The sequence below is a fragment of the Mugil cephalus genome, chromosome 17 (assembly GCF_022458985.1).
Source record: "Mugil cephalus isolate CIBA_MC_2020 chromosome 17, CIBA_Mcephalus_1.1, whole genome shotgun sequence".
Lineage (NCBI taxonomy): Eukaryota > Metazoa > Chordata > Actinopteri > Mugiliformes > Mugilidae > Mugil > Mugil cephalus.
The window spans coordinates 1,575,274-1,647,362 of NC_061786.1; the positions used below are offsets into that span (position 1 = coordinate 1,575,274).

The window sequence follows — 72,089 nt, forward strand, 5'->3', positions numbered from 1 at the left end:
TAATCAGTCTATTAGTCCCAAACTATTACACTGTATTTATCAAGTGGCCGGGGCTCCCTGCTCACCTCACGCTCTGCTTCCATCTGATCCTGGCACAGGGATCCACTGTTTGGCAAGAGAGAGCCTATAAATAAAGAGAGGCCTGCACAAAAGAATGTGTTAATTACCAATTAGCAAGAGAGGGACCAACTGAGGGTTTGCTGGAAAGCTATGTTGCATGTGTGTGTGTGTGTGTGTGTGTGTGTGTGTGTGTGTGTGTGTATGTGTGGGTGGGTGTGCTTTCAGTGTGCATTCTATTCTGAGCCACACACTGATGATACCACCAGGACAAAACACTTTGAATCCGATGGAACAGTCAGGGGGACATTAAACAATCATCTGAAAGGTGCAATGACTAAGACTAATGGCATGAATCTACCTAGGGGTGTATTGCATGAATATATCACTCACAATGAGCTAATAACCAGAAGAAGCTCATATCATCTTTTAACTATAATAATATCTGACATTATACAAACAAAACAAACAAATATGAAGTAATATAAGATCTTCTATGATCTTATTTCCGGACCAGGAGCAGATAATGGTGGACCGTGAATGTCAGCCAACTCAGACTCAGGAACAGGGGAGACATCAGCTGACTAAGGGTCAGTCTTTCTATAAGCTGAATCAGGAGCAAGCTTGGTCTCAGATGACTGAGGAGAATAATTATTTTCAGTACAAACAGAGGGAGGTATAAGAGTTCCAAAACACGGTGCCGAAACGCTAAAGTTTATGGTAAAAAAAACTACATATGCTGTAGGTCAGTGTACAGTCCTCTGTATATGGCCAGGTTATCTCTCCACCACCACCATAGCACCACACAAGAGGTAATAAAACATGGTAAAACTTTCAATCATTAACCCTCAATTTACCTCCAAACTAGTTTTCTCACAACTACTGTCAACATATTGAATTCAGTAAACTGACACCCAGTTAATCTGATGGATAGTGGTGAATAACAATGGGCCCTCTTTTGCACACTAGCCAACCTGCCATTACAGCGGTGCCATGGAAGTATTGCCATGACTCGCTTTTCTTCCCTCTCCCCTTCATCTAAAGGGAATGTTTTCATAATATGAAATAATAATACCCTGTTTGCAGCTGCCGTTGCAGCTCCATAATGGAGGTGCAGGAGTGAAAGAAAAGTGGGCAAATTAAACTTTGAGGAGACGGCAGTGGAAATTTAGCAGCATGTATTAAAACTCACATTTAAAGAAAAGGGGGGTGGCGGTAAAGAGGAAGAAAAATAAGACGAATGTTTGAAATAATGGGTTTGCAGGGTTTCTCTCCTCACTTTGCACTCTCCTGGTTGGCTGACTGGGTGCCAGTTTGGCAAGGCCTCATCATTAAAGATGGCATATGCAGTCGACGGGTCCCCTCAGAGTAATGCGAACTTCTGCAGCCTGTCTCCCCAGACTCATCCCCCACCCACCCCCACCCTGCCCGCCCGCCTTCCTCCCACTGATGTTAAAAGAAATCTTTATTGTCAGCCACATATCCTATTCACTTTGTTCACCTGCACTGACAACCATGAGCTGTGTGTGAGAGAAAGTGTGTGTACAGGTGAATTTATGCTATCTGTGTGTGGGTTTCACATACACAAAAGAAGGTGTGGGGATGCAGCAGGTTCGTATGTTGCTTTGTGTATTGTATGTGTATGCGCCCAGTGCTGTACAGTAGCTGACTCCCCACTCCTCCCCCATTCATCTCTCTCCTCTCCTAGATGTCGGCATCCCTGAGTTTCTAAATGCTCCCTCATTAGCTGAAATCTGTTTGAAACCTCCAAGCGAGAGGCTGGTAACGAAGTGGTACTGTCTCCATCCCTCTGTCTCTCAACGTCTGACAGGTGGTGGAGAACGAGGGGTGGGGTTGGGGTGGGAGGGCTGTTTGATTCGAGGATGAGGAGGTGACTGAGGGGAGGAGGAGGAGGAGAAGGAGGAAGTGGGAAAGGATGTGGGAGGTGGACCTCAATGATGTGGAGGGATGGGTAGCGAGGGGTGTCACCAGCTTTGCGGAGTCTCTCCACCCCGGAAAGCCTTCATGTGTCTCGCTGCTCCTCGGTGACTGCAGCACCGCGATGGGAGAGGGATGACAAGTCTCAGTAAATTATTTATCCGGCACAGCCACCAAGTTTGCACCGCGCTTCATTATACCTGATTGCCTCCTTAATGGGGTGAATCATTTGAAGGAGCCGGACCAGATGCAGAGATGGCCTCCTGAAGAAGACAGCCAGTTTCTGATCTTTTCCAGTGTAATGGATAGGGAGAGACCAAAGTCCAGAGATGACTTCTTTGAAACATGCAGCTGTGGCATGGCGGCCGGCTAGGTTTTAATGATGCGCTTCTTTTAGGGGAGGCTCTACTGAAATTGTGTTTTAACCAAGAGATAGTGCGTGGATGCTCAATAGATGCTTGTCAGTTCATTAACTGAGGCTGTTATGTAAAGTATTTCTTTGAGCTGTATTGCACCACTGTAAACCGTTTAAGGACCTTTCCCTCTGAATGTATTTCCTTTGAAAAAAAAAGTATGCCATTATGCATATTAAGATAGTTTGGTCTCAAACTGCCAAAGCCAAATTCAAAACCAAAATGTCTCAACAAAACAGCAGTAAAATAATTGCACTAAGTGCAGAGAATCTAAACTCATAGAAGTTGTGATTGGCAGTCTGTCAGTTGGAAAACTTCACAGTAATTGCTTTACTCCAGGTGAGGTAGTGGGAGTCTGCTACTTGTTTATGGAGATGGAAATATCAGAATCCTCAGGGTGACAAACTAAAACTGCCTGGCATGCAATCTGTCGGTTGTCTCATGACCCCCGACACCAAGGCTGATAAGAGGCGGTCACATGCACCTGAAGAGCTGCCTGGGAGCGATAGAAAGAGATTTTAGACTGCTCATCACATCACACACGCATAAGGAAACTTTTGCATCTTTTTCTTATCTGTACTTTTTTTCCTTCACACAGAACGATAACAAAGAGCACGGAAGGTCTAGAAAGGTCTCCAAGTGCGGGTAAATACTGTCATAACCTCAAAATCCTTAGAAACTGTGGGGATCCAAAACAAGTCCAAGTTAATATTGAATGAATAAATGTTTTGAATTCCACAGTCAAATCTAAGCAGATAAGTGGTACTGAAGTCTGTACAAAATGTCATATTTCATTGAGTTGAATCCTTCCATGTGAGTAAAATTCAGATAGCACTACTCATTGCTGACTTGTTCAACTTGCAGCCATTATTTAAGTGTTTGAAATCTGTCTATGGCTCAAATTCATGTTTTTTTTTTTGTTTTTTTTTGCACATTGCATTGTGATAGTGTGAAACGTGACACTTAGTTAAAGTGTTAAATGTCAAAGGCTTTTTTAAGGGACCAGTCACCTTAGGTCACCTTAAGAAGGTTAGCAACCACTACTGGTTGAACCACCCTCTACAACCGTTTCTAAACTGCTTCGAACCAAACACTTGGAAAACTCATCTCATTTACTGATGAATCCAAGTTAGAAAAGTGTGGCAGTAACAGAAGTGTGAATGAAACCAGAGGGACACTAGAAAAGACGACACCGCAAAGTCAAAATGCCTGTGAGGGTTGTCAGTCAGCCAGGTTATTGTATATCCAGAAAACAAGCTCATATAAGTGTAGCTGGATTTGTAGGGTTTCTTGAAAACATTTTTGCCACTCATCCATGTCGTAATTCATCGGACAGCGCTCGGAATCCGCACGCGCTCGCTGCACTTGCTCTCATTGAATATTATTTATTAGTGCACTTCCACTGTTGACCAAAGAATAACATTGTGACACATTGATGGTAAGGTGACGCTGGTGAGCACCTGCCAGCTCAAAGCCTGTGAGGTGAAGAAGACCAGTAGCCAGTGAGAGGATGCAGATGGAGCGTGTTTTAGGTAGTGGCACACTCAGCCAGTTCCCTTCTTCAGTTCCAAAAGACTGGTGAGAGTTACGGTCTAAAGCAGGCATGTCAAACATATGGCCCGCGGGCCTTACCTGGCCCGTTGGGTCATTTAATCCGGCCCGGCATAAATTTCTGAGTATGTCAAAAAAAGAAGCGAGTCTCTAGTTAATTTCTATTAAAAGTTGAGATTTTTTTAAATAAATACAAACCAAATGCTCCCTCTGGCCGCTAGAGGGCAGTAAATGTGTAAAAGCGCTCACGTCAAGCATGCGGCACTGACACGAGTTAGTCACAGGAAATAAACATTCGCAACGTGATGTGTCCAAGTAAAAATAAACCGGCAATCTTGCTTCACCATTCACCACTACTAAACAAGTTATCGGTCAACACACCCTTCCCAAAATGGCACTGTCAAAAAAAAGAAGAGTGGACACGGAGTGCAGAGTTTTCCAGGAGAAATGGACCGAGAAGTATTTATTCACAGAAGTGAATGCAAAACCAGTGTGCTTGGTATGTAATCAGCAAGTTGCAGTGTTCAAAGAGTTTAATATTCGGCGCCACTCATCATAAAGACAAGTATGTCATATTAAAGACAATTAATATTGTGCAGTATATTCTCAACTTCAGTAGGCCCAGCCTAGTAGTTTGATCTGATGTAGTCTAATCCTATTGCCCATGCACTGCTATAACTTATTTATTTATTTATCTATTTTATTTTATTTTGTATTTCTTTTTTCATTTATTTCAAAGCAGATGACAATTAAGGCGAAAATATTTTTTTTATAGCTCCCACTTGAGTTTGTTTAGTGTGGTGAGTTGGTTCAGGTGTAAAACTGCATTCACTCAACTGTTAAAATAAACCAGTTGTTAACACATTCACGGCCAAACATGAAAAATCATTTTTTTCCCATTGTTTTTGAATAAATGTGTTGTGCTTAGAAAAGATCCCTTGTTATCCGTGATTATAATATGTAGGGTAGGCTACAAATGTAGGCTGAATGATAAAGCATAGTACTGAAAAACAAAGCTAAATATTTGGAGTTGACATTCTTTTGCTGATCCGGCCCACCTGAGAACAGAAAGTCTGGATCCGGCCCAAGAGCCAAACTGAGTTTGACATGCCTGGTCTAAAGGATCAAAACTACAGGTACCTATCTAATGTGGTTCGTCGATTGCTGGGTTTGGGTAAACTTAGGTCCATGCAGCTTACATGCTGTTGTCACTCACTTTTGGTTACAAGGGAGGTGCATGTTGTATGTTTGGATTAGTTTCGCCCGACCAAAGAACTTTAAATTAGTTTCTCTTTTTGAAATTGACAACGTGCTATAATCAGAAATGTCACATGATGCAAAGTGCATCGGCTCATCTTGATTCATTTAAAAGCTATTTGAAAATGAATTAGATCACAGGGTCATTCCAAAGTCAGGTGATTCTAATTTGCTTCGGGTTAATATACCTAAGGGAAGACAATTATTGAATAATTATATTCATATAAATGATATATACAGTGTCCACCTTTGGGAGAGTTGACCATATCAACCATTAGATTGATTTTCTAAGTGGAAAACAAGTCATACTGTACAAATACAATAATAATAATAATAAACAACACAGCAATTAGTGAACAGTATATAAGGCTTGAAGCGATTTCTATGTTGCCTATTGTATATTTATCTCTAAAACTAAGTACAGGGAGTTAAATGAATAAGCTGAACAAAAATGCATGTCTCCAAGAAGCTAGATAATTTTCAATTAACCCAATGACATAGAGTCTGATGCTATCGGTTCGTTGCAGTTAACTCAGGTAGCACAATGGATAAACTGTTCACATAAAACAGATTCAACAAGCATTAACAACATGATTGCCTTACAACATGAAGCAGGGTGGTTCTAGGACATTGTATATCTCAGTTAGAAGAAAGCGAGGGGAAATAACCGAAATTACCAGCTGTACCTTCTTGTCTGACTTTTGTCAAAGCTCCTTTCCAGTAAGAGTACACAGTTAGAGAAATGTGACCCTCCATTTCTTCCCCCTCCTTGCTGACCTTTCACTGGGCCGGCAAGCTAATTTTTTGCTTCAGTGGTCAGCTGTAAGGATGTGTCTCTTAATTCAGCCTTGAATGGATACAGGTATGCATGACACAACCGACTGAATTGAACTCTACTCTGGTTTATCCAAAGAGCATACAGGGAGAAATGGAGGGTGATTTTACAGACTGCCTCACACATGGAGGAGGACATGACAGGTCTGCTGTAAGAACATGAAGCTACTGTATGCGCTGTTTAATGGATGGGAAAAAAGTCATGCATGTGATCCAAGGTAGTTCTGAGTTCAGAGTTATGATTAAATCCAAAGTAGAAATTACTGCAAATTATGGAGGCTGTGTTATAAATCTAATAATTGAACATGCTGTTGGGTGCAAGTCGACATGTCGCTGTATAGCATTCAGACCCTCTCACTGAAAAAAAGACCAAAACCAGCAGCAACAAAATCAAGAAAGATGTTGAGATAGATGACGTGCAATACAGTATATCTTGATGTGTAGAATTATCTTTAGTGATGCTTTGATGTGTTCATCACATCGGTAAAGCTGGCGCTGATTTAAATGCTGCCAGGTAGTTTGTAAATTCTCCCCCAGGATCAATACAGTCTCATCACATCATGTTTTCATTTTGAAATTATATTTTGTATTATTAATCCGAATCTGCAAGGTAACTAAAGCTGTCAAAATGTGTAGAGGTACAAAATGTATAATATTAACTCTGACATGCAGATGAATGGAAGTGAAAAGTAGTAGAGACATCATAACCAGAGATAATGTCAGTAAATTTGAGAAAAATAGGGTTTGTGTATCCTGTACAAATGCACCACATGAAACACAGACATTCAGGAGAAATTTATAAATGATGTTTCCACGCTAATATTAATCTTGTCCAAATAGGGCTTAGGTCACATAACACTTAACTCTCAATAGTTAAACTATTATTCCTTTGCCAAAAACATGATAGTCTTCAGCAAATCGATATAGAAATGGTTGCATTGCTTCCATCACTGTTAGGGGTGTTTTTTTAAATAAACTTTTAATGAACTGATAAGTGAAAAAACTACAGAAGACTGTTTAGTCACTGATTTCACTAGTTGAAAACCTTCGCAACTCTGGCTTTAACAAAGTAAAACAACTAATCTGAATCCCAAAAGGTTGAAGTTTTCCTCTCCTGCTAATATTGCATGAGTGAAGTGTCAACTTTAAAATGCAGCCTGTAAGAATTCTGACTTCCATGAAAATCTGACTTCCTTTACAACTTCTTTTTTTCAGCAATTAACCTGACAAGCACATACAAATTGCATTCCACCTGAGGATTCAATCCATAGACTGTATATAAATATGCACAATGCATTCCCACTTCCTTGCATTGGCCAAACTGACAAAACGAAATGAATACTGAGAAAAACAGAGTATGTACCAGCATTATTTGCTACATAAACAGACAGAAACTATCCTTGAAAAATAAATATTTGACGTGAACCTTAGTGTTTTAGTTTGCCCCAAGTCCCATCCACTAACATGGAGGGGGTGGAGCTTATGACCTAGACTGCAGCCAGTCACTAGGGGGAGCTCTGCTTGCTTTGGAGAAATTCTGTCCATCTGTATGCTCTCAATTACAAACAAATTTAAAATTCTTTAAATACACATTACAATGATGCCAATATATTTTAGTAAAAGGGACAAATGGAGGCAGAATACATTATGTTACAGTCAGCACTTCACTCATTCAGCAATAAAACAGTTGTTTCACCAGTGCACCTTCACACAGAGCCCCACACTAGCCCCCAACCTATCACTGCTGAGCCAGTCAAAAGATAGCATATTATATGCTGACTGTCAGGTTCCCTGCTATTGGCCAAGGGCCTGTTCAGTCCCCAGGTAAAATCCCAGAGCAGAAGAAAAGCTAACAGGGCAGCTTGCTCCCATCAGCACAAGCAGCGTTGGCCAAAATAAACAAAATAACAAAAAAATAATAATATTTGAACCTGTGTATTATTTGAATAGCTCAATATTGAATGCAGAATGTTAATAACAATGAATATTTATAATTTTCACTGTTTCACAGTTTAATATAGAACTCATATAATAGATAGGGGGTCCCTACTTAATCGCTCCATCAGATGGGGGTTCTTGGCCTGAAAAACATAGTAAACTAACATTTTGTATTTATGGAGAAAACTAGTTCCCAAAGTCGTTTTTATGCTTGTGACTACCGAGGAAGAGAACATTGATTTTCTTTAAGACAAACTTGCTCGGTAAGGACTTAGGAGCAATTTTGACAATTTAATCTGAACCATAAAATAACATATTTACTTTAGTATTATGGAAAATAAGCACTTAAATTTGTTTCCTGTCACTAGAAACTAGAGGAATGTTTTTTTGCTCTCTGTTCATGTCTTTGGTTTTCTGTAAAAAAAAAAAAAGTTGTTGCTGATCAATCAATCACTTTCTTCATCTGTTGATGATGCTTTTCCCCCTCCAAACATCATAAAAGACAACATTTCAACAACTTTTCTGCATCACAGACCATTCAGGGATCTCAGGCCAGATGTCAGCAGTTGCAGTCTCACACAACTCAGGATACACTAATTAAGGAAAGAGTGAGGAGACTCCATTAAATACCATTTCATACTTTGTTCACTTACAATTTAAAGTAAAATGTTTATGAAGACTTACATTGGCAGTTACTGTAGTGCTAGTTTCCAGTATCATTTCTGAAACATGTACTTTGTAATTTTTAATGTATTTACAATCTCTTTTAATATCTGCACATCATTTTAGCCGTTGGAGTCAAAAATGAACTTTGGAACTCAGTTTCCTGACCACTCATCTGAACTGCCCATGTTATTTAAATATATATGGTATCTTTTCTAGGTAATCCTTAAACTAAGGAAAAGTTAATGTGTTAACGACATATGTTAACACAAATTTCTTTTAATGCCATGAATTATTTTAACTCATGATTAATGTGTGCACATTCTGTTATAATGACCTTGGCCAAAACAGCAGTAGCACTGTGGAAAGCAGGGTCGCATTAATTCATTTTACTCTGCAGAATACAGTAATAACAGTGATATGCCCTGTCGCATCAAAACTGGCAAATATCTCACAAGAAAAGGATAGAGAAACAGATCTTTTGACCTTCCACTTCAGCTTCAAAGCACTGCCAGATGCTGTTCTTGATAACCAAAGTTATCTGCATTTACTGTCAGAATGAACACGCTTACCACCAGATCACACAATTGTGAGCAGAGGCAGCTTTTTGTGGAGCTGAGATGTTTAAAAAGGAGTTATAAAAACTCGTGATTAACTATTTAATCTTCTCACAGCTGAGTTTAAACTCTAGTCAGCAAGGACTGCATCCGATGTTGGGGAACTAGGGCGACCTGATGAGAGGTTGGCAACTGGAAAAAGACATTAATGGACAAGAGATGAGAATAGAAAGCTGATGACATATGAGGAGGTTGGGGGACCTATGGAAACTTTGAAACCCAATGTCTAGATTAACACCATAACAGCTAGGAGCTCACTTTTCCAACATCTGCAAATGACAACTTTTGTCACAACTACAGATTGATGAGGAACAATGCAATTATCTTCACCATCAACTCAGCCATGTATTCAGCAGGTTTTGAGGCTGAGCCTGCCCTTCAAAATGTGTATCTATTTCTATGTTTCAATCTATTGCTCGTCTGTGCTTCCTTTCTTCTTCTTTAGAGATTTTTGGCTTTTTCTGTGCTACATTGCAGTATTACTGCCTTTCTGTTTGCTCACATCGAGTGTTTCCTGATTTCTCAAACTACGGTTCAGGCCGGGGTTATGATGACCTTGGCATGACCCATGGTTTGGAAATGAAAGGCATCATGCAAGTTTTGCGTGAAACAGTTATATATGTACTGAATTTCTGCATCACATTTACAAGACAAAGACGAAAATCAGGTGAAAGAAAGGTGGATGGAGTTTTGTGGGTTGAGTCTCCATCCCTGATGTTCAGTCTGCTGAATCTCGGTATCTGCAGAGAAGAAGACTTGATAATGTGGCACAGCTATACGCTGTGGGATTTGTCAAAGAGGTTCCTTTGATTGTCTATCCTTTCTTCTCCCTCTTTTTTTCTTCTTATTCTTTCCTCCGTCTTCCCTTTCCTCCTCTTCACCTTCAAGCGCACTGTCATCCCTCCCTCTTGTAGCTCATAAGCTGTACGGCCCCACCCCACCTCACCCCACCCATCTAACTCCCATGATGGGGATGGAGGAAGGGGGGTGGTTGGGTTGTGTTGCGGTCGCCCTGTTTATGCAATCCCCCTTGTTTTGAAGTGACAGGCCGGGGATAGATATGCAATATTAAAGAGAGGCCTTATGAATTTTTGACATCTAATTAGTTGCTTCCCCGTTAACATATCGTTGCTCGCAGGGGCATGTGGAGCTCCACCGGGGCCCCTCTGAAGTACAGGGCAGAAAAAAAGGGGCCCGCTGCCACCTCTAATGTATTCCCCTCTAATGTAAGTAGTAATCATAGCACTAAGGTTAATTAATGGCCCTCCGAAGCCCTGCTTTCTGCATAACACCATGCCCTTGGTATCACTGGAGCACCAATTAGGGGCTTTTTTTCTGCTCTTGCCTCAAATGTCAATAGCCACTGTTTCAGGGCTGCACAGCGATAGCAAAGAGGTAAAGCTCCGAGGTGACTGTTGGAACACTTTATGGATGGTACACAGGCTAGCAGAGTGTGTCTGCACTATGGCACACAGCCGCACAAAGGAGTCACACACAGACTCCTGGCACTCAATTGAGAAAACTTTTCCCTACCTTCTTGCACAAAAATGACCATAATTTACCCGTAGGGGGTTGATAAGGTTGTGGATCAATACCATTGACTCTGCAATTATGTGACCAACTGCTAGACCTGTGGGATCCAAACGCATTTACTTTGCGTGTTCAGGTGCTGTCATGTTTTGTCAGTAAATCAAACATGACGCGAAAGAGGCTGACATGTCCCACAAAGAACTATTTCATGATGAATTTGGAAAATACAAACCCTGTGTATAACAATAGAGCTTCAGAACAGAAATGTGTTTAAAAGGGAACAACAAGAACAACAAAGCAACAATAAGTCTCCTTTCTTTTGAACCTCCTTGCCTAAAAAAAATATCCCCATGCCTTTCACACATGGCATCTTGTACATGTCCAGGATACTTGTTCAGTTTTTCCATTTAAAATATTTGCCACATGGTGGTGAAAGATATTTAATTCAAAAGAAGCTCTTGTACATTAGACTGGCTAAAATAATGCTGATCAAAATGATTTCTACTAGACTAGTGTACAGCATTATCATGTCGCTTTCACTGGTTCAGATTATTAAAAAAACTCAAGTCAAATCAGATGTCACTCCTTTATGTTTCAGTTCTAGAGCTGCATGCTCCAAGTTAACCTTTAATTCACAATGTACACAATGTACACAATGAACACTTAATCAGTATTTCAACATGGACGCAGCATTTTAAAAAGTTCAAATTAACAGGTTAGTGATGCTGGCCCTGTATGTTGACCAGATTGTCTCTAACAGTCTGTCTGCCAACACAACAAATGGCTCAGAGCACACACTGATTTTATCTAAGCTTTATCAAGGAATCGCTGCCTACTGCTAAAAAATAGTCCTGACAAGAGTTTTGGACAAAACAAACAAACAAACAAAAACAGTCTTCTGTGGGGACTGGAGAGGTAGGCACAATAGTGAGTGAGTAAATGAGTGATGACATTATACACAATCATTTGATCCTTTGTTAGAAATGACTGCTGAGTCATTTTGTATGCTACTGTAATAAATCTTGAAATGGTTTTCTTGGTGTTGCATTTGTAGAAATTAAATACTGCACTTAAACTGCCTTATGCATATTTGTGTAGAAAGGTGTCAGAAAGTCACCATTACAATATTTTTACACACACACCCAGAAACACACAGATATATCAGCATATTTTTACATGACGAATAGAGCAGCTACAGAGAAAATCAGCGGCTATGATTTTCTTATCTATTGTGGTGGCCTTCATAAAAACCTACTCTGAAAGGCACCCATGAATAAAATGTATCATCGTTAATAATATTACACATTTAGAGCAACTAACTGTCAAAGTGCCTTGAGCAAGACCCTAAAACTCCAGCAGCCTTGATGCCGTCCACTCTTCGCAGTGCCACAGAGTGGCTGCAGTGGGTAGCTCCCAAATATTTCTGCACAACGCGACAGAGCTCTGTCAACTTTCCCTCGGTAAATAAAGGTTAAAAGAAAAGTGTGCATACACAAACACACGCACACACAGTCACACGTTCATACATACACACACATGCACATACACACGTACACAGTCACATATTGTCACTCACCGCTCCGCCACAGCTCAGCTCACTGTTCACATAATGATGAAGTGACCAAAGGAAAGACTGTGTTGTTGTGTATGTGTAGCCTGGGCTCCACTTTGAACTGGAGATGTCAGTGACTCCATCGCCCCGTCTTCTTCTTTTTCCCTCTGATGTTCTCCCTCTGTCTCTCTGTTCAGGATGCCTGTATGTCTCTCAGCTGCTGTCCTTTGTTCATATTTGATTCCCATAGGTGCTGTCGGAGTGCAATATTGAAATTTTCTATTGAAATTTCAAAACTTTTCATTTAATTGAAAAGTATTGTTACCCCAGCGACAAAACCAATTGTTCTTTATTTGTACAGCACATTTAATACAGATGCAACATCAAATGCTTTAAAACCTCATGATGCAGTGCGAATGAAAACAGAAAAACAATTCGACAGCACAACTGGTGGTGTAAAAAATGGTGCATAGGTAATACTAAAAGTAAGCTGCTTCTTACGTGTAATAGTGATCCTTCAGAAAATAGAATAAAATCAGGCAAATAAAATACAAGATCATGACAAAACTAATGAAAACAAACAGCAAATTCAAAACATTAATACAAAAAACAAATGCTTAAATGACATAAAATACAGAACAAAATACCAAATAAAAGTCAATTTAAATATATTAACTTCTTGGGGTTTGTCCAGCTGACAGATATTTCAACAGCTCAGACCGTGAAAACTAATATAGAGAAAAAAAGACACATCTGCATAAGACTTGAAATTCATACTAATAATTAAAACCATTTTGTTGTAAAGAAATGGTTCTCAAATGCCATGTCAGTCCATTAAACATGAAGTCTACCCAGAGGATTTGACTGGCTTGACAGAACTATGAACAGAACACAGGGACTCCAGACCACAGTATTTGTGGGGAAGGTTTGTGCTAGCTGCTGGACTATGCTTTAACATCTACTATTATGTGGCTGGTATGTCTTTTTTTTGTTTGCCCTTGTTAGGAAATACAATGTTTAGGAGCTCCTAGCACTGACCTACACATTTAGTCACATAATTCTGTATGTCACTAGTAAAGCCATGGAAATGACTAGGAAGTGACCACAAACAGGAACAATAATAAGGGGTTTAAATAATCTACCTACATTTAAAATTATATTATATTGTATATCTATTATATATATCTATATTTTATATAAATTCAATCCATTAAATATCATTTAAGATCACTCCCTTCATGTTATACCCCCTTGGGCTCTCTTGGTCTACATCAAGCAGGATCTGGGTCAACTAATACCAAACTCAAACTTCAGCTATCTTAGGAGCTAGCTTAGTTTGCTGCCAGTTAACACACGCTTTAAAGGTGCATGGTTCCTGTAGAACATGTTTCTTTTGGTTGAGGCCGATGCGCACACAATTCATATGAACACGGAACAATGCGTCTCTCCCCACTTCTGATAAAATATGTAGTCAGAGTCTTATTTACATCACACGCACCTTAGTGCAGACCACCACAGACTACCTGTCTTACTGATCCCCCGTAACTAAACAAACTGACAGTTTGTGACACACACACACACACACACACACACACACAGAGAGAGAAGTAAACCACTGAAGCACACACTAAACCAGAAAGGTCCTCGATCAATTATCTGATTACTCTTTGTACCGACTGGTGATTGGCTAATCACTGAGGCTATTAATCACCTTCTATCCGTGCTGATCGTGAGATACCTTTCCTATAACTCAATCAGGTCCTCGTACATCACACACACTGAAACAGGTGGGATTTTAGAAGAAAGAACACACATGTACTGTGTGAAGTTGAGATTAACAGAGCTATTTTTGCATGATTTGTTTTGCATTACTCAGGTTTATGGCATGCCGTGCTCAGCAGAATATTAGAGATAAGATGACATATCCCTGGCCTGGTGGGATTCATTTGAAGGTGTTGGTTGGCTTACGTTCATTTGCATTTCTACACATATGTGGGGCTTAGGGTTAGAGGGTTACCATCATCTTCCACACGTCTGAACCAGAGAATATCACGCTGGTTTGTTGCATTTGGCTTTGTGACCACTTAACGAGAACAAGACCAAAAATGTGGAACACAGAAGGGATGGACTGTCCAGAAAAAAACAAATATAATGTATAAATATGACCGCTGTGCTTTAGGTGGACTTTGTGTGCGTACACATTTAATCTTTAATCATCTTGTATATCAGTTAACGATGTAAAGTGACACGCAATATAGTCATGATTAGGGCTGAGGACAGCATTACATAACACACTGGAACCACAGAGTGTTTACTGCTAACTGACATGGCATGGCCTTTACTTCATACGCTGTTACATAATGCCATTTAAAAGTCCTCCATTAAAATTACCTCAGCACATTACAATATCACAATATAATGCATGCACTATATATGAGTATGGCCTGAATTAGTAAATTAACAGAGTTACAGTTTGAGAGAGAAAAAATTTAAAAATTAAAAATGACTCAAGGAAGTAGTCACATAACAAAAACTGTATAGTCTGCATAGTATCAATTGGCCACTAACACTAAAAATGCTTCAGCACTGAATGCATTTCCCCCTCTTCTGGCCTGTATTATCACTCATAGAATGAACAAGTTATCGTCTAAGCCATCCAGTTGGTGTACTGATAAAAATTCCCAGTCGAAGCTCCACACATCACAGTAGTCGGTAAGTTACATCATGTCAGATGCAGACATGGGGAGGGGAGGAACTGCATTGTGATCTCCAATCACAGCCTGTTTCCTGAACACTCACCTCATCCGATGCACTTGCCTCTCACTCTGCCATAATATTCTTTTTTGTTATTCCCTCTCTTTTTTTTTTTTCAATTAGAGTCAATTGACCTGACAGAATTGCCAGCAATTAAGTGATTTTTGTAATGGTCCTGGGCTAATTTGCCTTGGCTTGTCAGCTGTATTTTATGTCGCCAACCCCCCACCTCGCTTACTCTCTCTGGCACATAATAGCTTATAATTTCAAAATCTTTACCCTCCGCTTCCTTCTCAATAAATCGCAATTACAGGAAGTTGTTAGAGATGCCTAAACTCCCTGCCGCCCCCACCCTCGCTGCTTTACTTTGTGCCATCAGAGATATTTTTATATTTTTTGTGTAACTGACAGAGCGGCAGCGCAGCAGAGGAAATCTATTTGTTTGAAGAGCCTTAATGTAATCGCACTTCTTGTGTGTACACTGAGTCCGACTCTCCTGGGCTCCAGCAAGCAGAGAAGTTTACTCTCTTCACATTGCTCATTAAGAATATGATTTTCTGGCAGCTGCTCTTGGATCTATATCTTTTTATAATATCTTTTATATCCTCCTGAAGAGGGTTTTAAATTGTGTTCTATTTCCCCAAGAGCTCCACTGATGGATCCACTTGAAGGGTCAGGGTTGCACAACCATCACTGCCAGAAAAATCCACACTAAAGGGAAAGGTCAAGTGATGGCTGCCTTTCCCTTTAGGGTCACGCTGCTGGTTTGGAGCTTTGGCAGAAGGTCGGTGAGGGAGGGTTTCCACGGCCATACACACACTAACACACACGCGTGCTGTTTCCTCTCATCCACCAAACTCAAACCTGCCGCCACGCTCCAAGTCTCCTCATAAAATATGCAAATGAACTTCAAATGAAATACCTTTTTCCCCGCTCTCTTTGAGCTTGAATACCCCCCCACCCCCCACCCCAACACTAATCATCTCTGTACGTAATAACTCCAGAGCTGAGCATCTGCTTGCCTCCATAACACTCCACTGATCTCCCCTGCACCCGTTCCACATTCCCTCCCCTCTTCCCTGACACAATCTACATGTATTAGGTCATAATGACTTAGCGGTTAAAAGCAAATAGATGCCAGGGGACATACATACCACCCCCGATCCTTCCCATACACATACGCTAAAGCCACACACTCCGATGCTCAACTCTGGCTTCAAGATAAATGGTGCATAGTGAAAGTAGAAGTGAGTGCTATCAATCAGAGAAAGGATGTTAGAAGAATATATGTGTTATCCCTCTATTCTACATCTGTGGGAACTGGGGGTGACGGTGGTGGTGTTAGGGTGTGGGGAGGTATAAGTCTTTTAACGCCTTAGCAAGTGATGGTGTCACTGGCAGTGTACATTGCAGGCAGAGGGGGAACTTAACAAGGAGGTGTTGGCTTACAAGCAGCAAACAACAATGGGCTTTGAGCAATTAGCGTATAGCTGCGCGCACTTGAATAATACCTGTTATCAGTGTATGTGTGGTAGTGGGGTGCTGTGCTGGAATTACTGCAACATCACACTCATCTTTACCCATCTCAAAGTCACTGCCTTTAAGTTGTTTTAGTGCAGCCACGGCAGAGGCGACTAGATTGATAGATATTTTCTGCTTGATAACTCTATTTCCTAACACAATCTCATTTCAGTAAGCATAATTATACTGATACTGGGCCCTAATGGCTTGGCGTGCTGTGCTTAACACAGTTTGAAATGAATAACCCCGCTAACAGTCCCATAGCCATTACAAGCAGGACTTAAATGATCATTTGGGAGGATGAACCCACTGATAGTTACGATAGTTGGTACTGTAATATCATTTTCAGTGTGCCTAAATCATTCTAATGAGATGTGCCACTTAGCGGCCGTGCTGGAGCTGAAATAAGACCATGGGTTTCAGCTGTGTCCAACAACTAGGCTGTAAAATGGATGGAGAAACACTGCTGCCCACTGCTTGAGAAAGCAGTTGTTTTAAGCATGCTCGTGTATGTGTGCGTGTGTGTGTGTGTGCGTGTTTCATCTAGTACTGTTTGAACCACACAGGGACTTCTCAAACCAGCAGATCATTTTGTTGTTGTTGTTGTTGATTGAAGCATTTTATTTTCCAGGAATACAAGCGGGCACGTACACACTCGCATTCACACACTCGCAAATGGGCTCAGGAGAGAAAAAGAGATAGATACATACATTCAGCTGGATCAACAAATAAATTATTCAGAGCAATATGACAGCAGATGTTTGGGAGGCCGTGATTCAGCGGTGGTCTCTGGTGCAACTTTTGATCAGAAATTCAAAAACAGGCCCTGTGTGGCCGACAGACGGCTAGATGGGAGTCTGTGCTCTGCCCCCCATCCCTTCTCCCTCCCTTCCCTCCTCTCCCTTCCGCCATCTTCTTATCCCAGATATTTTCCAAGCCAATTTGTTTAAGGGAGATGCTTAGTAGATGCTTAGTCCCGCAGACCACAGCCGTGTGGTGTTAACTTCCTTGACACAGCTGAGGAAAAACAGTTGCTGTTATCGGGGAGAAAAAGACATGTTGTAATAGTAAAATTAAGTAATAATGTAGCTTCTCTTTCATGGGGACATGTAAAATGCACATTTTGAGTTCAACACAGACAGTATAGGGTAAATCTGTTTTTCGCAAATACTGTTTATTGAGTCTGGGGTAAATTAATAGTGTACACCCTGATTTCTGTGAGAGTTAGCGTTCTAATCATACATTTGGAGTAATCCTGTTCCTGGCCTGCTAAACTATATCCATCTGCTTTTATGTTGCTTTCCTCTTTCCTGGCAAAGTTGTTTACTGCTTAGAGATTTTCTAAAGTGAACGAGGTGCACACTGCAAAACAAAAGGGCTTGCAGAAGTTGAGAAAAAAGAGAACAAAATTCACTTTCCCGAATTCACAACGGCAAGGAAAACAAACAAGCAAACAACAACGCACCTAAACTATAGACTGTAGAAAAATGGATGATGCACCTCTACGTTGTCATCCCAACTGTCAAACTGACCAATGACCTAATATTCTGGGTGGTGCAAGTTTGGAGCCAGAGTCTGCTCAGTACTGCTACCCATGTTGGAGAACACACAGCACTTGTTTTATTTCGTTTGTTCCCTACTCTGACAGTCCTATGAGACTGAACAACTAACTAAAACAATACTCCAGGGAAAAATGGACACTTATATACATCAGCATTATATTAACTAACTAAAACTACCTAAAAATAGTTTTCCTTTCTTGAAAAAAAAAAGTATTTGCCAGTACGTATATTTGGACCGCTGTTATGTGATTTATCTTTTATTTTGTGCAACTGGAGCTTAGATCATTATACTCTCATCAGCATGCACTAACCCCATGATCTGCCCTGCTGGACAGGTAGATTTCTCTAAAAACATGCAAGTATCTACTTGTAGCAACCTTCTCGTTTTTGGTAATGTACATCAGTTTCAAAAGTGTGCCTCAACCTATAGCACCCAAAGACTCCCACTAAAAACCTTCTGTTACTACAGGACACCCTCAGAAGACCTACATCTATTCTTTGATGAGTCACATCTGTTTTGGAGGCACAAGGGAGACCTATATAACATTAGGAAGGTGGTCATAATGTTATGTCTGATCGGTGTATGTGCCCATTGCTGAGTTTTAGTTTGTTTATTTCTATAGTGAGGTGATAAGATAGCAATATGTAAGCAAAGAATATATTTGTGTTGGAAAATGACATTATCTGCATCATATTTACATTACATTACATTGAGGAACACATTATACCTTATTTTATGTGAAAGACAGCAATAAAGGCAGCATTTGTCATTGTCTCATCAAAGCTCCACTTCCCGTCTTTGTGACAGTAAAAGTGTGCGTATGTGTGTGTGTGTGTGTGTGAGTGTGTGTGTGTGTGTGAGAGAGAGAGAGAGAGAGAGGGACAAAGATTGGAATGGCTGTGTGTGTGTCTGTATGTGTGTGTGTGTGTTTGGTTTCTGGAGGGGGTAACAATGGGATTTAGTCATACTTAACTTGCAATTGAAGGTCCCCCTACACCAATTCCTTCAGCCAGGCACCTTTTTCATACACGAGTGAACCATTCATATTCCATCTGTTCCAGCTCTCACTCTTTGGGGAGGCTGTCAATCTCCGACGCTCATGTGATGTGAATGGAGGCAGGGGGCGAGGGGGTGGGGGTTGCAGTGGGCCAGCGGAGAGACAAAGAGGAACAGAAAGTGAGAGAGAGAGAGAGAGAGAGAGAGAGAGAGAGAGGGAGAAAGAGGAGTTGCAAAAGTGAAAACGACGAGTGAGTGGAGAGAAAAAGGGAGAGAGCCTCACTACTAGTGCACTAGTGCTGAACTGCTGGGACCTTTCAGAAGAGCTCATCGCAAATCAGTGTCCAGCTGAGCCACCACTGCCAAAGACAGGATGACTGAGACAGCAGAAAACAGGAAAAAGAGAGTGTGAGGTCACTGGTAGTGATTTACTGTTTCAAGTATGGACACAAAATAGTGCCTGTAAATAAAAAGACCATAGCACTACATTATTCTACATTATTCCTGGCAACTATTGAAAATATTTACCTTTATTTTTTTATTTTTGAGATAACATTACATGACTTGTCACTGATGGACAGTTTTGGTTTTAATAAAGAGCCCCTGTAATTTCTCGGGCTAGATCAAGCTATTGTGTACCAAATTTCATTCACCTAATCTTAATTAAAAGACTGTGGATTGTGAAATCTAGATAGCTTCATCACTGCCAGTGAAACAACTCAAATCTGAAGCCGAGGGAGGAGAGAAGGGAAGCAGGCAGGCAGGCAGGCAGGCAGGAGGAGGAGCAGGAGGAGTAGGAGGAGGATGGCAGGGTGGAGAGGAGGATAGGAGAGGTTCTGCATGGCTGGGAGGCTGCACAGAGGCGACACATCTGTTGCAGTATTAACTTTCTGCTCAGTGGGACCTGGGTGTCAGTGCTAGCCACTGGGGCCTGACTCCAACCATGCTGCAGCTCAGATGGAGGAACAAAGCCGTCCCAGAAAATAGCCGTGCACGGAGCCCAACCTCTACTCTCCACATAATTGCAGGCCAAACGAAAACAAGAGTTTCACATCACAAAAGAAGATCTCAAGTAAACAGACGCCACAATCGTAGGAATCCCGTCCCTATTTGTGAAAGGTTTTCAAGCTGTGCTCGTATATATTCACAACATTTCCATTGCTATATGACAGGTTTTCAAAATACAAGAGTACAAGAACTTTCTTCCACTATTGTGAAGGATCAATCAGTCGAGAAAGACATAGTGATGACTACTGTGATTATCCAAAAAAGTCTGGCTGAATGAGACAGTTGGACAAAGTGAAATACTCTGTGATAAACAGAGATTGACACATTATTAGGCATTTAGGATAGGCCAGAAGAACTCTGCATGTATTCAGGGCAGTCAATGAAGAAAACTGAGACGGACAGTGGACCTATAGATGAACATAAAGTAAATAACTAAATGAGTACAAACTAAACAAACGAAATCAATCAAAACTGCTGTTAAAAGATGGATGATTTTGACAATTTCGATATTCCTGAACGACATAGTAGCAGAAAGATTTGTGTACTAAATAATAAAATAATAATACACTCATACTATGGTTCAACAATTTACCCAGACACACACACGGCCCCACACTGATAGAGATGATCCCTTGGTCTATGAAATAGGCATTTATTACCCACTGCTCTAATCCCAGTCTCATGTGAGCAGCATCTGAGCATCTAATCTCTAATGTCATTATGGTCACTTTGTCCAGGGAATGGCCTTCAGTGCCTCAAATCAATAGAACCTGTTTAACATTCAGTCTCAGAGGTGTTCTCCGGCCAGACTGCAGAGATTTGTTTTCTTCAGTCTCCAGGGCCAAGAGGGCCTAGTATGGCCAAACTGACCCTAGAGTCCTGTGTCCCTCAACTGGCAAAAAGCATCCTGCGCTTGAGGTCCTAGAAGGCAGCCCAGAGGGACGCCAGTGTCACCAAGCTGCTGCTTCCAGTACTCAGCTCCAGCTGCTTGGGCTGTTGTTTTTGTTGCTCCTGATGCCGTTGTTGTTGTTGTTCAGCGGAGTGGCGTCTCTCCCTCCACCTCTGTCTCCATCACTGACTCCCTTCCTTCCTCCCTCTCTATCTCCGGCCTGCAGGGAATAAAGAAGCCCCATGAATTAATGAAGATGAGCGAGGTAATTAAACGTGGTGGTGATGGCGACACAGATCCTTGGAGGGTTTCAGAGGGACAGGAGGTCCACATGGGGCCTCGGCCTGCCTGCTCCTCTATTACCCTCCTCCCTTCCTCTGTCCCCTTGGTCCCCAGGTTGCATGGCACACAGATATGGCTTGATTGGCCTGCTGGGCACAGGGAGGAGGGGGCTTGGTGAAGTTGGCACCCATGGGAGGTGGAGGGAGAGGCAGAATGGAGGGGGGTAGATTGAGCTCAGGCCTCACCTGTGGCCCCGGAGCCCCTCCCTGGATCCCTCCCCTGGCAGCCAGGTCACGCTGCGTGGTCCAAACACCCCCTACCTGGGGAGAAGAGGAGGAAAACAACAGCATGGAGGGAAGGGAGGTGTAGAGGAAAGGATGGAGCAGATAAGGGAGGTAGGGCAAAAACCATAGGAGCACTTCCAGGGATTATGGCCTCACGCTGGCCCACTGGGGCGCAGCCTTGATGGACGTCTGACTGGCAAGCACTTGCCCTTTTATAAGATGTGATGCTTTCCGACCACCTCAATGCCACGCAGCCCAGCAGATAAAGAGACCAGCAGCAGTCTGCTGGTCTGACTGGTCACTTCTTATCATGTCAGGAGAGAGAACTCTGCTCTGCTTCTTACAATTTAAACTATTAAAATATTGTTTTCTTTAACTGATACAGTTATGTAATTGCAACACTATACAAAATGACAAAAAGAGAAAGGCCCTTGGTGTCTAACTGTTAGCATCTAGAATCCACAGAGACTAAGAGCTGAACAAACTAACCAGGAAACTCAACATAGGAAATGCAAACACATGATGATGAGGCTGTCAGACTACAAAGGAGACTCTATGTGGCGAAACTGCAGTAGATTAACTTATCATCCACTTGAATCATTTCTGAAAACATCAGCAAACACAAATGTGTGGAGGATTAAGTTTCACATGATGATCAGTGGCGGCGATCTGAGCGAATGGATAATTCCAGTTTAAAACATGTAGTATTAAAACTGGACTCAACTAGGTGAAGAATTATTCTTGTGTATTTCACACGGATGCATTTCCTATGGCTTCTGGAGATTTTGGGGGAACAGAATGATTCTCTGAGCCATCTGTTGTAAGCATCCGTCACAGTTAACGGACCTTCAGCTTTGTTGTAGTTGTTTGCACCATTGATAGATTGATGTCGCATAAGTCAACAGTTTATCGCAATAATGACTCTAGAAAGAAAGAAAGAAAGTTTTCCATTGCATTTGCTGTCAAAAGAAAAAAACTGTAGTACTGTAGTTTTTTTGACTGAACATGTAATTTGTATGATGAATACATGGCTTTTCTATAATAAACCAAATCTGATTTTGTCCACTGTCTGAGTGTCTTTTAGTTTTATGATTAGGTGCTTGTGCAGTTATATTCCAGAATCATCGTTAAATAACATTTTTGTGAATTACTGATCATCATCTATCATTCGGTTTCTTTAAGTTTCTCTTTTCTTTTTGGGCTATTTACTTGACTTCAGAAAGCTCAGGAAGGTACATACACTCATTTACAGTTTTTATGACCAAGGTGTTCACGTAAGTAAAGGAGGTGACATGAACAGATGGATTAGATGATGAACCCCAAGGCGAGGCCTCAGGGTGCTGTTCTGTGTCTGTCTGACTCACCCCGGCAGCAGTTTACCAATAGATCTGCTCCAGCATCGTCACCCGGGAGAGCTCCTCGAACCTACTCTGTGTTTATTTGTTATCACAGCCTTCACTGGACTAATTAGACAGGTCTTAACTTTGGTCTTGAGCCATATTCCTACCCCAGGGATGGCAGGACAAGCTGCACTTACCCCCGCCAGGCCTCCCCATCTCACAGCCCATACCAAAACACGTGTCCTCCCAATGGCCTGTGGGAATTTAATGCTGTGTGTGGCAGGTATGATGTTTTGTTGAGCCATGAGTTACCACTGCGCACACACACACAGACACACACATACCCACCCACACCCATCTGCCCCTACCCCCCCTCCCTGTGCCTCAACCCCCTTGTCCCAAGATGCTGCTTGTCGTCAGTGACCCTGAAGTTCGTTATGTAAACAAAAATTTGCCCTAATTAACAGGAGGGAAGTGTTGTCTTGGGAACAGGAGGGGAGGGGTTGGTTGGAGCCAGGTGGCCTTTTGTGACTCGTGCCGCCTGCCAGAATTATTTCATTTAACTGCATAAATCATTTTTACGTACATATAAGAATAAACATAATATATTTAATACAGGGCTCAGTGTCAGCAGATATCCAAAATAAAGGAACAAGGATTATGACTGAAGAGTGGCAAGGTGGGAGTGCTTATGGATAAAATATGAGAAAACAGAAAAGGAGAGCAGAAGCATGAAAAGGAGGGTAGAAAAAGACAATGGCTGTGGTCCCAGTTGGGAGAAGAAGAATAGACCCTTCATCAATGAGGAAGTGCAGAAATGCACTGATTACTGAAGGGTGGGGGTGGGGAATAGGAGAACAGGTGTGCTGCGGACCCCCTCCTGGGACCACCCGACCACCCCTGGGTCCTCAGAGGGAGGGAGGGGAGGGGGTAAGTAGGGATGGAGAGAAGGGAAGAGCTTAGCTCATTAGAGAGAGTTTGCTTCTGCTAACTCACCCTACCCCCGGGAGGCAGCTAATCATCGCATAGGGACCCGCATCCAGTTAGAGAAAAGGTGGAGAAAGAGATACTTGTTCAGCGCCAGTCTGTCCTGTCTGCTTCCACGAACTCAGGGCGCATTCATGTCATCGTCCCTGAACAAGGGCCACAAGTGGCACAGCACTGTCCAATCACAATCTATTCAGCATCACTGCAGAGGAGATTGCTGACAGTATAACCCTTATCATTCATGAGGCGTGAGAGAGTTGAATCATGTTTTATCCTGCAAAGGAATACGTTATACTGAAGTGGAGTTCCAGTAGTAGAAGCCATGTCAAATCTTTCACTTAAAAAAACATATGAGAATAGACAGTATCAATTCAAGGCCCTCTGACTAACCTTTTTCAGAACTTAACAGTGAACTCCATCCACCAAGATCATATGATGCAGCTGACAAATAAAGCTATCTATCATGGTTCATGGTTCACACTCTAATTTCCACATGAATATTTGCATTAGTTATTTTATGTTTTGTATCATATGTACCTTTTTATATTCTATTTCTAATATTTTTTGTATTGTTAGTTATTTGGGTGGACAGCAAAAGAAGAATTTCATTGCGAAGGGAAACATATTTCAGTACTGTGCATGTGACACTTTGTATACTAACACGGTGACCAGAATATAAAATAAATTTAAAATAAATATATATCAATGTCCATGTGCACACAAATGCTACTTAATTGTGTACTCTACTGAAAACAGATGCATTCTGACAGTCCTTCATTAAATCCCCCTTCGGTTAAATATAAAACTGCAAAAAGGTTGTAATTTGGCTATATAATCATTTTGGAGGGTGTAGGTGCTGTTAATGCTGGATTGAATTAAACCCAAAAGAGTTATTTACCTTAGCCCACTGACTGAAATGGTGAAAATAAAACCACAGGCTCAAAAATTTAAATGAATCAAAGGCTCTCGGCTCCTGCTTATTTAAAACAAATGCTGAATTTCATAACCTCCAGTGCAGGAGTGTTTTTTCAGATTGCATTCATTTTTTACCAGTGGACCTAAAGAAGTGGCCTATGAGCAGTGTTGGGCGCAAGTTACTTCAAAAATGTAATGCATTATATTATAATGTCACTCTTTGAACTGTAAGGCATTACATTACTTTTAAGTTACGTTCACCAAAATAACTGGAAATATGGATTTTGCGTTCTCAATAAATCTCATTGTATTCAATGAAGCTCATTTCCACATCCAGTAGAAGGTGATGTGGAATGGCATAATGACTAAGCTAGGCTTAAAGCTAACTATGGCACAATATAATGGCCACTGTTATGGCTCATGGCACAATACATATTGTGATAGAGATTCTATAAATTCAGGTGTATTCATATTGAAATCAATATCGCTAGAGGCTACTACTGTGTATTGTAACTGAACACCTACAGACAGCTGGCACCATGCTAGTTGTTTCCTTAAATTACTTGTTCTATTTCGTGAGGTGGAGATTTTTGTGTTTCACACACAAAATACACTTAACTAATATGTTCTTTGTAGGCTTTTCTCTAACGAACTGAAAATAATGAGAATATGACCATCTCGTGAATGAGGAGTCCTACTCTGCCGCTGCAGTCACCTTCCTCCCAATCAGCTGTTCTCTAACACTAACAGGAAGTTAACATTTGCTCTCATTTTATTCTTTTCCTCTGCTAATTTTGAATTTGTATAGACTTAATTACTTTAATTAATTAATTAAATTAATTAATTTCTGGTTTAAAATTACATTACAGTTAATGTTTTGTAATTCCTTACATTACTACGTTACAGCATAAAGTAATCCAGTACTTTTGTAACATGTTACTTCCAACACTGCTTATGAGTGTATGGCAAAAAGGTAAAACAAAAAGATGAAACATACTCAGTTTTACCTCTGTTGTCCATGTTGAAGTTAACAGATAAGTGTTTCCACACAAGACATGTAAAATAGCCAAGAGTTCTGCTCTAATTATTAATTCAATTTCAGTCACTCTTCACTGCTGTTGAGTTCTTCTGTTGTGTTCACACTGAGAGACGCATAGATGACTGGTTCAAGGTGCTGTGCTGTGTTTTGACTGGTTTTCTGGAGCATGAGAGGCTCTGATTGCCGTTACATAGCATTCTTTCAATACACTGCTTGACTAAGGGAAATAAACCATGTTATAATATTTACTCAATTAGCACCAATTAGCCAGCATCAACGAAAGCCAACCAGATAAAGAAATGATTTCAGAGCTTAGCACTGAATGTTACCTCTAAGTTCAAGTAAAGGTTCAGTAGGAGTGGTCGATTTTGAACTGTTGCAGCAAAATTTATAGCTTCGCATTTCAAATAATTGTTTACAGGATCGCAAATCATATCAGTGCAGGAACACTGAAGTGCAGATAACTTTACCAACTTGTAAGTATGTCTTGCGCCTACGCCCACAACCCTGTTACATCTATCTCCTCATCTTAGTGTTTGAGCATCACTACAAGTGAAGTCAGCATGACTCTGTGCTGAGATGAAAGATTCTAGAGCCCAAGGACATGAGGAAAATGACAATCGCGACACAAAGCTGGAGCTTCTCTTGAAAGCAAGCACTTCAGAGCTCACAGGAGAATCTGATGCCAGTAGAAATATTGTTCTCACATAGAGGAAAACATTCAACCTGTACTCTCATCATTATTTGTCCATGTTCAGACCAGTTTTCTTTTTAACTGAAAAATATTAAAGAAATGTGTGAGACGCTAGGAAACCACCCCATCACCTCCCCAGTGGCTGGTAAAGTGGTACCACCAAGCTAAGACATGCAGAGCTGGCCCCGCAGCTGGAGCAACGTCAAGGATCATTTCCATATCCCAATGATTAATTTGAATTTAATATCTTAAATCAAAAACTAATTAATTTATATACAGTTCTGATGGTGCCCTGCTACTAATACACATGCTGTTAATTAGATGTAGCCTAATGTCATCTCCCCTCCTTTAACGTAATTAAAACAGAGGATCCCAACCCGTGTGAACTAATGTTGGTACAACCCAGAACAGAAGGTGGTGAGACGGTTGACAGGGAAATGTGATTTGTCATTGCAGGGTGGAGATTTGACATTTACACAAAGCTTGGGATGTTAAATCAACATATATACCTGAGCAAAGACACACCATCAGCAAAAATAGCATTGCAACACTCGTGAACAATACAGTGAAAGATGTTGAGATACGGTCAAGCTGTGGAAAAAGCCAGTTATTTTTTCTTTTGCATTATTTTTTTTTAAAGAAGTACTGTATATGTTTTAAAGTGCATCTATGTAGGTACTATTGTTTCAGGATACCAATACGTGTTGTGCTTGCTTACTGGCTAGAGAACATGGAAGAGGAGTGATGTTCTGACAGACGGACGACCTTGGCCTTGAATCTGCTTTGTCAATTTTATGTTTACATTGCTTATCTTCAGTCTCCTAATTGTTCATTCTCGACCACGGCAGGAATTTTTAATAGGCACGGCATGCATTTGTGATGTACTGCTGCTCTACCGGAAATGTGTGTGAGGAAAGATGCCACATTATTTTCACAACCAATTAAAAGTTGAAGAACTCCATTATAAAATTTCTACTGTCTGTATCCAAGCAAAACAGCTTAAATATTAGTTATTAATTGATATCCATTCAGCGTTGCATTTATTTGTGCAGAAGGTAAAACAAAGCATACAGCTGTAAACAACAAGGTATTCTGGTCCACTTCCAAAGTCTCTATGGTTCAATGTTGGTTTGAAATTACAAAAGGAGTGGCAGGAAACAGTGTAACAATATAGCATTAACATACAGCTAGTACATTTAATGAAGGTTCTGCACAGTATACACACACACACACACACACACACACACACACACAAAAAATACACTAAATGTTTGCAAAAAATATTCAATTGACACTTTCCAGTACGAAACTGATGTTTTAAATTGAAATATTCAGTTCAGTACCATCAATTTCATTCCACTGATACTGATTTTCTCACATTTATAAATCCGTTTTGCATAATTTTCATGATTTTTCACAAGTGTATCAGTTAATATTTCCCTTCTTACATACGATCCCCAAGCCATCACTTCTACCAGTCCATCTACATCCTACAGTCTGTAGACTACAAATTAACATATGATTTATTTCCAGTCCTTTCGTCTTTCATCTGTCACAACAAAAATTGTACCATTTATGGCCATATAGCCATTCTACCAAGTGGCTGTGTTAAAGCTGTAGCGTTAGATTCTGGTGCCAAATGCCAGCTAGCATACATACTAAAAATGATTGTATTAAATAGATATATATCTTTGTCGTCAATGTACAAGTACAGTGGAATGTAGAGGAGCAAACCCATTAGATAATGACCAATGAGTCATTGGTAATTAACATATTCTGTCATTTAGTGTATCTATGAATACATGCTGTCATTTAGTTCATTATAATAAATGTTCATTTCCATTTGCAGTATATACTTATGCAACATAACATTATAAGGCATCAGCTGGACACACCATGAAATTATTATAATAAAGCTGTGTCTGACATGCACTGCATGTACACTACTACAGCCATGGTTACTGCAGTGTGCTCATCCTGTAAGGGGTCTTCAACGTTTTTTAGATTGGTGGCAGACTTTTATTAGAAGGGGACTTTTATTTCTAATTCCCTTTGTTTCATACCAGTATGAACCGGTATATTTACTCAAGATTTTCCCACCATTTGCAATTAAAAAAAAACAAAAAAACAAACAGTATAGTACAGTACACACATGAAAAAAGTACCACAATTTAAATGGGCAAATGGCCATAGTACCAGAGGGTAACCGCCACAGTGTCAGAACAACTGATCCCTCACAAGTTAGCAGAGCTCCGAGCGTCATGTGACTTTTTTGTTGACGCCGCCATGTTGGCATGAAAAGTCTGAGGAAAATGAACGGTGCTAGGGCTGATTTCAGGCCATCAGAGTTTACTGCTCTCTGTTGTTCTGACAGTGTTTCGTTGAAAATCTGGGTTCATGTGGCACTTCACATGTAGCTGCCATCTATTGGCACTTGTTGTTACTACATCTTTAATTGGCTGACTAGCGCACTGGGCCTGTTTTTGTTTGTGTAAACCAAGCCTCCAGCCATTATAATTGAATACCACTATTAGAGGAAATACGGTATATATGTGTGTGCATATAGATAGATAGGTGGATAGATAGATAGATAATATTTTCCGGTCTCTCATTTTCGCTTACCCAGTTCATCAGTTGCAGCGGCAGGTGGTTCTTCGGCTGGAGGGTATCACTCCTGTGTTTGTTCTAGTGTCAAAGAGATCCACTTTGGCCTCAGTAGTTGTGCTGATGGGAGCAAGTGCTTTTACATCCATGTGAAAAAAACGAATTCTCGCTTAATCGGACTATAACAGGAGAACTTAAGTGCATGTAAACACGTTACTCCGATAAAAATAAGAATTCAATTTTATCGGAGTTTTCAATCGGATAATGCGTGTGCGCATGCTCCACGACCGCTGCGCTGGCGTGTGACCCCGGAACAAAAACGTCCAAGAAAGCCGATCGCAGAAGAAGAGAAACGGAGCCGTCTGAGGGATAGCGCGGATCTTACCAGCACCGGAGGTAGCGCGAACATTACGTACAAGATTAAAAAATGTACTATTATCCGTCTGGTTGTTGTTTGAAATGTCGGTCCGCCGCATGAACGACTCTAGTTTATTATATCGCGTAATAGGTCAACCCGGAAATCGGGCCGTATTAACGTGGTATTTACCCGCTGAAAAGACACGTATCGTCACTTAGTGTGGAAGAGGAGAACAGTTATTCAATTTCCTTGCGCTGGATGTAAACTGGGACAAGGACTGTAGTGAGAAAGTCGAATTTTGAGCATAGCTCGATTAAGCTCTGCATGAAAACGCACTGACTGTTAGCTTCTCTTCTGCTAATATTGCAACGTGCATCTGAGATTTCCGCTGGGGACTGAATAGGCTCGTGATTGGCTCAGCAGCGATAGGGGCGGGTCCTGCTGTGGACAGAAGGCTTAGATTGGCAGGTTTCATCTAGTGTGGCGCTCTGTGTCAAATAGTGTGAGCCACTGTTGTTGAGACAGTTTCGCCGAATGAGTGAAGTGCTGACTGAAAGATGACGTATTCTGTCTCCATTTATCCCTTTACTAAAATATGTTGGATTCATGTTAATGTGTATTTAAAGAAATTACAAAATTGTGAGGAAAATTAAAAAAAATATATATAAAAATGTCTTTTTTTTGGACTCCCTTGCAGTACCTTCACAGACCTCTTGTTGAAGACTTAAACGGTAAAGTATGTTCTGTTTGTATGTAACAAATTCTCCATATATGGTCGTATTTTTTGTTATTGATCATAAAAGCAACAGTTCATTCTCTGAAAATTCACATGTGTAAGAGCACAGCTGGCCGTGTCCATACTCAAGCACAGTTTGACGTAGCACACTGGCTGTAGTTGTGTACACATCCAGTTTTTCTGTCAAGTGAATGATAGTTGTTAGCATTTTATTTCCTGCTTACCTCAAAGTGATTTTGATTATTATAACCATATGTTCAGGTCAAGAGACAGGCTAGACAAGTTCACATATACAGTGGGGGAAATAAGTATTTGATCCCCTGCTAAATTTGTAAGTTTGCCCACTTCCATAGAAATGATCAGACTCTGGTTTTTATGGTTGTTTACTGGTTATGGGTATAGACAGAATATCAGTCGAAAATGCATAAAAAACACACAATCTAAAAGTTATAAATTGTTATGTATTTTATTAAGGGAAATAAGTATTTGATCCCCAAGCATAACACAAGTCAGTACTTTGTAGAGAAACCTTTGTTGGCAAGCACAGCGATGAGACGTTTCTTGTAGTTGGTCACCAGGTTTGCACACAGCGCAGGAGGGATTTTGGCCCATTCATCTTTACAGACAGTCTCTAAATCCTTCAAGTTTCTTGGCTGCCTCTTGGAAACTCAGAGCTTCAGCTCCCTCCACAGGTTTTCGATCGGGTTAAGGTCTGGAGACTGACTAGGCCACTCCATGACCTTAATATGCTTCTTCTTGAGCCACTCCTTTGTTGTCCTGGCAGTATGTTTTGGGTCATTGTCATGTTGGAAAACCCACTCACGAGGCATCTTCAGTGTTCTTGCTGAGGAAAGAAGGTTTTTGTCCAAGATGTTACAGTACATGGCTGCATTCATTGGCCCCATAATGCGGTGAAGTTGCCCTGTACCCTTTGCTGAAAAACAGCCCCAAAACATGATGTTTCCACCTCCATGCTTAACCGTGGGTATGGTGTTCTTTGGGTCATACTCACGTTTTTTCATCCTCCAAACACGGCGGGTCGAGTTAATGCCAAATAGCTCAACTTTGGTTTCGTCAGACCACAGCACTTTCTCCCAAGCCTTCTCTGAGTCATTTAGATGTTCACTGGCAAACTTAAGGCGGGCCTGTACATGTGCCTTCTTGAGCAGGGGGACCTTGCGGGCACTGCAAGTGCTATCCTCCCAACTGCACTGAGTTCAATCCATAACGGCGCAGTGTGTTGCCAACTGTTTTCTTGGTGACGGAGGTCCCAACTGCTTCCAGATCATTAACAAGCTCCTGCCGTGTTGTTTTAGGCTGCTCCCTCACCTTTCTCATCATCATCCTCACTCCATGAGGCGAGATTTTGCGGGGAGCTCCAGACCGAGGACAGTTGATGGTCCTTTTATGGGTCTTCCACTTGCGAATAATGGCACCAATAGTTGTCACCTTCTCACCAAGCCTTTTGCTGATGGTTTTGTAACCTATACCAGCCTTGTGCAGGTCTACAATCTTGTCCCTGACATCTTTTGACAGCTCTTTGGTCTTGCCCATGGTGCTGTAGAAGTTGGAATGTAAGAAACTGATTCTTAGAGCAGGTGTGCTTTATATACATGACGAGTTAAGATCAGGAGTATTGGTAATTAGTTGACTGAGCACAGCTGTGTGCCACATGCGCACCAGCCAATCTGTAGGAGCCTGAATTCTAAGTGAATTGTTGGGGATCAAATACTTATTTCCCTTAATAAAATACATAACAATTTATAACTTTTAGATTGTGTGTTTTTTATGCATTTTCAATTGATATTCTGTCTATACCCATAACCAGTAAACAACCATAAAAACCAGAATCTGATCATTTCTATGGAAGTGGGCAAACTTACAAATTCAGCAGGGGATCAAATACTTATTTCCCCCACTGTACCATGTGCTCTCTGTTTCTGACACAGTATGTATCCCCTTAAAACCACACTAGTCCACAAGTAAATGATAGTAATTATCAGATTACCAGGTCATTACATTATTTCCAAGAGGAAAACCAACCAGTTTTTGTCTTCCCCCATTATATTCATTTTTAGCAAATTTCTGAGAAGTATTAGAGATGTTATATAAAAAAACAGTCTATTTGAGGCTAATTTTAGAGCTGGTGATGGAGGTTTGGGTCAGTGTGCTCTGTTGGGATCCATGAAGATTTCCTTCCGTAATAATTCTGTACAGTATGCCTCAATTTCCACTAAAAGGGTTCTAGATGTGTGTCTCCTCCAGGCTTTGGAGTTCAGGTCCAATCTAACCACGTTATGGCGCTGTTATTTAAAGACATGATTAAAGTTCAGTGGAGACTTGTGGTACTATTATTTTTTTGGTTTGATGTGATAGGATTATGTACAATATATTCTATGTACAGTGCTCACAGTTATGCCATGATTTTTGAGGTTTCATGTGAAATAGTTTTAACTACCTGCACGAACACAGTCTAATTATTCTCTACATCATACATCATACATACACTTAAAGATGATGGGAGTATTACCAGATACAAGATACTATGCTACCAGTTACCGTACACTGCACTGCATTTGTGAAATGGTTATCACGCATTTATCAATGAATCAACCACTTCCAAAAAGCAGCTTGCTTGTGTTGAGCGTTGAGTCCCACTGGTCATCAGTGACTTCAAGGAGATTTCAATCTGTGTCTCAAATTACCTGCACATTTCACCAAATGACATAGTTTTCTGCTAACATATGCATTATCCTCAAAACCGGATGGTGTTGATTGCTACGTGTGTGCAATAATAAGGCCGGTTATATTGGGTAATCCTGCAATGGCACGGAAATCCAATAACACTGTACATCTGGCAGTCCCTTTGAGTTATTTTGAAATAGGATGAAAGTGGCATCACTTGGGTCATAGTTAGCTCAAAAAGATAAAATGATATTATATAAATTTTGATATTGTGAAAAAAAAATGTAGTTTTATGAATACCACCATACCAGAGAGAGCAGAGAAAGTACATAGACTGTAAAGGAATTACCAACGTACTTCTGTGATCAAGTCATAGGTAAATCATCATTCATTGCTGGTCCACAATGTCTAACAGTTTTTGTCCAACAGTTTCTTATGGCCATTTTGTCCACCCTACTGTATATCACTTTCTTTTCCCTTCCATCTCCCCCATCTTCTCTTGATCATCTCTCCTTCCTTCCTTTTTTCTTTTCTCTTAAATCATCTTGCTTATCCCTCAATCTGTCTCCTTCATCCTTGCATGCGCCCCCCCAATCAACCCTTCCTCCCACCCTCAATCCAACTGTCTCTCCCTCCATGCTTCCCTCCCCTCTCCTCCCCTCCTGCTCTCTGACTTTCAGAGAACAGAAGCCGGCTTAGGGGGGAGAGGTGAGAAATCAATAAGGCATGATTTATTGATCACTAAAAATGATGGCACTCATTAGCCCCCCAAGGGGACCTCAGCGTTAAGCAGATGACAAAATGTCACCCACCCTCACTCCACCCCACCTGACCAGCCCAACCGACAAAAAAAATAAATAAATAAAAAAATTCCTGGCCATCAGCAAGCCCCACCTTCCTTGTCAGCTAAAGCAATGACTGGAATGTAGGACAGAGTGATTCAGAATGGTTCATTAAGATGGGTATTATTCTATTTGGCTGCATGCATGCATCCTTTTTCCATTGGGTTGCAAACCTTCAGATCACTCCAAATCTGACCAAAAAGCATTCAGTGCGACAAAAATATCAAAGCTTTAATGTCCGTTAAAGCTATAATGTTCTTAACATCCCAGAAGGGCTCCACTGTGAGCATGTCCAATAGAAAGGTCGGACAAACCACTTGAATTACAATACAGTAAATTATCCTTTTGGGAACAAAGGGAAATAAGTCTTTCTTTGGATCAGTTACCACTAGCTGCATCCATGCAAACAACACAAATTGACACGCGCCATGAAGACATTGGATTGACTTCCAGGTCACAAAAATTGGAAGAATAAATCTCAAGATAAACTTTGTCTGTGTGTGTTTTTTAATTTATTTATTGCCGGGCACAAAATAAGAAGTCTGAATTCCAGAGCAGCATTTGTTTGGATCCCTCGTCTGTTTCTTTGTCTTTTGACTTTGAAGCCAAAAGCTCACTGCTGGACAGCAACTTGCTGGCAACAAATGAGCACCACGACCCCATTTCAACACATTCAAGCAAACAAATATGTGGATAAGTGCATGTGTGTGTGTTGGTAGTATTTTATTGAAAGGAAAGGAGCAGATGACGGTTATGTTTCTAATTAATTCAATACACTGCAGTGAAGGTCAGCAGCATCCCCTTATATAACTGGTTCCATCTTTAAGCCTTATGTTCCCACAATGATTTTCACAAACCCCCATGTGCCTTACGCATGCACTCACAATTTTACATTACAGCGTGGGCCTTATTTTCAGCTGTGGAAAAGGAAATCAATGCAATGCTCTCTGACTGTCTCTCTATGTACTGCACATATGTAGTGTATATCCATATACTGAATTGAAGTGAAGTGCTAATAGAAAAGCAGGCCTAAGGAGAAATGTATGTGGGAACTACAGATGAGAAGACAAACACATCCATATTGACTTGATTATACAGTGCCCAAACACCAGTAAAAGGAACCTATGACAGTCATCACAGCTTGAGACAGAGAACTTTCAACACAATAGCAATACCACTGAGCAGTGTGGTGGCACTAAGTTGACTCTGATACAGGAGAGAAGTGCTAAGGAATCATGTGATCACTGGTCAGGACAGCTGTATCTATAGAGTTTAAGATTAAAATTGTGACTATAGCAAATCTCCTGCTTCTGAATAGATACTTGCTGACTATAACACAACTTTCACTCAATATCACCACATAAAAAACAATGAATTGTCTCTTTGCAACATGGAAGCTCTTGTCAGGTGCCATAGCAGCAAAGATGGGCAGCACATGGCCAGTACCGGGACATGTCGTTACTGGTCAAATTAATATTCCTCTAAGACTCCTATTTTGGAAGACATTTTCAAGGTCATTGCCTAAGCCAAAATCAAGTGTGGTATAAGCCAAGGTCATGAACTCCCAAAGCTGTTTCGCCAGGTGTGATTGAGACATCAAGGCACTGATACAGTTTGGACTGAATAAGTATGGTAAAAAAGTGGAAGGTGATCATGACTGAAGGACTACAGTGACCAGAAGGCAGGATAGCAGACATACATGACATCTACAAGTCCATTCAGTCATCTACCAACAGTCCATTGGGAGCTAAAATGAGGATGTAAGAAGATCACTCACAACCAAATACCTCAACAAGGTAAAACAGATGCAGAGAACTCATTTCACATGTAGGAATAATGTTCACCCTACCAGCCATTAGATAGCCAGCTGGAAGGGTAAGCCCACTGCAAGGGAAAATAGATGGCACTCAAGATGCAAAAAAGTGTGTGTACATACTGACCAACAAGCACAATTATTCTCTTTTTACTTTGTTACAGAACACTCTTCTGTGCCCCTAACGGGGCAAAGAGGTGTGGAATCTGAAACTGAGTGGGCTGTGATGTTGCAACATCATGTTCCACTCGGATTTTCAAGGCAGTAATTTCATTATTCATTCCTTTGGACTCTGTTTTGTGTTGTAATATTAGCTGTTCATGCTAGCGTTTGGCTGGTGGTGTTAACAAGCCTCCACAGATTCTAGCTGCTAGTGTTAACAAGCCTCCACAGAGCATAGACTAAGAAGAATATTCATTTCTTATCTGTCTGTAAACGCAACACATAAATTCACAGTACCAACAAGGTCATTGGTGTATGCTGAGTGTCTCTAGCCACTAGATCCAGTAAGAGTTGCTATAGAATTGTGCATATGGGTTAAAGCAAAAAAACAGAGAGATTTTGGTGACCAGTCCAGGTTTATGCTTTGTTCTGACGCTGATCACAGTCCTTCATCAATGGCTCTGTTGAGGTAGTGGAGTGGCTGTGCATTTCAGCGCACACTTGAAGCAGCAGAGTTTCTCTTCACCAGCCCGCTGCTTGCTGGACAATCCCTCATGTCCAACTTTCTCTCTCAGCGCGTGTGTGTCACTGGGAAGAAGGGAGGGGCTCAGGGAGGGCCCCAGGAAGGGGTGACTGGACGCTTCATCACCCGATGGCCAACCTCTCACAATGATGCATGAAGCCCGGCAGGATGCGGTGCATGGACACACGCACATGCACACACAACACCGGCACACACATACACACTCCTACGGGAGGCACTTCATCCAGTTCCATAAACTGTGGTCAGGAGGGCTGGTTAAAAGAAAAGGCTGAACACATGTTGAACATCAGTGTGATCAAAATCGAATGTGATAAAAATGAAATGAAATAAAAGTTACTTGATGTTTTTACGTTCAACTGACGGCCTATGTTCTGGATGCACTGCATAGCTTTATATCACACACAGAGCCATACGTTTGATAACATGCCATATGTTTGCATCTGCTACATTAAGAGACTAGATTATATGTGAAAATCAGTTTAACTTACTCATCTAATCATCAAGAGTAGACAAAAGAATAAAACAATAATCAATGTGGTTTTGGTCAAAAACCCAATGAAAGTTCCGAATAAAACCAGGAATAACTTGGATATAATGTACAGCACTTTGGAACAGCTTCCCAGACAGGAAGATTATCAAGATTTTACTGAGTAGCTTAACATGTATTTCTAATTGTTTTGGTGACTACCTGACCTTTTCTTCATCTGCTCTTCATAACTTCTGAAGTTACACCAAATTCTGAGCTGATTAGCATGTGATTCAGTAGACACAGAGAGTTAACATTTCCCCGTTTGCATACAGAATGAGGTTCTTTTAAGGGCTCATGAGGTACTTCCACTTCCACTACTGGTAAGACATCAAAATTGACTCAAGTTCCTCTAACATTGGTGACTACCAACAGTTCACTCACAAAATTCTAATTTCTCCACACAAAAGTCTAAATGTAAGTGACGTCAAATGGGACTGTCATGACATTTTCAGAGTATATTAACACTCTCCAGTGTACAGCCCTTTTTTTTTTTTTTTTTTGTTAAACCTTTTTACTAAGCAGATGACCCTTTTTCTCAACATTCTGCCCTGAGTACAGAAAAACAGAACCACTCTCAGGCCCAATTTTTGATGTAACAACATCCATTTATAAAGTTTGCATCATGTGATCAGAGCTGATACTGCTTGGATCCACATGGGTAGTGGTCACAGACTAACATACAGGCTGATGACAATAAAACTATAAGTGTGCTGAAAAGAATGTGGTCCAGGGCCAGCTTAGGTCAAATTCCAGCACTTGAATTTGATTGGACATATGAAGTCAATTAGGTGAGCCCAGATGTGTTATGAGTTTCACAATACATTGCATCATTTCTCTAGAATTAAGTGTGCACTCATTAAATCAGAAATTCAAAAACACTAATCACATAGGACACATATTTAAGAGTAATGGGCAGTTAATTGGTTGGATTACTATTAATCCTAATGGTAGACTTTCCCAGATGTGGTGAAATGTTTACAAACCTTGTGGGTGATGACCACAAAGGAAGAACTAAAACAAAACATATTCATCCACTGGGTTCCTATCAAAATCCCTTTAGTCCAACAGAGAGGTGCTAAAATTAAGGCACAAAAAAGTTTGTGCTGTGTAAAGTTCTGAGCCAAATTAATGCAGTGTTTTGCTCTAAAGCGGTACCATGGGATTTGTCCAAATAGATATGTAAAAACTTCCATACATCATGGAAAAAGTTCAACTGCAATGAGGCATTCCTCAGTAAACAAGACCAGCCAGTAGCTTGGCTAGGGGGCCTCTAAATATTTTGTAATGGCATCCGTGGTGAGTTCTCCATCTGCCCGCCATTCACAGCGCTTCTTCCAATAAACGCTGGAAAAGAGGAATTCTACTTCCCACTACTTTTGTTGATTTGCCAAACTGTTAAAATGAGAAGGGAAAAACTTTTCTGGCTCACATTGTTTTGTTTATGTTAGCTCTGGAAATGCTTGGTCCTAATTATATAATTTCTTAATTGCATGTGTGTGTGTGTGTTCCTTCACATTTGCAAAGTGGCGTTCACTTGCACATACAGCAAGAAAGTCGAACAGGAGTGGTTTATAATGTATGAAACCCAGAGGTTAGCACTGGTGGAATATGGATTCCTCCATTTAGACTTAGTGACATTTAAAATTTTCAAAAGAATTTACAGCACATCCAGTCCAGTATGGCGATGTTATTCATAACACCCCACACTCCTCCTTCTTTGTTGGAAATGAACAACTCTTACATTTTTATTTCTCCATGTCCTGTTGATGGAATAAAGAAAAACTAGGTTGTAAAAAAAATATTAATTTTGTTCTCAAAAAAAGATAGTATCACATTACTGAGAGGTGTGAGAGAGACAGAGTGGAAAAAAAAGATACATTTATTTGGCCAAGTGGTCAACAGACGGCGTGCTGAGGGCCTTGATGTTCCCCTCACATGGTGTTAAACACTGCCTCACGACCGCCAGACGCCTGGTCACTTTAACTGCCTCCAACTGAAGCAATGCACTAGTCAGTCATACAAAAACCTGCCATTTTATGTACAAATATGGGCTATGGTCCTGCTTTATTTACTTAGTTTGCTTAGAAATTAGGAAAGTCTCTTCTGGTTCTATCACTTTTGCTGAATGCTCCTCCAGTGTTTTAAGTAATTGTTGCAAGCAACTCATTGCCATACAGAACGTTGAAACGTTAAACTCAGTTAGTTCACAGAGCAAGGCCTATTGGATGGAATGATGAGCTGATTAAATAGTATTCTATATATTTTTAAAGGACTGAAGCAGCAAATGTAGAATAATATGGCAATTACAATAGTTTCCAACAAATTCAGTCTTTGAAACAAATTACAATGTTTGCATGGCTGTTTTTTAAACTTTAATTAAATATTCCATTTGGACTGAATTTCTGATTTCTGTTTATTATAGTAGGAAGTTACCAATTGGCTACTGGATAATACTGGAAGATTCAAAAGGTACACCAGTCGTACTATTAATAATGCCTACTCCATTAATCTCATTATATGAACAAACTGATCCACCTAAAGAAGATCATTGTCTTCCTTTAGACCTTCCATAGCCTCATCCTTGTCTGGAACCAAGAAATGAAAAGGAAGAAAAAAGAAGAAGAAAGGCACAAGAGGCGGCAGGCAGGTGAAGAAGCAAGGTTGTGATTCAGCTTGTGTATGCCAGTCCGACACCACTACCAAAGTGTGTACACATGCATTAGCATAAAACAGCTTTGCATATGATCTGAGCACTTTCCGAGACGCTCAAGATGACACAGAAAGAGCGAGTTGAGAGGGAATAAAATAAAGCTCTTGGATTTTTATTTATTTATTTATTCGTTTTTTGCTAGCATGAGACGATCAGTTGCTGTCAACAGCACCTCACGTAACAACCACCCACTACACCCTACACCCACTCTGCCCTGGATCAGTTTATAATCCTCCTCAACACACACTAATACAAACACAAAACAGATAGCAGTGCTCTCCCTGGACTCTCAATGTGGGGCACATGAAGTGAAATTCTGATGCTGCAGCATACAATGTCACAGACAGTAAATGATTTACAATGTTTACCTCAGATTTGAGCTAATTTGTTTGGATTTTTACACATTTAAAAGTTTTTGTAACTTTTTTGGTATAGTTGAAATATTATTTATTAGATTTTAATTTGGGGTTAATCAATGGCTAAATTGTCAAATAACAATGACAGCAAGGACATGGCCTCTAAATTACTAGTACCCAGACTGATTAAAGACTCCCACTAACAATATCTGATGAACCACAACTCTTTCGCACGGCACAAGGGAGACCTACACAATATTAGGATCACGTCATTATTGGTCATTGCCTGATCAGTGTATGTAGTACACACACACATATATATATACATACACACTGTATGTATATTTTCAGAGACTAAATCCATTTCTTTTCAACCTTAATGTACATATTAAATTAAAAATAAACAGATTTAAATTCAGAGAGTCCAAGCTGTCCTCGTAGTATTACTATTAGTAGTATTTAGTTTCCAGGGATAACTGTTCAGTCTTTCTTTCAGTGTAGAAATATGAGGGTTGACATGACTCTGTCACTCCTCTCCTGACAGTCACTTTTGATAGATACATGCACTGACACAAACACATGCCTGTGTGAGTATGTGTGTAAATCTGTTTATGCAGTTGTGACTCTTCAATTTCACTTGGGCAACAAACAGTAAACACCCATAGCACAAATCATTCCGTTTAGTGGTGAAGACTCTGTCAAGGCAAGCAGGACTTATCGTTAGTGTTCAACCAAGACTCCAGGATTCAGATAAAATGAATCTAAAATGTAAAATGACTATGCACACGTCGGCCTGTGTGTGTGTGTGTGTTCCGAGACTCTGAGCAGCTCTCAGCTCATTAATGTAAACACGCTGCTAAGCACAGGTTCTGCAGAGCTGCATCGCTGACTCTCACAATCCACTGGGAGAGCCACCAGCATTCTGCCTGTTTCATAGCTCTTTATCCTTCATTGTCCATTTCCCTTTGTCTGTCTATGTCTTGTGCCCATTTATTCCCCCTAAGGTTTTACCTTCCCTCAGGCTTCAGCTCCTCCATCATCACTTATGCCCCCTTCCCTGTCTTCCCACCTCATACTCTTGCCCCGTTTGTATGCTTTTCTCTCTGTCACCATCATGATTTTTTATGCTTCAACATCTGCCAACAATTTTTGAACACCATAATTCCTCTGAAGTTTATACAGCAGCACTAAAGAAAGACCGCCCAATGCTATTTACTCTTTACAACCACGTAAACCTGCTCCAGATAGATTTAAAGGTAAAAGGCGTGTTGTGTTGCCTTTTCTCTGTGGTATAGTGAATCAAGAATTTGTCAAGTCAAGAAGAGAAACTGAGAGACTGAATATGGCTATTAGATTTGTTGCTTTAAGCTACACATACAATTAGAATGAAAAGAGAACTGTTTCCATAGCAGCCATATGGTATTCTGTAAGATGCACTTGTCTTTATGTTGACATTGTAAAAGAGCTGAGCTATTATCAGCTGTTAGGAAGGTTTAAGCAAACATTAAGAAGTGAACTGAGATATTTCAGCCCCAAAGTTCACGCTTGTTTTTGAAAATAACTGGTTGGAAAAGTTCTGATAACGTCTGAGCTCCAAAAGACAGACAGACAGTCACAGTTAGAGGCAAGATGCTGAACAATTTGTTTCTTGTAGCAGTTAAAGAGAACATTTTTCCTTCTAGAACTAAAAGAGACCAAACCACAACTGAAAGGAGATGAATATTGGGCATTGGTCAGTTATTAAGAAACACAAAGGAGTACCCATGCTGCTCTGAATCTTCCGCATGAGTAAACACACAGTTTTTCACTCTCAAGTTTGCCATGATGTGTTGTGATAAACCTGCTGCCTAATTAGATGGTTGGCTTGCGTGGGCGGTTTCCTGTACACTACAGTCAGCCCTCACATAAATGCAGACATCAACAAATGTGAGGTTACTCTCCACTTCCTGTTCACTCGTACCAGATCAGCGGCTTGATCTCGTTCATGTGCTGGATGAAGACTGATCAAGTACGATAGTCACGTTCAACACCGAGGTCAACTTTGAACAGAGTCCGTGGTTAACATTTCATCACATGTGATGGCTTATCACATGCCCTTGGTTTACAGCACTAATTAGTGTAGATGGTCTCAGATTTGACACTGACGCACCTGCCAGTTTCACACTGTGTCTTATCCTCAGCTTGAAAAACAGACTGTGTTCAGTTTGTTCTGATTTGCATGAATTTATTACCGTGGATCAATCCCAACTCTTTGAGCAATTCATAGTTTTACAATAGTTTATCACAGCCCCAGATAACCAAAGAGAGAAACCAAATTTAAATCAAAGCAAACTTCCAACAAGTCAGAATATAACATTACACCCATATGAACATATGTTGTGTTGTATTTATTAAAGAAATTGGAGGTCAGTGTGCAGGGGGGGTTAAATAAATCTTAGGGTTTGGAGGACTTGTTGGAAGTTGTTGTAGAGGACAATAACTGATTTGGATTTTTTTTTTACCCAGTTTTAGTAAAAGTTCCAACTCCAGTGAAAGCCAGCATGTCTTAAAGTGCTAAAAAAAAACGATCTGGACTGTGCTCATGATTTTAAGGAAATATAATATTGTTAAACCTAAGACACAGAATCAACTCCAGACCACTACTTATAGTCTTCATTTGTTTGCTGCCAGGATGATGAAAGATACATGCTGCCTCCCAAAGGTTGCTTTTCCCAAAGGTTAGATTTTACATGCAATATATGGACACATATTACTGGAACAGTGATTTTTTTTAAGAAATAAATAAATCAAAAATTAAACTAGATGTGATCTTTATTCCAATGTTTCTACAAGAGTAGAACCTATTATAAAACTCTTTTTGGACCCAACAGCCTGTCTTCATGCTGTCAGTGGGTAAAATCTTGTACCTGGGGTCCAATTTTTCATCTGTGTTCCCTCTCTAGCACAAGTGTAATTGAGATTAATGAACACACTTAACCTGTTTGACCATTTGTTGCACGTTATGGTTAAGGCTGATTCTCAGTTCCTGAAATGCTCATAATAGCCTGGATCCTCAGCAGCTGTGCCGTTGCTGTTGTGTTTATGACAGAGTTGCAACATAGTGTATAGTTTAGGGAGGTCATAAAACTGTTACTGTAAGCCTCCTAAAGGGACAGGCTTCTACCAATATCAAGTAGATTTGATTGCATTGGTCACACTAATCAGATGTTTTTCTCTTGTTTTATGTGGGTTTGTTTATAGCTGTCCCCTATGCAAAACTGTTGTGTTTGTCCACATCTATCTTTGAAAGGGCACATGAGTTTTGAAACTTGAAAGTGAGGAAATTTAACAAAGGTTAGGGTTAGAGGCCTAGAAGTGGAGGCCTGGTCCTCAGACCTACCAATGTGTGTGTGTGTGTGTGTGTGTGTGTGTGTGTGTGTGTGCGCACACATATGTGTGTGTGTTGGGCCAGGTTGACTGACAGACGGCCTCTGTAATAGCAGGTGTTGCCACGGAGATGTGGAACAGCTTGCTTTCTCTCACCCAACTTTAGCTTTGCTCTCTGGAGGCCACCATTAAGACAGCAGCCACACACAGGAAATGTGCACACCAGTCACTGTGCATGTTACACTCCTTCATTACAAACAGTGAGGCCTGCCGCTCAGTGTTTATGAAATATTGTATAATTAGCTCTCTTATTCTTTTCTCATTTTTGTACTTTTCTTATTTTTCTCATTTAGTGTCTTTACCCTCTCTTTATGTCTGTTACCATTGTACGTTATTTTTCTCTTTTTCTATTTTGATTGTACTACATATATATATATATATATATATATATATATATATATATATATATATATTTCATATATTTACAGATGAGCTTTAAGAATACATCTTACACATTTTGTGTAGGCCACTTTCAGTTTAGTCCATCAGTGTCCAGCTGATTTGTTCATGCAAATGTATAAAAGTTATTATTGTAGTTTCAATGTTTATTTCAGTTTTGCAAAAAAAAGTCACGTGTTTATATCTTTTGCCAGAAGAATCCCACCAACATTTACGTTTTCACATTGTATGCTGATGTTCATCACTTTACACATAGTCACTGCACAGCAGCAGGAAGTTGCAGATAAATGTCCCCTAACCCTGAATTCCAAGTTTTTAACTGAAGAAAATGTCAGCAGACAATAACAGAGGTTTTGTTCTGTAGCTGTAAACACAGCACAGTTATCTGACCCCTGAACCCAGTCTGTCATCATCATGTCATCACTTTGTTGTCAAGTGTAATTTCAACACTGTTTGTCCTTGAAAGGATATTTAACGACACATATTTGGTTTGAAGTGAAAGCCATATTATACTTTCACATGAACTATAGGTTTATATGAAAAAAAAAATCTTCAGGAATGATTTCATGCTCCGCCATAAAACAATCAACTCATTTTTATTTAATAAAAAGCTACTTGCTAATTTCCTATCTGCTGATATATATATAAATATAGATATAGATATAGATATAGGTATAGATATATATATTCCATGTTAAAATTTTGCTATATCCCATCCCACAATGCAGAAGCATAAAAAAGAAAAATAGATAAACAATTATGCTTTGTGTTGTAGGTCAAAGCTGTGCATCATATTCAGTTCTAAAGGTTGTATTAAGAATTTAGAATATGTCTTCATCCTTTTTGTCCACACTTTCCTGGAGATTGGCCTTAACGTCAACTGTAGTGACTGCTTATCTAACCCTGACACTGACCACAACCTCATTTCTTACCAAATTTCTTCTTGACAACCAATCTAAATGGACTCTTATCATTTTTCCCAGTCAAGCGGAATGTCCCCTGCAGAGTTAAGTAAGTTTTGTCCGTTTTAAGAATCAATAATCCGTTTATAAATATGTTATTAATAAAGGAGTTAAGCCGCATATATATTTCATGGCAGAGGAAGAGAGCGTCTCCCTCAGGCCATGAGGCTTTACTCCGTATCATTCATTTATAATTAATCTGCACCACGTGGGATTTGGCGAATTAGGAATCCTGCAACAGACAAGTGCTCTGTTTTCTTCCCATTCTGTTGCAGCTTGCGAACATGGGAGGTCCTTTCATTGCCGGTGATAAAAATAAAGGAGGAAGGGGATACTTAACCGGTATTTGTGCATGTATTTACACAGCCATGCACCGTATGTGCAAATTAGTGACCCCAAATTTATTCTGTGAGCATTCTCTCTTTTACATTTTTCATTCTTTACTCTGATGTCATGTGAAATTTGGACGGTTCTTTTTCGAGCTAAGCTAAATGCAAACGTGCAGAATGGGCCCAGCCTTGCATTGTCCCTGGTTGCTCACAGGTGAACTGACTTGGCTGTCACAAAAAACAAAAAAACAAAAAAAACAAAAGGCCTGCTGCGAACGTGAGGCAGCTGTATCAGTTCAGCATCTCCTCGGCAGCACCGGGGCAGCCAGGCAGGCAAAAAGAAAAAGGCCCAGTCGCTGCAGGATGGCTGCAGGCGAGGAGAAAGACACTGCTGACAAACGCATTAATTACTTTATCAACTTCATTTCCCAATTAACCTTACATGCCACCTTCCAGGTAAGCCAGCCGGGGGATGAGGAGCGGTGCAGGGCTCTGGAGCCGTTGACTCTTCATCAACCAGGGAAAAAAGTCTGAGTCAGAGAAAATATGAGGTGAGGAACGACGAACAATCCCGAAGACAATAGTTTCCCCTGTTCTTTACAAAAGCAAAGACAAAAATGACTAGATAACATTGTCATTAGCATCTATTTGAAATTTTCCACCTATCCCAGTTAAGATTACTAAACATTGCGTCCAATGTAATTAATTAACACCTTTCATTCACTCCTTCATTTGCATTTTCAATTATTTCTTAATATTGATGAGTTGGCTGTTTGAATGCTGTGAGTCTTGGTCTCTCCGTCTGTCGGCTTGACCAATGCCTCACTGTTTCATCTCTGTCTGACTTGAACTCTTATTTCCTCAGGTCTCAGTACAATCAGGAAAGGAAGAGAAAAATGCAGTTAAGAGAAGTATGATGATGAGGGCATCAGCGCATGGCCCAGAAGAATTAGAGCTACTTTCTCATTAATCTGCATTAAGAGCAGGATCTTAGGCTAATTCACTGTGGTGGAACAGAGCTACTAATTTAACACTTTATTATATTTCTTTATAAATTTGGTTTTAGAGTATGGGAGAATTCAGACTCAAATATTCAGGTCAGAATACAGAGATGGCACATGTATTGGTCAAATATTCAATATCTTTCAGTCAGTATTTCTAAATAAGAAGGTGAAAATATGTTGCACGATGGAAAATGGTGATTTCACAATTTTGTTTAGGAATAATTTCAAAATACATAGATATTTTTTATAAATACACAACAAATTTTAAGGAGCACTTTCTCAATGGGTTGAAAATTTTAAATTGAGTTGAGTTCTCAAGAATTAAAAACAAAACTGTATTTCTTCACTGTATTTCTGGAATATGAGTGGAAAAATCACAGTGCGAGGAGAAAAGGGGATAATGTTTTGTGAATAGTGAGAGAGAATAAATAAAAAGTAAAATTTACAAAAAGTAAGTCTGGGTAAAATAGTTTGACATTATTTATATTGTTAGTGGTAATATGACAAGCACAATTTAAGAAATACAATAAATACAAACAAGTTATGTTCAAAACTGTAGCACTTCAAACTACTTTAAGAATGACACATAATATAAATAATTTTAATAATTAATTTGTTTTGTTTTTTAATAGTGTTGTTGAGGTACACCAGTGGAGAGAAATGCTTATTTTCCTTCTCATAGCAAAACCCAGTATTTCTATGTATGTAGCCCAACACAGTTCAGCAACACCTTACAAATTTATGCACTACGTTCCAGTTTATAGCTGAGACAGCAGTCAGCTCATACTTGCGAAATTTGGCTCACCACCATCCATCATAGCGGTGTTGAAATATAATATCCACAATTGCAAATTAGCATGAAGACAAACTCTCTGACAGGTCCTGGCACAAGCATCCTTGTCAGTAATGTGAGAGGGAAATAAGAGCAGAAAGTGACTCTGGATTCATTTAGACCTTCATGAGTTCATATTTAGTGTCGTCTCATTTTCAGCTTTGGTTCACTGCATTGTTGTATATTAGTTTAGAATCTGTTTTTCTTTTGGATTAGAGAGTCTGCCAGGATGGCTGCGGAAGTCCTGTGGAAGATGAAAGGTTAACACGGGCATATGGATCTCGTATGAAAGCCCTCCACACACACACACACACACACACGCGCATCTGCATGTGTACATATACCCCCTCATTAAAACTTTGAATGGAAAATCTGGGAGGGAAAGTGTTAATCAGATGTTTAATTACCTCCCCCCCAACCATCTGAATTTATTGAAGTAGTTGAGTGTTGGTGTTTTTCACTGGAGGAGGGAGGGCTTGCAGGCCTTTTCCACCACTAGTTGAAATGTTAATTATGACCCTGGCAGGAGAACTGAAACACCAATCTTGGAGTAGAATGGTGGGGCAAATACAAAGCAGCTGTGGCGTGGAGAGCTGGAACTGGTACTAGGAGTGAAAGGAGTAGAACGGGGACTTGGATTCTGTCTGATGACATGCAAAGGCCTGGGACAGAGTCTGGGATTGGTCTAGAAGTTACACAACTTGAATTGTGAGTGAGATTTAGTGTGGCACTGGGGACAAACTTTAGTTTGAAGCCCATACTACGAGAAACTGTAAATGAGGTTGCAACTCGAGCTGGAGATGGGGCCTGATTGGGAAATGGTGCTAATCTTGTGAACGTGGCTGAAGATCAGAATCAGAATGAGAATCAGATTCTGATGGGATGGGTGACAGTCCAGACCCCTGTGCAGACCCAAGCACCTTAACTGATGTGCACCTCCCCGGGAATGTAACTGTGCCGCAGCAACGCAGACCGCAAGAGCTGTGATTGGTCCGCTTGAGTGTTGCGTATTTAGTATTTTTGGTTGCTTCTCCATTGCCACAATTTTCAAATTGACTGTTTTAGATCGATACAGATGGAACACCTCTGTATGATTCGCATGCGGCGAAATTTTGGCAAATATTTCAGTTGCTGTTGTGGAAAGTGAAGAAGTAAGTAGAAACAAAAATTTACCCTTGACATAAAAGACACAGTGCCGACCAGCGTTGTTAGGCAGTGAAGCAGACACACCAGCGCAGGCTGCATGTCTACGTTACAGCGTCTCAGTGTCGCTGTACTCTAAAGGAGCTTTAAATGGAAGAGCTGGGAGAGATGGAAACTGTTCAGAATTTAAACATTTGGGGTAAGACTAGGTAGGGTTAGATGCATACTAGAGGGACGTGACTAATATTGGTGTAAGAAAAAAAAAGATTTAATTTGCTGAGCCTAAGGTTGGATAGGTAACAGAGGTTGTGTACTATATATTAGTAGGACTGAAACATTCTGAATCTGGGATCACAACTAAGGCTAAAACTGGGATTGTATTGGGATTGAATATGTTTATCAGTGTATTAATAATTATAATAAAATTAATTAACCGTTTTACACAGGGGAGAAGATGGTTAGTTTAAAGTAAATGTCATACTTTTGATTGTTCCAAAATATATTTTTAGACATGTTTATGGAAAAAATGGTGTCATGTCAAGAAAAAAAGGACAATAATATTAATAATAATAATAATAATAATAATAATATGTTTTGTGTCTCCTCTGTGAACTCAGATGAGACTTGTCTGGGATCAAGATGAGAATGACAGACAGGGATGGGACAGAAAACTGCATGAAGATGGCCTCAGACTGAAGCCTGGGCAGGTTTTAGCAGAGTGGATGAAGCTAAAGCTTCTGCTGTAAACTACGGTTAAACTGATACAGAAACTCGTAGTCTGTGTTTGGATTTAAGGCTGCGTAAAGGCTGCATAAAGCTAAACCAGCTGGAGGTAGGGGTTGTAGACAAAGGTGAGGCATTCATTCCGGGACAAGAATAAAATCAGTGAATGGGGCTGCATGGGTCTGGGCTGAAATCAGACAGACATCTGGGGACATTCTCCTGGACGTCCTGTAAGCGCTCCCTGGTATAAGGTGGGAGGAGTTTAGAGAGGAATGCTGAAAGAGAGAGAGTACATGAATTTAGCTGCTCATACACAGCACAGGAATAAAGCATTGACTTGAGCGGATGCATACACTTATGCATAAAACATGAGTCGCGAAACGCAAAGACACATCCCACTTCCCTGTCATTTAATCTAGGCAGATGATGCAAGAGCAAAAAAAAGAAAAAAAAACATTGTTAGTGTAACAGTAATAGTGGGATAGTAACTCTAAAAAGGACAAATTATTTACAAATTATTTTGTATGCATATTGAAATATATACGTTTCTAAGATACTAATTTCTTTCTTAACATCTATTTCTTTGTCAGTTTATTTTAAACTGTCACTGTTTATTTGTTGGTTTGTTTCTTCATGTTTACCAAAAGAAAGTCTTTCAAATGACTGTAAGGAAATTACTGCAATGCACTACAACTCCTGTTATCCCTTACATCATTTTCTGTCCTAAGAGATCTCCTGAACCACCACAAGAGGGTTCTTGGTCTCACAAAAATCACAAGTGCCACTCACCTGGGAAACATACTGTGTTTGTTTTTAGGTTTAAGAAATCCTTCACACACCCAATCAGGACACTGGAAGGATTTAAGTACGCTCCATTTCAGCTACTTATGTGTCTGTATATAACTCTAAACACTCTCAGTGTGTTGGATTTGGATAACAGTGGATCTGTAGCTGCTTAAAACACGTCCATGTCTTCATTCAAAGTGATTAAAGTTCTCTTACGTGTAATTTATTTATTGTGGACAGAATGAGGTGATTTGTTCCTAGTTTTCCCTTTACTGGGACTTGGAAGTATTTGGGACTCATTGATTTTCCCAAACAATGCGTGGTCTAATTACTACCATATTATTAGACATGGATTTCAAACTCAATGGGGAGGCAAGGAAGTTGGTCCTGAGCCAAGAGAATATTGAGTACCTTATTTGTTACAGAAAAAACCCAAACGCCGCCCCACCCCTCCCCACCCCACCCCCACAACCATCAAACAGCCACTAACCCTCATCGCTGCTCGCTTCCACAATTCCGTTTAGATTTGGTCAAGGTGCGTTTCTGTAACTACATTTTTGGTAAAAGCAAAGCCTGTACAGTTAGTTTTCGTGCTGCATCTCGTAGACCGAAGCAGACGGCAGGTGCTAAACGAGCGGAGGCGATTTGTCATTTCTTTGTCTCGACAACCAAAATCCAACTTTCCTCTCCTTGCTTGTTTCCTTCTGTTTGTTTTTTGGTCTTCATCCTTTTCCCTCCTCCTATTATTCTTTCTCCTCGCCCCCTGCCCACCCCGCACCCCCCTCCTCCCCTCTTGCTCTCTCTCCCTCTTCCCTTTTTTGATGTGTTTGCCTTCACGGCTTCTGAGCACTCTCTAATTCCATCTGGCCACAACAGAGGAGGCGGCGCGCTGAGAAAAAGCATTTCCATATGTGCAAATTAGGGACCCCCACACTCCCACCCCATCTCCACACACACACACACACACACACACACAGATGTAAGCTGCACCTACCCTCCTACATACTGGCTGCCAAGGCTGCTAATGGTGATCAAGGGGTGGGTTTTTGTTGGCCCTAGGTCTGAGTCTGTAAGTTGTCAGGACTGTTATGTCTACATCAACACCTACGACCTGGGGAAAACACAGATAATTAATACTATAATAACAAGCAGAATACATCATATTATTATTATTATTATTATTATTATTATTATTATTATTATTATTATTATTATTATTGGCTTCTAAATTACCTGTGCTGATTATGACAATTATCTTAGATTGGAAGAGCTCCACCTGCAGCTTTATTACCTGTGCTCCCCTTCCTTTCTGTAATTCCTTTGGTGAATTACAGCTTCCCTACTCACAGCACGCCTGTGAAAAACAAATGTTAGCAGTTCATTTGGTTTGAAGGAAAAGGAGGAATGAGCAGAGAGGCACACAGTGACAATTAAAGCTATCCATCCTGGCCTTTGGGAATCATCACACACATGCATACACATACAGAGTTGCAGGCACTTTAATTTCTATTTTTACCCATTTGAGGCATTGACAGACTGTGCAGTTTCTGAGTTTTTGTTTGAAATATCTGTGAGGAAGAACGAGAGAAAGTAAAGATTAAAAGCTGCAAGTCAATGTATTCGTCAGTTTGTTTTCTTGCACGCAGACAGCTTGTCCATTGTCTGCCCATCCAAGGCACTCACACCGCACACGGAGAACGCCGCCTGCTTAATAAAGATGCATGTACAGTACGGTTGTGCCTTTGCCTGTACGTTCATGAAACAAGCCACTCCATTTTGTCTTGGTAAACTGGGATCATTCAATCAATGCCTGTTTGTGAGTAACTCTAAGACAGCTAAGTAGATTGTGACATATTGAGAGAATCCACCTTGTGTGTGAGCAGTCAATACTGCCATTCCTGAGTTGTCGTGCCATCAAAGCCCGAGCCTAATAGCTCCAGGTGACATTGGAATGTCATATTTGTGTGTGTGTGTGTGTGTGTGTGTGTGTGTGTGTGTGTGTGTGTGGATCCCGCCAACATAACTTCTGTGATTGAACTCAAATTTGTATCAATTTACTTCTTGTCTCTGCTTGTCCTTTGCACATATAGAGGTAGGAATGAGACTTGTGAACATAATATTTCTGTTATTTACATATAGTAAACACAGTGTCTAAAGTACCAATTTTTCACAATAGAGGGTTATCCATTTGGTACAATGAATGAGTATGCATACTGTATACTTACACTATACCTATTTATTCATTTCTGAGGGACAAGCACAGACAAAAAAGTCTGGAGCAGTGTCCTGTGTACCTCAAAACATTTGCTGTTGTATCAGAAATAGCGAATAACCTTTCAACAACCTTTCTTGAAAAGTTAGCCTTTTAAACCCGCAGGGTGTGAGTTTTGGTACTCAAAAGAATGAAGTTGGCTCACTTTAAACTTTCTCGCGTGTGAAGAAATGTCATCATTCTACCCAGATTAGGTTTACAAATGAAAATGTATAACAAATTTGAGTCTAAATCTCTCTAAATCATATCTATACAGACTTTGGGTCATATGTAGGACCTATTGACCAAATGAAACCAGACAACATTAATCAGATGACCATGCTCTCAGCATATGGGAACAACACAACTTTAGGCCAGATCAACACATTTCATCATCCTCAACTCTCTTCACATTGTCCAGACTGGACAAATGGTCCTTAATGAATACCAAGCTGTCAGGAGGAGGCCCAAGCGGACAGTGAGGCAGATTGGATCTATTGTGCTTACAACCACCTGCAGCTGATGAACATGATTTTCTCAACATCCAGTCACTTTTTCAGTGCTTCAGTAAAAAAAAAAGCATCTGATAACTGACATGGGGAGCATTTGTCTTACTTTCTTCACAGAGCTCTCTGACTGAAGATTTGAGAGAAGTCAGTTGAATTGCATAAACTGCCTCGTTAGTACGTTGAAGTCTGGTGTCATGCTAGGATCCCACTTACGGAGCGTATTTCAACAGAGAGAAAAATAACCCTGCGCACAATTGAACAGTCACACAGGCAATTTGTTGTTAGCAAATACAACTCCATGTCGCTGATACTCTTAAGTCCATCCGGATGATTAGATTGGCCCACCAGATCTTTCCTGGAGCACAGTCAGTTCACAAAGGGGAGGCTCCAAACCACCTTCCAGCCAGAACAAACACATTTTTTTTTTTTTTTTTAAATCAATAGTTAACACTGGACTTGGTGAGTTCCATTAACTGGCATAAATGTTTGACTACCTGTGGTAACTAGCCACTTGACCTCTACATGCTCAAGCAGAGAGGATCACACGATGGACGTGGCCATCAATTATTAGACAATGAGGCGTCATGGGGTGTGTGGGAACACTTGGAACACTGTGGTAGCTGGCTTGAAGGGGCTTTGTATGAGTAAAATGTTTGTCTTCATCAATGTGCGCGTGTGTGTATTGTTTTTATATTTTTATTTTTATCAATGTGTGTGTGTGTGTGTTACACTCACTGCTGTTGAAAGCAAAGTCTAAAAAAGCCTTGAGGGGCTAGGGGGAAATCTTGGGCCCCCATGACCCCTCCTGCGGCTGGGGCCCAGCTGTGCTGTATTGGGCATCTGCCAGCTAGAGGACAGATCTGTCCCCAGCCACATGCACACACACACACACAAATTAGGCTCAAACAATGCTAAAGAACACACTCAAATACAGACTAACATGTGCCCCCATGTGTTTGTCTCACACACACCACAGATCATTTGCAGTGATCTATCTGTTTTGTTTGTCGCGGGGGCATATCCCTTTCGAGCATGATAGAGGGCAGTTGTGGTCTGAGGAAAAGCCTTTCAGTGCATCTCTCTGAAGGAGAAAAATCAAATCAAATAAAATCCTTTGTTTCCCTCAACAACAAACCCAGGAGCCATACTCAACAATCACTCACTCCAGTGGCTCACACAATTGCCAAAGCGATAACATCCTGGGAAAACAAAGAAAAGAGAGGGCAACTACATAAAATACTGCCCTGTAATGCAAGACAACAGAACGGGAGCATTTTCAGATGAGGGCGGGTTTGCAAATTTCCAATCTGGAAAAATATATCCATTTTTTATGTGAACAGGAACATTTACAGTGTTCACCACCATATCAAACATTCTGAAGAAGTCGAAAATATGAACCATCCAACCAAAACCAAGTACCATCAGGAATTTGCTCCCATATGGACATTAATTATTTTCAAAGTATATCACATGAAAACTGTATATCCAAAATGTACGGATCAGTATTTTCTCCTAGGCCAAAAAAAAAAAAATGCGCTAAATGTGCAGCAGAGGTGGCACTAATTACCTCTGCCCTCAATAGTGTCGGTAGCTGCACAGTCAAAGTACAGAAGAGATTTTATTGAATAATGAAACTGATACTGCAACAGTATTATAGGATAAGGCATTTGTATGGATATCCTCCTGTTTTCTTGTTGTTTTTCAAAACAATCTAATGACTGAAATGCTGAATGCAGTAGAAATATCCCATCTTCTCACTAACCCATCAGTCCATTTCAAACCATGGGCAGACGTAGGAATATCCATATCAATTTGGTCATGTAGTGTATCAGGTACAGCCATCACACTGCTTGTTGGACATCTGCTGTTTCACACTGGCATATGTTCGAAAATGTTTCTGTTAGTAATGTGAGTGTTAAAAGTAACACAAAGAGCGAAAGGAAAAATTCTTTCATCTTCTCATATGGCTGGGACGCTGCCTCTGCATCACGTCTGGAGAGGCTTGTCTCCCTTTGTCTCATTCCTTATTTAAATGGAACCCCTCACACAAGCAAGCGTGCACACACAAAATATCGTACCGCCAGGCAATGTCATTTAAATGTGCTCTATAAAGACGGATGATAAAAATAAGTAAAAGGAGAGTGAGAGAGAATGAAAGGAAGAGAGGGATCCACAGCCTCTAATTCTCTCTTATCTCTCTGTGTCTTTGTCTCTTTCTCTCAGACTTATCTCATCTGTGTCCACCTGGACATCGACTGGAATTCTTACTATTTCAAAGGCACATGCATCTTTTTTCTGTTCAACCCAGATAGGAAACCCCATCTTTATCGGTGCTAACTCTCAAGAAAAATAAACCAGACAAAGTAGTTAATAATATACAAAATCAAACTTAAATTAACAAAAGGATGTTTACCCTATACAACCTTTGTCTAAGGGGAGGTTTTTGTTGGAGTCCTCGTCAAATGTTCGTGAAGGTTTTCAGTCATACAAGTCATGGTATGTCCAGAAACAATAAAGAAGGGCAACTGGACTTGCAGAGTTCTTTGAAGATGTTCTCCCACCCGCCCAGTTTCCTTTCTTTAGCATTTTGGGATCCACAAAAAATGAGCTCCTAAACTTTGGAACAGTCTCTGCAGAAAGATAAGGTAAGATAAGTTGTCTTTTAGTTATTATTGTATAGTTGTCAGCGGCGAGTAGTTATTATTTTATTTTTATTCTTATTCTTATGTCAATATCTTGTTCATATACTGTATGTTCTTTCTTATCTCGTGACTCTTGGACAAAATAATTTGGTCAATAAAGTGATTTCGAATCTTGAAGTGATATGGAACAAGTTGGGGTGTGCCCACTCAATTAGTTATAGACGCTCCTCACCAGTCTTTTCTTTAAAATAATTTCTTAATAGCATTTACCTTCTTGTGGGACGACATCTTCATAAAGCGTTTACATGCAGCTTAATAGAGTTGTGCTCAAAATTCGACTTTCAGAATCCAACTGTTGTCCCTGTTTACATGCAATGGCAAAACATGTCCTCCTCCTCCACACTAGGTGGCAATAATTTTCAGCGGGTTAATATGGCCCCCTTTCCAGTTGACCTATTACATCATATAATAAGCCACTGGAGTTGCACTTCAACCAACAATAAGATGGATAATAGTACAGCTTTTTTAATCTGGTACGTATTGTATCTGGGAGCCTTCTACTGGCTCTGTATCATTTTAAATATGTGGACAATTGCTTAGGATGCTTTTACAAAACTTATATCAAATATCTTTCTCTGTCAAGTATACCTCTACTGCTGCCTCCGCCCTTAAGCCACTGGGTGCTGTTGACTTCAGAGTCACTGGATTCATTACTACAGACAGTGATCATGTGAGTAAAGTCAAAAAAGTAATTGGCTGGTCATCGTTGGCTTCTAAAAGGCATCAGTATGTGTGTATCGTTGTTTTGAAGGCCTTAAAGCTGCTACGCTGCTAAACTGAAGGCATTCTTAGACTAGTTCAAAGTTTGTAAACAGGATATTGGATAGGACTGATTTCCCACACCTATCTTACTACTTTTCATGAGCTGCATCACCTCTTGAAACTGGAGACACTTAAAAGGAGGCTTATTTAGGAGGATATTATTTGTGAATTTTTCAATTAACATGAGTGAGTGATGGATTTTAATTGTTGCAATGTAATATATCTTACTTGTCCCAGTGCAACACCAAGGACAAAGCTGGAAGAGTAAGTTCCCTGGTTAATTACAGACCTACAGTGCTAGCTAGCATATTGTGAAAAGTCGTAGAAAGAATCCTGCTAATAGAGTAAGTGGGTATTTTTCTTCCTGTGATAATCAGGTTGGTTTTGAAACAAAGCATGGGGCTGGCATATGTATATATGCACTTAAGTAAAAAGTGAACCTGTACAAGACCAAAAATTAATCTGCCCTTACATGCATTTGATCGAGTAAACCACAGGAAACTATTTATGAAACTAACACAAAGGGGCATGCCTGGATATATTGTGAGGGTTCTGGTCTACTGGTATGCTCATCAGAAGATGCAGATTAAATGGGGAGGTTGTATGTCAGCCCCCCTTTGGAGTTGGTAGTGGTGTTAGGCAGGGAGATATCTTGTCCCCAATTCTATTTAACTTATATGGCTATGAATTGTCTGTGCAATTCAGAGCCTGCAACACTGGGTGTATGACTGGTGAAATGTTGGTGAACTCTTATGTATGCAGATGACCTTGTGTTATTTTTATCCCAAGTAGTGCTGGCCTACAGCAACTCTTTAATATCTGCACTGAGTATGGATTAAAACATGATATTAAATATAACGCTAGCAAGAGTGCAATTGTAATATGTAGAACCAAGCAGGATAATGAGATGAATTTGAGGTCTGTTGAAGGATTAAATACCTTGGACACTTCATAACTGGTCAACTGAATGATGATGTGCATAAACAATCCTGTAAATTATACGTCCAGGCAAATACCATTTCACGCAAGTTCAGCTTCTGTTCACAACAGGTTCAAAGCATATGGTAAACTGCTTTACATCGGCCATTTGTGGTCAAGCTACATAAGATCTAGCATGCAGAGGCTCCAGGTTGTATAAAATGATGCTATGTGCATTGTTTTACAAATACTCAGAAGGGGAAGTGCCAGCCAGATGTTTGTGAGCACTTTTAAGAAACTGAATGTTTAAATTTATGAAACGATCGGAGGAATCTGAGAATGGTATCACAATGGTATTTGTAAATCCAACTCTGTCCATCACCAGTCTGAGGGTGCACTGGCTGAAATGTTTACGTATATGCTGTTTTTTATTTTTATATTTTCTGTGTTGTTTGTCTTGTATAATTATGGACTTGAGTCTGAAAAAATTAATAATTGATTAAACTAAGCATCAGAAGATTACCCTACTTGTTACGGTCAGTGTTTTTATTTTGTTTGTTTGTTTGTTTGTTTGTTTTTGACAAAAAATCTTACAAAATTTGCACATATAAAATACTCATTTCCCACAAAAGAGCTCAACAGTTTACCATTTTTAAGTTAGTACTGTCCCATGTAGTTAATTTTTTTTTCTTTTCTTTTCTTTTTTTTTTAAAGCACAGAAGTAACTGATGGCATGTAGCATTATGTTTATGTCAAGCTTTTTTACTTATTGGTGCTCAAAGCACCTTAAAGTCACAGTAACACTCATACATTCAGATAAGCACACACACAGAAAAACACACCCAGGGCCAAGGACTGGGAGTTCACTATGCTGCTCAAGCCGTTGATCCCTCTGGTACGTAGACACTAAACGTACTGAGCCATAGCGTGCAATGCCATACTCTCGTATACTTGAAATCAGCACATTCCTCAGCAAATTCTGTTGATAACAGTGGTTGTGGGCCGTGTAATGACTCACTGATAGATGCTAAACTTGTTATAGTTTAGCCTCAATTTTATTTACCACCAATCACTGGCAGGTTTCCATCCACACCAACGGTGGACACTGTCCAAATGGGATACTGATGTTTTGCCAGGAGTGTTAAAGCTTGACAGAGAGGGAGAGAGAATTAGCATGATCCCGCCATGCTTGCGTATATGTGTGTGCGTGTGTGTGTGTGTGTGTGTGTGTGTGTGTGTGTGAATGGAGCCATGAATTAGCACTCAGGTGCTTTTAGCCTCTGGCAGCTGGGCTGATTAGACAATAGAAGGATAGAACAGTGGCCTTCAGTTCCTTTCAGCGTGGAAGGCTTGAACTCCCCTCTACCCCCCATACAACCACTATACGATGATGATGATACTAAAAGAGTAAAACGGCATGTAAACACACAATCAGAAACAAGAAGTTCTTTCTGTGTATGTGCACGTCTCTGTATCACACACACACACACACACACACACACACACACACACACACACACACGATACCGCTCATTGAGAACATATCTCTCAGTTGTCGCACGAGACGAGCCTTCCCTGCCACAGAGGATGAAATATTTATAATGAGAGCGATGAGGGGAGGCCCTGAATTATTAAACATGGTGGGTAGGAGGTGGGGTGTGGGCACTAAATAATCTTCACAGAGTGGCATCCCTCTTCACACACATACACACGCACAACACTTTTCTCATGTCTCTGTCCTGAGTGGAAAGCGCTGCAGTCCCCTTGCCACATCACCTCTACAGGCAGTAGCAACAAAACCATATGTTTCAGAATGTGTGTGTGTGTGTGTGTGTGTGTGTGTGTGTGTGTGTCGGACGGCTGCATAGCCAATGAGACTGCAACACTCACTGGTGTATTTTACATATTCATACACCTCCCTTAGGTATTCAGCTGTCATCAATCCAAAAGGCACAATAGGAGCTTGATCAGGCAAACACACTCAGGTCACACACTTCGAACGCAGACTATTGCTATTATCACGGGCGTGTTTGCCACAGTTCATATTGCCCCGGTTAGTGTTGGTCCCACCGTCTGATTTCCCCTGAGGGTCTCCACGTAGATTTCTCTCTCAGGTGTTTATTTTGTGTGTTTAAAGCTGCATTGTACTGGATTTCTTTGTAGATATCCAGATGTGTTACCAACCCGAGTCATAAAAGGGAAGGCACAAGAAGAAGAGAGCTATATCATCACTAATTCAAACTGATATACACTGGAATGATTCTGCAGATACGTAAAGACGATGGACTGCAACATCACTGTTAGCAAATGAGATAGAAGATGACTTAGCTGCAGTAAGTGTAAGTTAACACACGTGCACTGGTTTCCAACCACTTGGGCTCATGTTCTTAAAGTAAGGAGTTTAGAATTATATAAAAATGGAGGTGATTTTTGCTTTTTATTTTATGTACAATAATCCACCTCCAACTTGCATTTGCATATATTTTTTGTGTTTTACGTGAAAGAGTAATTCAAAGATTAAAAAGAACAACCTGGGTTTATGATGAGACAACTTTTTGTTCAAAAGAATTCATTCTTTTTGTAGAAACCAAAATACACAAAAGTCGTAATAATTTTAAAAAACAAGTCCCTTTATTACATTTCAAAGGAAATCTCCATACAAATAACACACAGAGTCTTTATAGGTGAGTAAATTCATGTGTGCAGTGTAACCTTATTTAAAGGACTTTGTTCCTTAGGAGTCATTCAAAGGGACACTAGTAAAGTCAGTCAGAAGGAATCATTTGAGTTCATCTAAAAAGATGCCTACAGTTACTAATGATTTTTAAGAAAAACAAATAAAAACAAAAAAAAAAAACAAATGCTAAGTAAAGAAGAACAAACAAGAGGAGGGAATATGTCTCCTTCATGGTCTCCCCTCCCCACACATGACAACCAGCCACAGATGGACAGTGCGTCTCGCCCTCCTCACGTTTTCTCACGTTAAATTGGTCTAGCTGAAGTGTACGCTCAGAGACGACGGGCGAGAGCTCTTTGGGGGATCCTGGACCAGGCGATGAGGCCACCCGGGACTGGTCAGGCCGAGCAATGAGAGAGAGACGGAAAGAGAACAAGTTGGAGAGAGAGATTGTGTATATAAGAGTGTGTGTGCGTCCTATTATCTGCGTCTCCTCAGCATTTTGTGAAAGAACCAGATGGGGTCTATTCACACCACTCTGAGTTCTGGAGGCTCCCTGCAGCCACTTCTTGTTATCTTTTGTCACCAATCAAGTGCCATTTTCTCCCCCCCCCCCATTCCTTCTTCCATGCCTGCATTTGTGGCAGCCAGTGTGTACAGTTGACTTTTTCAGCTTTACCACAGACCTTAGCATAACTTTTTCACCAGCCCGGTATGCTGCTAAGGACAGGAATTTGTGACTTTGTGCCGCAAAATGCTAAAGATAATTTTTGTCTTTTTGGGGCCATTTTCTGGCCACAATTTTAAATTTAGACATACAGCCTGATGGGACTGTCCGGGTTAGGCAATTCTGGACTTGACATCTGACCTCCAGCATTCTGTGTCAAATTAGAAGGCAGTGTGTAGTATATGTGCATAGCATGGGAGAGGCTGTGGTAGTTGGAATGGTGGACAGGTGTGCAAAATGTGTGGACGAAACTAGACCACATGGCCCTAACCCTAGGTCGTTAGCAGTTTGATGCTAGAAACATGCCCCCCAGTTGCTCCCAGTACTTGCATGTATTTTCTCAAGTGCTGCAACTAATTGTTTCATTAGTGTAATTCATTTAAATATCTTAGTTTCTTTCATAATATTTTTGGTCAATATTGAAAATGAATTAAGCTGAAAATGGGACATGATGCATGATTGTGATATCACTGTCCTCAGTGTCAGAAAGTTTTTAATTTCATTCAAAAGGGGAGGACTTATACAGGCAATCATGGGCAATCATAGTGAGGAACTCTTGTAGTACACTATAGTGAACCTTAGTGGTTTCCATCAACAGCTCTAGACACTCTGATATGACTCCAGATTGACATGTAGGGGATAACAAGCCTTCTCAGTGGTTTACTTTTGCTTCCTTCTTGTTGTTGTGATGCTGAGTTGCAGGTAATTTGGTTCACGTCCTTTACAAAAAGTGTCCGCCGCGCTCCTGTATTCAGCCTCTTGTGGCAAGACTGTGTGCAGCATCTGAGGTTTGAATAGTAGACTGAACACAATTAATGGAGAGGGTGCTGTCTCAGTGCTGTCAGTTTTTTGCCCTCTATGCAAATAGTCATTATTTGAGGTGCAATAAAATACTGTGCAAACAGCTGCCGTATTAAAACAATACATCTCCACCCTGTTTCACAGACCTGAACAGCACTGTTTGTTGTGTGTGTTTTGAAATTTGGATTGGATAGGACCTCCAAGTTATTGTTTATTTACAGTGTTTTTGCTTTTGCTTTTGCCTTTTCTGACAATTATTCAAAATAGCAGTTGTGAGATTTTGTCCGATTTAATGAGAACTCTACTCATGCAAGAGCACGCCAGTTGAGTAGGCAGCCCGTCACTGTGGCCAGGACACAGTGTGCGTTCACACTACGAAGGAATGTGGTCACCCGTGGCCTAGACCACCTCCAAATGTGTTCTCATTGTTCAGATTTGAAATACGTCTCTAATGCTCCCACCTGTGGTTAAAGGTGTTCACTTGCCATTGGATCTCTCCAGAGTCATGTACACTCACTCAATTTGTTTTTTGCTTCAGTTAATACATGACTGCTTCTGCTTGATGAATGAAAATCAGAACACTGAAGGAAAACTCCTTAGCTATGAGCACTAAAAGAAAGATGGAAACACACTGACGAGTAAAGACTCAATGCGTGAGTGGAAAAGTCTCCATCGACTGTATCCATGCGAGAAGTGTTGATGTCTTGTTTAGGACTGAATGTCTACTATATGTGTATATAGAGTAAATGTGGGTGTTTTGACTGTCCTGACTAATCAGAGCTCATTGTTTTACATGGCATAGAACAAAGGCGGAGTGATTGCTGTGATTATGGTGAAAAGCCGAGGGAAAACACAACTGAACAATCCATGACAGCCAACCCTGATCATGAGCATTAACAGTGTGATCCTCATCACCACCACCATTATCTTCTCTTTCTCTTTCACATTTATTATCATCATCGTCATCACCTCATTGACTTTATTCATCATGACCACCTCCATCATTTTAAACTTAAAATCACGGTGCCATATCATCACACATCGGAATGTCCAAATAGATCATGGGAATGAGCATAATGATAATAATAAATAAGGAAACATTTTATTTGTGGCCACCTTTTTTAGAGCACTCAATGTCACCTTACATAAAACAGCAGCGTATTAATTATAATAAAAATTAAACAACACTGCAATCAAAATTAAAACCAGTCTGGATTTAAGTATGTCATGTCAACGTGTGTTCCAAATGCGGGCAGCTGAGCAACTGAATGCTCTAAAACCCATGGTTGGGCAGGTGTTCTAATGCATTTAATGGGTGAGCAGGATGTGAGAGTACCTGTTGCCTGTTGCTTGTGAAGAGCCTTAAAGTTAATTAACAGGATTTCGCACTCCATATGGGATTTTATGGGAGGCCAGTGGAATTGCTGAAGAACTGTGGGGATGAGGGTGTTCAAGTACTGATAGGAGCTGCAGTGTTTTTGACCCGTCAGACGTTTAGACCCGAATGAACAGAGTTACAGTAATCAGTGCGTGATGTAACAAGGGCATGGACGAGAATGGCAGTGTCTGTGCTAGGAATGGCCGTCGATTAATGTTGGAGAGGTGGAAGTCAGTGGATCGTTGTTAAGATGAAACTCAGACTGTTTCCAACCTAACAAGGGAAGGAAATACAACGGAGTTGTCAATCATATGTCTTCTAATAGTTCATCATGATTGATAACAAGGTTCAAACTCTGATACGCTTCTTTAGAATGCATGCTAACTAGGGAGCATATTGCTTCATGTAGCTGAACACACACACTATGAGAGAAACTGCCAGTTCCTCCACTGTTCTACATCTTTGTCTTGCCTTCCTCATTTCCCTACTCCTCGCGGCTCCAATGGCTCGCTGACCACATGAGTACACTCAACACAGCTGACTAGTCGTTGCCTAGCATTTCAGTGGTGTGATTACAGAACAATGCTGACCAGCACACAGGTATACAGGAAATGCTATCACTTGCGTAATCCCTACAGCGTATGCTGCACTTAGACCTGTTGCAGGAGTATTAACCAAGCTTTAACACCAAGCTGTTAACTCTGCGAGGAGAACAAAGAAGAGATTTTTTTTGTTGTTGTTGGAATCACACCTCTCCGCAGCTGTCTCACCAACAACAGACATGATCACCCTCTAACAGAGCAACAAATGCAACATGGAATCATTTTCCTCTTAAAGCCTCAGTAACTAACTCAGATATATAGATAACTGGATATATACATTCTAGTTATTATGTACACACAGATTTCCATACATACTGTACATTGAATATTCATCTCATCTATACTTAAAAGCTTTCAAACTTTAATAAATATGGATGTGGAGATGCTGGAGTTAGTCATTAATTTCATTATCTATCAGCATTTTATTTGATTGATATTCAGATTTTATGAGACTGATCTAAATAAGGTTTTTCCCAAACATAATTGGTACCAGCGTGAAATATAATAACACTGCAACCCCACATTAATTGTTGCCACACATGAGGCCCTAAAACAATCACATTAACTTTATGCATCAACTGGCGAGGTAGGAAAGGAAAATGTGCAATTCAAAGAGGTGGAAGCTTTCAACTCTGGCTTTTCTCTTTGTCTTTTACACATTGTGTGAAGAACTACCACCAATAGAGGCCAACTGTCACATCCCTTCACCTGTGCTTGGGCCAAAAACTGGACTCACTGCAAAGACTACTGCAAAGACTACAGTATGAGCTGACGTAACAGTCAGCTCATACTGTATGTTCACAACTGGTCAACAACTAACCATCAGCATGTGTAACGCACTGTGAACCTTACTTCTGTGCTGGTAGTCTACACCGTTTTCACATTGCTATGTAAGTTTGAGAAAACATGATGATTAAACAAGATCATTAAAACCACAATGTGTTAATCTCATCCTTTTGGGAAACTCAGACAGTTCTAGAATAGATGTGAAGTTCTCTTGTATCTTGGCACATTTTTAAAATTTTAGTATTTTCATTACAACATGTTTTTTATTTTTTATTTATTTTTTTGATGAGAGGAGAATGACTTATAATAATCAAATGTGTAATAGTTCTCGCAAGTTTGACAGCCAACTTTGATCTATCACACTAGATCTGAAGTGAAACAATGAAGATTTTGAATTTCAAGGTAGGGCTGGGCGATATTGAGAATTTTGGTATGGATCCGATACCAAGTAAATACAAAGCTAGTATCGCCAACACCGATACTTTTTGTTGAAATGTCATGATCATTGAATAACTTCATAGTTTTGCCTTTAGTTAGCTGATTATGATTATGATGAAAGACAGGACAAATATTTAGGTAAATAAACAGTTTTTTTCTTAACTGATTATAATATAAAACAATTTAACAGTATAAAATCTACATAATTTCCCTTTTACTACACACGGTAGTTTCAGAAAAAAAGTAATTAGTGGAAATTAAGAAAAGGGAACAATGTAAAAAAAATATATAAATATGTTAACACAACAACAGTAGAAAATAAAATCAGTAACAAAGTCAGTTGAGCAAAATAAGTAGATAAAAGCAATAATGTAATAACTGCTCAGAGAGGTAAATGTTGGCTCCTTAATTTTCCTCCACAGAAGTGAGTCGAGTACCGATGCATTTCAATAGTGGCATCAGTACCAGCTGTGTGATGCTTCTGTGATGCTACTATTTGAAGGTCAAACTCTTTCCATATCGCACCTTTTACTATAGGTGGGATAGAGAAGCTCCAGACGTATAGAAGAACAAGTATCGATCTCATCATGCTAGTATCGGTCCGATACAGACACTGGCCTTGGTATTGATACTGTCAATATTTGGACTGATACGTCCAGTCCTTTTTCAAGGAGTTAAACAAAAATATGATATGAAAGGCTTAGGGTTTACCAACAAATAACTGTCCTTCTTTGTGACCAGGCCAAGCCAGGCCTCAACTACAGCTGTCTTCAGTTGTCAGTTATTCATGGGAACAACTGTGATCGTCCTGCGATCATCCATCGCTGTTGTCTTTTGTGGAATTCCAGTCCTTTTTATGTTGCTGATTTGCATTGAGAATGTCCTATGTTATTATCACAAAGTTCTGAAACCAGTTAGGTCCTGAGGAAAAAATTAAATGTTCTTGTTACTTCTAAGTTGACCATTTGGACAAATTGACTTATTCTTTAAAGGTCTTCTTATCAGGCAGCTTTCAGCAACAAGTGTAGCAGGCGCCAAGAACAAATAGACAAAGGATCAACATGGCACGGTTACAAATGTAGAGCTGAGAAAAACCACACAGATGACATTTAAATACATGCGAGCTGATCAGTAAAGTGTGGACAGTGTAGTACAGCTAAGCCTTAGTCAAAACAGATTAAAGGTCAGGAAACACTTATAAAAGGGTGCAGTGTTGCAAATACATTCAGAGTGTGTTTAGCTGGATGAAGTGATGGGGGTGGTTGTGGGGTTGGTGCGTCCAAGCCTGGCATCCTGTTTCTCCAGCGAGGTGTTAACCGAGTGAGAAACGCGGCGCCCGATAGGATGACTGGCTTGCCTCCACCTCCTCCCACCAATTCCACCCTCTTATTCATCTGATGTGTCAAAAAAAAAAAAAAAAAAAAAGAGAAGTGAGGAGCGGCAAGACAGGGTCACCAGGGAGTACAGACAGACACTGAGGATTTACACAGCACTACTTCAGGGAGCAGACACACTATGCATTTTTATGCATGTGCTCATGTACAGATACCTTGATTCTTTGAAAAGATACTGTTCTCAATCCTCAAGGGTGTGTGTGTGTGTGTGTGTGTCTGTGTGTGCGCACATGTTCCTGTACTCCTACTTTCATATCCACAGTGGAGAACACCTTGACCTGCACTCGTTTCTCCAATGCTGACATCTAGAATTATTGAACTACATTTTTCCCCTTGAATTTGCCATTAAATGAAATTTGAAATTGCTTAATTGCAGAAAAGAGTTTAGGATAATTGTACTGTGGCGAATATTAAATCCCGCTATTACATTAAATGTAATTATAGACATCAGGTAGAACAAATTCACACAATCCCTATTTAATGTATTTTATTATTTTGAACAGACTTAACATTTGATTATTTTTAGGCGTTGCATTCTATAGCTAGTTTAAGGATTAAAGAGGGACTCGCCAAGTTTAGGAATGCAAGTCTTCCAATTTATAACATGAGATATACATTACAAAAGGCATGAAGTTAATAGATGCATTTAGCGAGCAGGGAGGAGCTCCTGTCTAACTTAGCTTGTTAAGTTTTGCCTGTTCATTTTTGAATCTGTATTCTAGAAGTCAATCAGTTTTATGGAAGTACGAAATCTCTGGAGCTGTTGTTTACATCCATAACTAGACATTCTGAATTGTTAACATAATACAGTGCGGAAGTATTCGGAGTGAAAAAGTGTGTGCGTGCCGGTCCACAGATAAGATCCACCGTGTACTGCACTTCCATCACTATAACTCCCTCCACTCACTCACTCCATTCTGCTGCTTGTCACTGGACACCGGCCTTCACCAAGGGCACCGTGGCAATGAGATCCACGGCCACCGCCCCAACGGCCCACGGCCCGGAGCCCAGACGAGTGTTCAGGGGCAGAGCTGATCGATAGAGAGAGGCTGAGATATGCCATTACAGGTGAGGCCAGCCCCTGTGCCATCCTAGCCACAGCTCCCTGCCCATTCAGCAATATCTTCACATATTGGGGATGGGGTAAAAGGAGACGGGCCATTTATTCTTTCAAGTGTTTTTGAGGTCCTCTGAGGATTTAGGGATCGTTAGGGCATCTATCGTTGGTCTACCACACCCTGCCTTGACATTGTCTGTGGCTTGGTCAAGTGAAACAGCATATCAGTCTCAATAATCCCAAATTTCTCAATTACTGTACCTTACAGCTACGACCGACTGCAATAAGCAACAATGCTTCATACTGAAGTTTTACAGTGGACTAAGTGTGAAAAATATCCATCATCTCCAGGTCAAGAGAATATTATCAGTAAATCCCTCTGTGTCTGCTCTGTCCACACATACACTGTATTTCCTCTCCATTACCATGCCAGGACTAAACAGCTACGTATCCCCTCCTTTTCTCTCCTCTCTCCCCATTTCCCTTCCAGGGGAGCAGCCAAACAAGCGGTGGCTGTAGCGCCTGTCAAACGTCCTTGTGTCCTTTCAAGTTTGACTCAGAATAATAATGATAATGATGGGTGACGTGGGAGTGGATACTTATCGCCGTTAAGGCAAATAATAGCTCCTAATGCCAGTGCTAATGGGCAAAAAATAGAGTCTCTTTTTATCTAGAAGAAGGAGAGCGGTTAAGAGCACTTGTGTAGAGCCCCTGTGTGGTAAAGAGCCCAGACTGGCTGCTGTTCACAGCTAATGGCTGAAGCGTTGCTGTCATCTAAGTGGTTTGGCAGAGCTCTGCGACTGTCCGGTTTATCTACTACTAGTGATGTTGAACTGAGGTTAACAAGGTTCATTAAGTAATTTTGATAGACAGTGAGGATACTGTGACATGTGATAATTGCCAGGTTTTCTCCACGATGCTAGTGTATTTATTTATTTATTTTTTTTATAGAAAAATGCACTTTGTCTCCATGTCTACGAAGGTTCTCAGTCATCCAGGTGGTGGTATATACAAACAACAAAGCTGAAACTGGATTTGCTGGGTTTTCTTGAAGACGTTTTGCCAAGTTTGTTTGGGAGTTGAGGCTTTCATTAGTGTGTGGTGCACACCAAAAATTCACAGGGTCTGTAATTGGAGGAATTTGTTCTGATCCTGGTGGTATGTATGTCTCTATGTGAGGTATGTAATCGGCAGATATCTGACAGAGAAAGAAACATCAATATGTTTGTTGCAATAATGTTTGATATTTTTATTCTGAAAGTTGAATTGAATAAGCAACTGAAATATTAAGAGATCTCTATGCAGAGGTTCACCAAGGCCCACAGCTGCTTTCAGACCAGGTTGGAACAACAAAATGGTCCAACAGTGTTTTTAGACTGCAAGGCTACGTGGGCTGTGTAGTGTATGTCATCAGGCATCAGTCACATCAGTCTTTTTTTCACTGATTTATCAAAGACAAGGCAATTTTGTGTATTATGCATTAAAAGAAGCATTTACGGGCCTGCAAGGAATCCCCTTTCCATCGGGATTAAACAGAATGATTCCCAACCATTTAATGTTACAAACATTGGCTCTATCAACGGCAATCTATGGCATATTTCTTGTTTCTCTCATACACAGATTTGGTTTGAGTTCAAATTTATCTGTATTTGTTGAATTCATATAAGTGTTTACCTACACTTTATTATATAAGAACCTATAATGATGTTAAATGTGTACAGTTTTTATTAAGGTATGTGTAACAGTAATTGTGTTATTAATGGTTTATATTTTCAAAGCCTAAGTTTACATATTAAAATATAATGAAAGCACATAATGTATGCTTTTGCACTTATAACGCATGTATGTATATATGCATTTCTAACTATCTTGTATGTGACATTTCTCCTTTGCGTACTGGCTGGCTGTGCATTCCCATTTGCCTGCCCTTGTCCTTGGCTGGCTGGTAACAGAGGACATGTGGCAGACCAGGTCAGCTTTCAGGGGCTAGTGGCTGGAACTTGAACTTCTAACATTCTTTAGTAGCAAGAGAGCCCCTCTGGGAGGCTCATATCAAAGAGGGGCTCCTTTTACCCTTCCTTCCCCTTTCACTAAAGGGGATCTCTGTACTCCTCCCGAGGAGGACATAAAGGAGGGGGTCACCTGTGGTGGCAAGCTGAGGTCTGGTCAATGTAATCTACAGCTGTGTAAATGATGACATATTCCTATAGAGACATGCAGAGTGCAAAATGCTGCATGTCAATCAATAATGGAGATGCTGTATGTGCCAAGGTCAGAAATGCTGACATAGAGCAGTATGTCTGTCCTTTTGTTGGTTACTCATCAATCACGCTGCATGAAAACTAACGAAACAATTTCACTGCTGACAATATACTAAGAAACTAACAACATAATACATGGTTGCCCATAAAGTTGGAATAATTTTGTTTTCAGATACATCCCTCTTTTTATTCCTATTTATATAAATCTCATTGTCACAGTGATTTCAATAACTTTTATGGGCAACAGTGCATATCCCTGAGAGTGATGCACTTATTAAAGAGCAATGCAATTCAACCAGTGTTACACTAAACTGCATTCACAATATCCATAAGCATTTATTACAGTATGTACAATATGATAGTCATGGTACGCACTTAGTATGTAATATATACCAGAATCATTTAATCGTGTTTCTGAACATACACACATACACCGATCAGCCATAACATTAAAACTACTGACAGAAGGTCAAGGTCGCGTATCCGTGGGATGATCCACGGAGGCCCCTCCCCTCAAAGGCCCCCACCAACAACATTCTGGTACCAGACACCACAGGGCACCCTCAGAAGACCCATGTCTATTCTCTGAAGAGTCACAACTGTTTTGGAGGCACAATGGAGTTACACAGCATTAGAAGGTGGTCACAGTTTTATGCCTGATTTGCCTGATTTGAAATTTGAAAGTTAACTTAAATGTATTCACTTTAACCCCAAGTGCGTATTGTAAATGAAACATGATCTTTCTCTAATCAAGTTATTTATGCACAGAAACCCAACCAAATCTGTATTATAGAGCTTCCCCAAAAAACTTAAGGCTGGGGTCATAAGGGCTTCAGATTCATCACTGTCCTTTTGTCTTGTCATAAATTTCAATGAGTGATGATGAGGGTGCTATACAACAATTAATCACCACTTATTTCAAAGTTGCATTAGTAATGATTGGTGGAATGTGGAAATATATAATGACTAAAAACTGAATGAAAAACAGCATTGTTGTCATACATTGTCATTATACCAATGGAAAAGGTGGAGTACATGGACATGTAATAGTCATTTTCCTATAGCATGAGTATGTGTCAGAACTCTCCACATGATTTGACCCTTGTCTTATCTTCTCCTTTGTCATCTGTGGCGATTGTTCTTGTCGAGCTCCTTCCATAAAGTCACACTCTGACTCAAAGCATCTCTCCGAGGCCCTGAACAGTTCTCTTTTCTTCCACACACTATCACTTTTCCGTATCTGTTCTCATCTCCCTCATCATCATTTACATTTTCAAATCTGCATTTTTCATATAGATCCCACCTTACTCTAATTTTAATATCACTGTTATTTCCCATGACACCTTTTGTTTTATTATACATTATGAATTTCTCCCTCTCTGTGTCTCTCTCCTCTGCTTTACCCCCCTTTCCCCTTTTCTCTTCTAATCCCTGTGCCCACACTGCGCTTATGAGCTGAAATATTTTATCAGGTGGAACCCTCAGTCAAACTTATCATTTTAATCTTATTTCAATAAAAAAAATAATCTCTCTTCGTGGCTGTTTGACAGCAGCTAATGGTTTTTCGTTATCGTAAAGGAAACTTTGAGGACCGAGATAGACTGCCAAAAAAATGCAAAATAGCCCCCTCCCCATATATTTCTCCCCAGACGCATAAAGCATGCACTAAGAACAGGTAACATATGAGGCGAGAAGACAAAACCCTGTCAAGTAGATTCATGCTTGCATGCTGATTTACATATTTCTGCAGCCTTTGAACCTCCTCCCTATGTGTTGTGAGTGTGTATTGGGATGTTTTTGTTTTTAGTCTATACTCATACTCACAGTACAGCTGCCCTTCTAGTGCTGTTGGAAATTCCAGTTTTGTCCACCCTTCTGAATATGACAAAAGTTTGTGCCCTATGACTGGTTCACCCACGTTTAATGACACATGTTTATCTCTCCAAATATTGTGGGATTCTTCTTCTTCTTTTTTTTTCTATTTTTTTGTGAAAGATTAGTCAGTCCAGACACAAATATGGCTAAGGTCAACACTACAACAAACTCGTTCCTGTTATGTCAGTAATGTTATGGAAAGGAATGAATAAATACATTTTGCTGCATTTGTATAGTTTTTAGATTTATCTGCTGTACTCAAAATACAGCAATTTTTTAAATTAAAAGAAAGATATGTGGCCTTTTCTATAGGGAACCAGAGGGTTAGCCTCTGTCATAGTGACTGTAGAGCACTTCCAATAATTAAAAAGGCCATTTACATAAATAGTGACTGTATGGTCTCTTATTAGAGGTCAGAACACTGCTACTGTTACAAGGTAGTAGAAGCTGGAACAGACTGATCCTTTCACTAAATCAACATGTCGTCATTTAAAGATTTGTGCTGGTTACACAAAGCACCAGTCATCTACTGCCCTGTAAAGAGGGATTTATCTGAGCCTTTATACCTGAAATTATTGTTTGTTTATTGTTAGTCCGACAGCAGTATCCATTGTACCCATTTTCTTGAATATATCTTGACATGGTTTTACATCATTCTAATCACATGAAACTTAACTTTGAGTTAAGTCTCACACACAGGAGCATAGATGTGAAGCCAAGCCAGCAGAATGAAAACAGTGCCTTGACTACTGTTTTATTAGAGCAAAAGTAACAAAGATTTGATTGCTTTGGCAACAATGTGCTTGTTAACTCAGAATGTAAAATGTGGATGTTGGGCTTTAGAAACATTCTGCAATTTGCTGAGGAGGGAATTGGACTAGTTGTGTTTTCTTCATTTTACCTAGTCTGCGATTAGATGGTAAGAGATCCCAGGTGCCATTGAATGCAGCATTTTTTTCAGACAAAAAGTTAAACACATCATTTCCTGTTTACCAGTTTATGTTTTCCCACAAAAGCTTTTCCAGACACTTGGGTACATACAACAATAAATGGAAAAGCTTCTTAATTTGCCAATGGTTGACTCACGAGTGTGGAATTCAAATCACTGATCGAGAAGAAACACACATTCGGTGTCACACTTTATCACTCTACAGCTTTGTCACTTGTTCATACACCTCAGGGAAGCTGCAGCTAACAGATGAAGACAGGAGCGAGGAGGAAGAGGAGGAGGACGATCGGGATGGGGACTACAGATGCCCTCAACGCAACCTCCTCCTCCTCCTGTTTCTCCTTCACTCAGTGTCCAACCCTGTCGCTGTTTTCCCTGTCCACCTCCCGGCTGCCTATTAGAGGCACTGGGGGCACATTCCCTGACAGTTAATTTGT

At 40.3% G+C, this 72,089-nt stretch overlaps 1 long non-coding RNA gene across 1 annotated transcript; it reads left to right on the plus strand.

Moving 5' to 3' along the window:
* Positions 1–29,567: 29,567 nt before the first annotated feature.
* LOC125024175 lies at positions 29,568–36,722 on the plus strand. Its single transcript, XR_007114708.1, has 3 exons — positions 29,568–29,622; positions 30,282–30,315; positions 36,398–36,722. It is a non-coding gene; the product is annotated as an uncharacterized LOC125024175 (long non-coding RNA).
* The last annotated feature ends 35,367 nt before the right edge of the window (positions 36,723–72,089 follow it).